This window comes from Gossypium hirsutum, chromosome D11 (genome assembly GCF_007990345.1).
Source record: "Gossypium hirsutum isolate 1008001.06 chromosome D11, Gossypium_hirsutum_v2.1, whole genome shotgun sequence".
NCBI classification, from domain to species: domain Eukaryota; kingdom Viridiplantae; phylum Streptophyta; class Magnoliopsida; order Malvales; family Malvaceae; genus Gossypium; species Gossypium hirsutum.
Window position 1 is genome coordinate 44648632 of NC_053447.1, and position 57542 is coordinate 44706173.

Sequence of the window (57542 nt, forward strand, 5' to 3'; positions counted from 1 at the left end):
TGACAATATTTTCTCGAAATAGGAATCCATCTTGCTGATAGTACCTGTCATACGCACCTTGCACACATAACTTGTAAACTTCTCCAAAATCAGAATCATCAGCATATAATTCCTTAAATAAGCAAAACCAAGTAACTTAACATCCAAATAATTTAAAAGAGCATACCTTCGCGATAAAGCATCTGCAACGATATTTCCTTACCTTGCTTATACTTAATCACATATGGAAAGGATTCTAAGAATTCTACCCATTTTGCATGTCGTTTGTTAAGCTTAGTTTGCCCTCTCAAATGCTTCAAAGCCTCATGGTCCGTGTGTATAACGAACTCCTTAGGCCAAAGGTAATGCTGCCATGTTTCTAATGAACGTATCAATGCGTACATTTCTTTGTCATATGTGGGATAATTGAGCGTAGCTCCATTAAGTTTCTCGCTAAAATAAGCCACCGGTTGCCCATCTTGCGTTAAAACCGCACCTATTCCTATTCCAGAAGCATCACATTCTACCTCAAAAATTTTGTTAAAATTCGGCAAACATAAAAGTGGAGCATAGTCAAGCATCTTGATTTAACAAAAGCAGATTCTTGTTCATCAGACCAATAAAAGGTGAATTTTTTTTGATAATACCGGTTAATGGGCAGCAAGAGTGCTAAATTCGGTACAAACCTCCTATAGAAGCTTGCAAGGCCATGAAAGCTTCTAACTTGGCTGATGTTATTCGGTCGTGGCCATTCTTGTATTGCTTTAATCTTCTCTTGGTCCACCTCTAATCCATTCGCACTTACAACAAAACCTAGAAAAACAACTTTGTCAGTACAAAAGTTACATTTCTTAAGGTTTGCATACAATACTTCCTTTCGTAAACCTTCAAAATAGCATGCAAATGTTCAAGATGTTCAGTTAATGATTTGTTGTAAATTAAAATATCATCAAAATAAACTACGTAAAAACGACCAATGAATGACCTCAAAACGTGGTTCATCAACCTCATGAAAGTACTCGGTGCATTGGTGAGGCCAAAAGGCATCACTAACCACTCATACAAACCGTATTAGTCTTAAACGCAGTCTTCCACTCGTCCCCTCCCGCATACGAATTTGATGATACCCGCTTTTCAGATCAATCTTAGAGAACAATTTTGCTCCACTAAGCTCGTCTAACATATCATCAAGTCTAGGAATGGGATGTCGGTATTTGACGGTAATTTTGTTGATAGCTCGGCAATCTACGCACATCCTCCATGAACCATCTTTTTTAGGCACCAACAGAACGGGAACCGCACATGGACTTAAACTCTCCCGTATATAGCCTTTTTCCATTAATTCCGCCACTTGTCGTTGCAACTCTTTAGTTTCCTCTGGGTTGCTTCGATAAGCTGGTCAATTTGGAATTGTAGCTCCGGGAATAAAGTCTATTTGGTGTTCAATACCTCGAAAAGGAGGCAATCCACTTGGCACATCTTCCGGGAAAACGTCTTTGAATTCCTGAAGCAAAGAAACAATAGACAAAGGTAAAGAATTATCAAGTTCGTTAGCATCAAATAAGCATTCCTTGTACATAAGTACAAGTACGGGTTGATGCAACAACAATGATTTTCTTATCTCTTTTTCTCTCGCAAATACGCTCATTTTACCACTCTCAATTTCTTTTTGACTTTCTTGTTCCTCTCGTACTTTTACCTCCACTCCCTCAATTTTTTTCTTTCTTTTTTTCATTTTTCTTGTCTCTCTCTTTTTCAATCTTTTCCTTCAACTTCAATTGATCTTGGTACACTTGCTTTGGAGTCAATGGCGCTAAAGTTACATTCTTGCCTCGATGCTTGAATGTATAGCGATTTGTATAACCATCATAGATCACGCGCCTATCAAACTGCCATGGACGTCCCAAAAGTAGATGTCCCGCATGCATAGGAACTACATCGCACACCACTTCATCTTGGTACTTTCCAATAGAAAATGCCACCACAGCTTGTTTTGTTACTTTCAGCTCACCTCCATCATTTAGCCATTGCAACTTGTATGGAGTTGGATGTTTAGTTGTAGCCAAACCTAGCTTTTCCACCAACATAATACTAGCTACATTAGTACAGCTACCACCATCAATGATCATACTACATACCTTGCCTTGAATGTGGCATCGAGTGTGAAAAATATTCTCCCTTTGTTGATCAGTTTCAACACTTTGAATACTGAGGCTACGCTTCACCACAAGAATTTCTCCTTCAACGGGTAACTCTAAATCTTCATCATCGGATGGCATTTTAGGTTCATTTTCATCCTCTTCCTCCGACTCAACTTCTCCATCAGCTCTTATCACCATAATTCGTCGATTGGGACATTGACTAGCTATGTGCCCTCGGCCTTGACACTTGAAACATCTTATGTCTCTCGTGCGATTTGGCGCTTGCTCATTTTTATTTCGACTTGTCTCTCCAATGGGTTGATTTGATTTAACTGCTACAGTCGGCTCTTTTGTTCTAACAGGGGGTTTGTTGACTCCTTGATTCCATTTGTTGGTTGAAGAATTGGCATAGGGTCTACTAACTCCTTTTCGCTTAAGTTGCTTTTCAACCTTAATCGCCATGTGAACCATGTCCATCACTTCAACATAGTGTTGTAGTTCAACTATGTTGGCAATGTCACGGTTTAAACCCGCAAGGAACCTAGCCATGGTTGCCTCTCGATCCTCCTCGATATCAGCTCGAATCATCACTATCTCCATCTCCTTATAATAATCTTCAACACTTCTATTTCCTTGAGTAAGGTTTTGAAGTCGTTGATAAAGATCTCGATGGTAGTATGATGGAATAAATCTTTTCCGCATGACTGATTTATTTCTCCCCAAGTAGAGATGGGTCTTTCACCATTTCGTCGTCGACTAGTTACAAGCTGGTCCCACCACACTATGGCATAATCAGAAAACTCAATTGCCGAGAGTTTCACCTTTTACTCTCCGAATAGTTGTGGCAATCAAAAACAAGCTCAATCTTCTTTTCCCACTCCAAATAAGCTTCAGGGTCATTCTTACCTTGGAATGGTGGAATTGTCATCTTGATATTCTTAAGATTGTCATCTGGTCGTTCACGATCTCTAGGACCTCGTTGTCGTTGACGGCCTCGACGTCGTACACTTTGGGCAGATGAGTGATCACTTTCTTGTCCACTTGCTTCATAAGGATCTTGAATTGGACGTTCTCGCTCTTGTCTTGCATCTTCCGGAGTCATCTCACGTTGTTCTCGTCTCTCGACTCGATATAATCGATCTTCAATTGGTTCAAGTTTTCTATCAAATAATCGCTCCATCTCTCGCATAATTGCTTGAAGGGTAAGTTCTGGCACTCCTCCTCCAACATTTCATACGGGACGGAACCCTCCTTCCACATTTTGATTTCTTTCCGGACTTCGTGACATATTTTTTTTTAAAATGAACTCACAACAAAGAATCTCACTATCCACTCACAAAGAAATCTCACTTCCTTGGCTTTTATACTCTCGAATAAACTCACCACTCTCTTGCCTCTTTCCACTCACTCCTCCTCTCTAAGTTCTTAGGAATTATTTAAACTTAAAAAGCAGTTGTTGTGGGTCGACTTACAACCTTGATGTTTGGGCTTGGTAAGAATATTGTAGGACAAAGGAAAGTAGGCTTGAATCAAGAAATGAAAGGTTGGATGTGGCGAAATAGTAGAAGGTAGTAATAACTATAATTTGGGCAGCAAACAACAACAAAATTTCAAAACTAGCTTCTTCTTCTTTTTTCACGAAATTTTTTTTTTCACGAATTTTTTTTTCACGAATTTTTTTTTCAACTTGATATCCAATCTCTTGAGTTTGAATGGAAACCATTTTTTTTTTGAATTTTTTTGAATTTTTTTTTGAAGAAACTACTATACCGTATTGCCGACAATGTCGATTCTTACTCCAAATTTGCTAGCTCTGATACCAATTTGATATGAACTCGTCTCGTGATGTTTTGAGTCGTATGTGTTGCCCAATCGTGAATTGAGTAAGGATGGATTCGTTTCGGTTTTAAAATGAAACAAAATAGAGATAATGGCTTCAAACAAAGGTAATAAACAAAATAAAGAGGAAACAATAACAAATTAATTGGCTAAGGCCGAAAATGAACCAACAATAACGAATTGTTGACCCGAATCTCAAAATGGTCTTTAGGTGTTTTCGGTTAAAGGAAGCAGGAAAGGAACCTTGACCCACTATCAACTATGATAGGAACCAAAGGTATATTGAACGCCACACCAAAGGTGATAAGTTCAGCAACAAAGAAAAGATGGACGCCACAAGCTATGCTTGATAAGTCAAATCAATTCCAAAAGAACAAAGAGAATTGGATAGCTCACAATTCAAATATTTCATCTATATTCAGCAAAAAGTTGTTCCCTCTATGGCTGATTACATCTATTTATAATGCTAGAACAAGGTAACCGAATGGTCAAAAACATCCACTTAATGTGCCATAAAAAACTGATGTCTTTTCTTATTCTTTGAACCAAATAACTCCTTCCATAAAATCACTTTAATTCAGCTGATTTGAATGTCTTTAATGGCTTAGAAAATGACTCTTGAGTTGACCTTGGCTAGTTGAATAGACACCATCTCTTACCAGCTCCTTAATGACATTCAAAGGCTTGATTAATTTCTCTTAAAAGCTCCAAAAACGGCTGGAAGTGGAAGAGTTGCTGCTGAATTTTAAAGGGCATAAAATTCTCTTTAAAAACTCCTTTTAATGATCTTTAAGCTCCTTTTTTTAACAGCCCCTTTAATTGTAACTCAAAAGAACTTGAACAGCCACTTATTAAATGTGTAACAACCTTGAATTGTAACCACTATAAGCTAAAAAGTCACCTGCAATAAACACATTAAAATGAGTTTATTAAACACATTAAAACACTTATTAATCATAACACATATTAAACTTACTTAAATAAATGAACTAAAACATATATGCAATAATTATTCCAGCAACTAGTTTAATTAAAGAAGCATAATTTAAAGAACTTAATTTATGCATCAATAAATAATCCTAGGAACTAGATCAATTAAGAAGCATCTTATTTAATAAAGTTCAATAACTAACTCATGTATTAAAACTTTAAGATAAGTTAAATTAATTGATCAGCAACTTATTTATTAAACTAAAACAAGTTAATTAAAAGAAACAAATTCAGCTTGCAATAAATTGCAAGTAACGCCTTTTGAACGGTTTGAAGCACGACTATCAAATCCGGCCACTCCCTCTTCCCAAGCTCGTTCCACATAGCTTGCTATTGCATTTCGAAATCTCTTAGCTCGTGATCGAGTTATTGGTCCTCGTGGCAGCTCAATGGATTCGGTAGTAATTTCCCGGGCTAAGGTTGCATCACATTGGTTCGTGCACTTCAAGTATGGCAACATTATTTGCTGCCTAATGAGTTTGTCATACACACAGATCATGAATCCCTTAAATGGTTAAAGGGACAAGGTAAGTTAAGTAAAAGACATGCCCGATGGGTAGAATTCATTGAAACATTCCCTTATGTGATACAATATAAAACAGGTAAAGATAATGTAGTTGCAGATGCTTTGTCTAGAAGATATGCTTTAATAACTACATTTAATGCTAAAGTCTTAGGGTTTGAACATATTAAGGAGCTATATGTTGATGATGCTGATTTCGGCCATATCTACAGGTTATGCATACCAAAGTGTTCCATGAGAGACTTATTGATTCATGAGGCCCATAGTGGGGGTTTGATGGGACATTTTGGAGTGGCCAAAACACTAGACATCTTGCAAGAACACTTCCATTGGCCACATATGAAAAAGGATGTCGAAAAGGTATGTTCCAAGTGCATTACATGCAAACAAGCAAAATCTAAGGTAATGCTTCATGGCCTTTACACTCCTTTACCGATTCCTACTTCACCTTGGGTAGATTTATCTATGGATTTTATTCTAGGTTTGCCTCGAAATAAGAAAGGAAGAGATAGTATATTTGTTGTTGTTGACAGGTTTTCAAAGATGGCACATTTTATTTCTTGTCACAAAACAGATGATGCTACACATGTTGATACGGCCACGCCTCAAGTCCTACCTAGCTCGAACAAGGAGCCGTTGGAGTTGCCCCAAGGTCCCATCACCCGATCACGAGCTAAACAATTCAAGGAGGCTGTTTCGGCTTTAGTTGACAAAGTTTGGGGCGAGATCTTGGTTGGTCACATTGAGGAAGCTTGGACCAACTCGAAAAGCAATCCGTGCACTTTAATACGAGCTGAATTAACTTCCATTTCAGCTCAATGAGCTCGAATTAGCTCAACTTCAGCTCAAACATTTTCAATTCAGCTCAATATCAACTAGACATTAATTTAATAGCTGAATATTTATTTAAGTAGATTTAATTAGTTTATTACAGCTTATTAATATGTTTGTTGTATGTTTTTAATATGTCAAGTTTTATTACATGATTTAAAGTTGCTTTAATGCTGCCGAATTTAATGAGCTGATTTTAGTGATATAGTTGACCGAATTAATGTTTCATGGTTTTAATATTAATTTTGTTCAGCTAAATATCATATTAATTTTAGTTCTTCTTATTTATATAGGTTGGTCAAATGTGTGGGATCATTTAACAAGGTTAGCCGAATTTGGAGATTCATTTTAGCAAGGTGCATGCATGTTAGATACATTGCACCTGGAGATACATGCATCAAATTGGTGAGCTGAATTCAACATTCCTAGGTGACTATTCGGCCAAGGGAGCTAATGTTTCCAACTCCAAAGCTGCCCATTAATTCCTTTCACATTTGCTGGATGCATCTTGGCTTTTCGGTTCCATGTGTTCACACTCCATGACTCTTCAATGTTGAGCTTTCACACTTGAATTGGCTGCTCATTATCCTCTTAATTGCTGGTCACTTTTCAGCCAAAAGTTGCAACATAAATGAGCTAATTTATATGCCCATTGGCCAAACCTAGCTATCCATGCATCATCCAAGTTTTTCCAAGTCCAATGCTTCATCTAGAAGGTGTCTAATGGAGCTCCATGTTCAGCCGAATCTAGCTAGTTCATTTAAGTGATTCATTTGCTTAATTTTTAAGGAATGTAAGTGACCATTCGGCTAGCTTAGGTGTTGCTTATAAATAGCTAAAATTTTACTTTGTAAAGGACTTTTTGACATTTTAAGTAACGAATTGCTGCCAAATTTGTGAGGCATTTTCTCTCAAATTTCGTTCGAGACCCGTAAACTTATCTAGCTTCTAGTGGTGTCTTTCCGAGTCTTTCTTTCGAACTTATCACTCCCTAAACCCGAGTGTGGCGTTCACCTTTGATACCTTTGGTCCGCGCGCAACCCGCGTATCATTTGGTATCAGATTTTGGGCGTTTTGGGTGTTCTTGGTTGATTTCTAAACTGATCTCTATTTTTTAAAGCACAAACAGCAGTTTTACCCAGAAAAATTGTTCGAAAAAAATTCATTTATGTGGGTAAACATTGTCCAATTGATCTGAAATTTTACATACATATTTGTGGCACTGTGATTGAATATAAAAAAATTAATCCCGCAAAAAAATCAGTCAAAAAAGTCAAAAAAATAAAAAAAATACGAAATTCAATAAAAATTTTAAAAAATATTCAGCGGGTTGAATTTGGTGCCCAAAATTTCCAGATCAAAAATTCAATATATAAGTACATTCCAGATTTAATTTCGTGATTTTTTGAGATCGGGAACACCTCGAACGAAGTTGTCAAGTTACTCCGCAGTTTTTCGGGTTTTCTGTTTTCAGCATTTTTTATTGATTCTTAGCTGTAGGTTTTCATTTGTTTGCCTTTATTCTTCCGTTACGTTATCTAACACCTTCTTGTTTCTTGTGTTAGTAGGATTTAAACGTGTGCACAACTTCTTCCTCGGTGCAACACGAATCAATTGGTGTCTCGTCAGTTTTTGGCATCCTAGTGCAAATTAGGATTCTTTGGTAGATCGGTTCATCCACTCTCTAATTGGTTGATATAAACTCTGATAAAGAACTCACAAGATTGAATTCTACCTCATTGTGAATTTGAATTTTCTTTTTGAGTGATTAACGGTGAGGTTTGCTAACTTTTATTTTTGAGTGTTGAGTGTTTATTTTGCAGGTATTTCAAAAAAAAAGAGGAAAAAAATAAGATGGTAGTCCGCCGAACCCTTAATAGCCAAATGGGAGACGGTTTTGATAACCAAAGGACCAATATTTTCCATTCTAGGTGTTTTATAAAAGGTAACTTATATTCACTTATTATTGATAGTGGGAGTTGTTCGAATCTAGTTAGCAGTTATTTGGTGGATTCCTTAACGTTACCTTGTATCGAGCACCCTAAGCCTTATCACCTTCAGTGGCTTAATGAATGCTCAGAAGTTAAAGTTACAAAATAGTCCTTGATCACTTTTAAGCTCGGGAATTATGAGGATGAGGTATGGTGTGATGTGGTCCCAATGCATGCGGCACACTTGCTCCTTGGACGGCCTTGGCAATTTGATCGTGATGTTACACACCAAGGCAAGCTTAATAGATACTCTCTTGTGTTTAAAGGCCAAAAATTTACTCTTGCTCCTTTAAATCCCAGTGATGTATATAAAGATCAATTAAAAATGATGAAATTTTGTGAGGGGGTAAGGGAGAAAGGACACATACAAAAGACATAGAGAAAAGAGGCTAGTAGTGAAAAAAGTCAAAATCTAAATAGCCCAAATGTGAGTGAATCCGCAAGTGGTAAAATGAGAGTGAAAAATTTGATGGCAACAAAAAAAGATGTGCGGAGAGCCCTACTCAATAAACAGCCTTGTATCCTTGTGAGGTTTAGGCAAAACTATTTATCTTTATCTAACATTAACGAAAATTTGCCTAGTGTGTTTTAATGTTTTTTGCAGGATTATGAGGATGTTTTTAGTAAGACCCCTGATACGAACTCGTCCCGTGATGTTTTGAGTCGTATGTGTTGCCCAATCGTGAATTTGAGTAAGGCTAAGTTCGTTTCTACAAAATAGAAGAAAGGCTACAAACAATAGTTTAAAAGGGAAATAGGTTTAGCAACGAATGGAAAATTTGGCTAAGGGTAGAGAATGAACCAACAATAGAGATTGTTGACCCGAGTCTCAAAGTAGCTCTTAGGTGAATGGCAGTTTAGGTAAACAACAAAGAAAAGACCTCGACCCACTATCAAGAATGACAGGAACCTTGGTATATGATGAACCTCGACCCACTATCAATGATGATAAGAACCTTGGTATATGATGAACGCCACACTATGAAAGTGATAAGTTCGAAAACAAGAAATGGATAGACGCCACAAGCTATGCTTGATAAGTCAAATCAATTCCGAAAGAACAAAGAGAATTGGATAGCTCACAATTCAAATATTTCATCTATTTTCAGCAAAAAGTTCCCTCTCTAAGGCTGATTACAACTATTTACAATGCTAGAACAAGGTAACCGAATGGTCAAAAACATCCACTTAATGTGCCATAAAAAACTGATGTCTTTTCTTATTCTTTGAACCAAATAACTCCTTCCATAAAATCACTTTAATTCAGCTGATTTGAATGTCTTTAATGGCTTAGAAAATGACTCTTGAGTTGTCCTTGGCTAGTTGAATAGACACCATCTCTTAACCAACTCCTTAATGACATTCAAAGGCTTGATTAATTTTTCTTGAAAGCTCCAAAAACGGCTGGAAGTGGAAGAGTTGCTGCTGAATTTTAAAGGGCATAAAATGCTCTTTAAAAACTCCTTTAATGATTTTTAAGCTCCCTTTATAACAGCCCTTTTAGTTGTAACTCAAAAGAACTTGAACAGCCACTTAATTAAATGTGTAACAGCCTTGAATTGTAACCACTATAAGCTAAAAAGTCACCTGCAATAAACACATTAAAATGAGTTTATTAAACATATGAAGCCACTTATTAATCATAACACACATTAAACTTACTTAAATAAATGAACTAAAACATATAAGCAATAATTATTCCAGCAACTAGTTTAATTAAAGAAGCATAATTAAATGAACTTAACTCATGTATCAATAAATAATCCTAGGAACTAGATTAATTAAGAACAACGCTTATTAAATGCATCAATAAACTAAGATGAGTTGAATAAATGTCCAGCAACTCATTATTAAACTAAGATGCTTAAATGCATGGTTTTGAAATGCAAATTTAACTAACATGAAAGTTACATAATTAAACTAACTTGACTTAATTTAATGATGCAAACTTAACTAACATGAAAGTTACATAATGCATGACTTTATTAAATGCAAAACACATATTAATGATGTGCAAACTATGACATAATTAAAAACACAAACTAAAATAACTAAAAATTAATAAATCAATGTCCTTATTTTCTAGTAGCCAAATTGACAAACTGAAATTAAAAACTTCATTTTGCACTTGGGCCCCTCGAGTTTGGACCAATCTCGGTAGCATCGAGTTGTGTCGTAACATGATGCGACCGGGATTGCATCAACCCCTAAAGGTTTACCACCTTTACGTGGGATAGAACACTTCCATTGGCCACATACGAAAGATAACTTTCAACTTCAATACCTTTCCGATGAAAGACGCTTTCATATGATCAACATAGGCAAGGTTGAAGATGAAATCACACTACATGAGCCTGAAGGTAAGCGAGGTAAGGAATTTTTAGCAACTGAGTCCCGTGCAGATTTGAAAATTATTGATAAAACTTTTGGTGACTTAGTTCTTAAAAGATCCCTTCATTTTGATCCGATTAATTGTTATTCTTCGATTGTGGTTGATAAAGTCATTACGAAAGGAAGCGTGAGTTGTTATTCTCTTGATTTGCCTTATGTAAAATCCTCGAATTTGTGCAAATCTGTTATGGTGAATAAGGTAACGAAATTTTCCAAGTTTGTTTTCAATTTATATTCGTGCCTTAAACAGTTTATGTGGTTGTACATGAAGTTTGAGTTCCATTTGACAAAGGTTAACTCAACAACGGAGCTTCGAATACACTATGCCCCTGATGAGCGAAGGTTTGTTTTAAATGAAAAAGGTAAAATCGACCCTTATTCTTCTGCTTATCAAGGTAAGATGCTTGAAACCTTTGAAACACTTTTGTACTCCTCGGATAGTGATAAAGATCGTGTTGATGAACACTTAGATTGAAACGTGCTTGACTGTCCTATTTTATTTATTGATGATCTATTTGTTTTGATGGTTGATAAAAAGATTCTTGTTTTTGATAATGCATGTGTGAGTGAATCTATAAACCATCGATTAATGCATGGTATGATTATGCAACTCTGTGAACCATGTGAATCTTTTCAAATACCTACTTGTGACGATTATGTTTACCATTTGATTTATTACTCGCAATTTATTCATGGTTTGTGGGACAAATTTGAGTGTCTTAAAACATGCCTTAAAACATGTCCATCTTTGTTTCGAATATTTGACGAGGCAGTGGCGAGTAAATTAGATTGTTTGCATGGTAATCTGAATCTGTCCATTCACATGCGTTATACCTATTCTGTTATGCTTATGATTGGACTACAAGCTTGTTTTCGTTGCTATTTACTATCTCATGGCTATTCCTTTCAGTGGACCCAATTGCCATTAGTCCCGTTCGATAGAGGAAAGTCGAGTTCATTTGATTTTTCAGATTCGAGGACGAATCTTTTTGAGGAAGGGGTAATGATACGAGTCACAAAGGCCCAACCCAAGCTCAAGAAGGTGATGGGCTCAATTCAAGAAAATCAAGATTCACTTTCTTGTTTTCAAGAAAGTCAAGAAACTGAATCTTGGCCCAATTTTGCTGTTTGGAGCGATTTCAAGAATCAAGAAAATCAAGATTTCAAATCTTGGAAATCTTGGTCCAAGAAATCGAATCTTGCAGCCAAAGCGCATTGGATCTCCGTTACGAGCATCAATGACCTAATTTTGGTAGGAGATGGATCACGAGCCCAAATTCTTGAAGGCGAGGCCCAATAACCAAATTCCAGCCCAATCAAGAAATTCCTTCATACTTAGTTGAAAATCAGGCCAAAATGTCAAAGGGCCCAATTTATAAACATTTTAATTGTTTAATTTAATTTTTTAAGCTTTAGGAACATACATGTAAAATTCGGCCCAAAAACAGCCCATTATATCCTTGGCCGAATTTTCTTTTATTTATTCTATTAATTAGGTTTAATTTTATTAGTTACTTGTTAGATTAGGATTACTTGAGGCCTATTTAAAGGCATGGCCGGCCACCCCTTGTACATAACACTTAGATTCATTCTTAAATTTCAGATTTGAGAGAGCAGAATTTTCTTTGAGTTTTCTCCAAGATTTCTCTCTTGAGTTTTCTTTAGAAGTTGTTTTAACAATCTTTTGATTGTGGGAGCCATCTTCAACCTTCTTCTTGCCATCGATATTCTTTGGAGGGGAGATTAGAGCCGTTTGAAGAGATTTGTGAGATCTTTCGGGATTTCAAGGATCTTTAAGACTTATCTTTTATTTCTTGCTGTTTCGTTTTCTTTATTTAATTTCTCTTGTGTCGATTCTTTATCTCATTTGTTTGCTGCTTTTCTTGTGTTTTTCAAGCCATATTCAACTCAAAGAATTGATTTAAATCATCATTCATTGGCAGCAAGGAGTCGTTCTCAAAATCCCCAAAATTTAGGGTTCTTGCCGTTTTCTATTTCTTCTTGTTGGGTGAAATTCGGCTGCTGAAATTTGGGCAATTCATCTTGGGTGTTCAATTAGACCGAATCGCAACTTAAATTCACTTCTTGAACCATTCAATTTCATCTATTTCTTTCTTTTCTTTTTGCCGCCCAAATCCCTAATCTTCCAATTAAAAATCTGATTGTTTCAATCTACTTACTGTTTTAGTGTTCTTGGCAGATTCGGCTTGTGGGATTTCACTATTGGAGTTCGATTTCATCTTCTTGAACTCCGAATACATTTATTCATTCGTTATTTGTTCCTTGCTGCTCATTTAATTGAATTTGGGGATTTAGTTTCAGATCTGATTAGTTTAATCTTGTTCTTTGTTTTAATTTTCAGATCTGTTCGTTTTAGAGCTTTCGTAGGAGTTTCTCTGATATGAGCTCGCCCAGGAAGATAGGTGCTGAATCCATGGAGTTGCCTTTGGGGCCAATTACTCGAGCACGTGCCAAGAAGTTCCAAGATGCTGTAGCAAGATGCTGTAGCAAGCTATATTGCTCGATTGTGGAGTGATGGGTTGATTGCCCATAAAACGCCCAGCTCAACTAGCTTGATTCGCAATTTCCTGCAAGCTAATTTTAGCTTGTGTCAGCTCAATTTAGCTCAATTCGGCACTTAATTAGTTCAAGGAGCTGATTCAATTTATTTTCAATAAATTTAATTAGTTGTGTTAGTTTAGAATCAGCTCAAATCATTTAATTAAATAAATGTGTCTTAATCTGGACATTTTTTTAATTCAGCTTATTAAATATGTTTTATATTAGTACATGCCTTTAATATGTCCATATTAAGTCATAAATTAAATGTGTTTAGTTTAATTACAAAGTTTTAATGTGTCTTGACTAAGACAAATTTATTAGTGGCTGCTAATTAATTTGTCTTAGCCGAATTAATGTGCAGAATTTTAATATGTCCAGCTGCTGATTTCATGAGTATTAAACTTGTCTTAACCACATTTATTTGATGTTTTTCAGCTAGCTTAATGGCAAAGAAAGCTCATAAAGAAGGAGCATGTATTTGGGCACATGCATGGACGACATTTAAAGTGCAGCTGCCTTGTGTTTCCAGCTGACTTTTTGTGCAGCTCAATGGACTTCTAGCTGCTGTCTTGAGCTTCCCCAAGGGCCAATTTCGTGGAGAGAAATGGCCAAAGAGTGCCTCATAAATTCCAGCAGCCAATTCATGTGGAGGCTACTCATATTCGGTCAAAGAAGCATAATTTTTGAAGCTGTCCATTTCTCTTCTCCATAGCAGCAATTAAGCTCTTTTAAAACATTAATTGAATGTGAATTTTCTCCATTAAAGGGGCCAGCCGAATCATCTTTTTCTAGAAGGTTAATTTTCAGAATTTTATCACATGAATGTAACTAGGAAATTTCTAGGAAGTTTCCTCAAGAAACTTAAGGCATAAAGATCTGATTAGATAGGCTATTCGGCTGCCTTAGTCAAGCTATAAATAGGTCATGTAATTCACATTTTGAGGTTAATGAACAATTTGATAGCTTTGCTAAATTGTGAGGTTGTTTTCAACTCTCGTTATTCTCCAAAAACTTGTGAGACTTATCAAACATCTTTGTGGCATCAAACTTGTTTTTGTTTCTTCCCGAACTTATCACTTTAATCCCAAAAGTGTGGCGTTCGATTCATACTAAGGTTCCTATCATCATTGATAGTGGGTCGAAGTTTCTATCCATTTAACAAACCTTCCATCCATCCTTACCAACCTAAGCATTCTCCTAAGTTACGGGTTAACACATTCCTATTGTGTTAGTTCAGCTTTCGAATCCTTAGCCAAATTGATTCCATTGTTTTCTAATTCATTTCCTAAACCAACAAAACTCTTTTGAGCCTAAATAAACCTCTTTCTTCTAGCCTATTTTGTAAAGCCTCAATTTACTCCTAATTCACGATCGGGCGATCTTTACGACTCAATTCGATCTCGAGGTGAGGGCGTATCAAGTTGGTATCAGAGCTAGCTGAATCGGAGTAAGAATCGTCGTCTTCGGTATTACGAGATTGTAAAAAAATTGAAAAAAAATTCGAAAAAAAAATTCAAAAAAAAAAGTTTGTATTCAATTTATTTTTCCTTTGTGTATTCAGTATTGAAAAAAAAATTTGAAATTAAAAAAGAAAAAAAAAAGTGATTGAAATTCATTTTGAGCTTGTAAAAGCATTACTTGCTACCCGAAGGACCACATCTATACAGCCACACTAATTTCCTTCTATTTTCTTTGTTTGTTAGCCTACCCGATCCTAAAATATTACCCTACCAAGCCACATCTATTTTGTAAGCCGACCCCAAACAATTTTGATTTGTCAAACTTAGTTTGCGAAGAATTTTGGGAAGTGAAAATCAAGTGGTAAAAGGCAAGAGAGATTAGTGAGCTATTAGAGAGTAGAAAAGCCAAAGTGAGTGTTTATTCTTTGTGAGTGATTGGTGAGTTCTTGTTGCGATTCTTTAAAGAACTTTTAAAAATGTCACGGAGCCCGGAAAGGAATCCAAACGAGGGAGGTGGATTTCGTCCAATAAGAAACGTTGGAAGGGGAGTGCCGGATCTCACTTTGCAAGCCATTATGCAAGAAATGGAGCGATTGTTTGATCGCAAGCTTGAACCAATCGAAGACCGCCTATATCAAGTCGAAACCCGAAGGCAACGTGAAGCGACTCCGGAAGATGCAAGGCGAGAACGAGAGCAACCAATTGACAACTATGATGAAGAAGAATCTCAAGGTGATCACTTATCTGAACAAGGAAACCCTCAACGGTTCCAACGAAATCGAGTCCCAAGAAATCGAGACCGTCCGGATGACAATCTCAAAAATATTAAGATGTCTATTCCGCCGTTTCAAGGGAAGAATGATCCCGAATCTTACTTGGAGTGGGAAAAGAAAATGGAACTCGTCTTTGAGTGCCATAACTACTCGGAAAATAAAAAGGTAAAGCTCGCTGCCATTGAATTCTCGGACTATGCGATCGTGTGGTGGGATCAATTGGTGACTAGCCGAAGGAGGAATGGGGAGAGGCCTATCTCTACGTGGGCCGAAATGAAGGCCGTTATGCGCAAGCGTTTTGTTTCCTCCTATTACCATCAGGAGTTGTACCAACGATTGCAAAATCTCACACAAGGCAACCGAACTGTCGAGGACTACTATAAAGACATGGAAATCGCTATGATAAGAGCCGACATGGAGGAGGATCGTGAAGCAACAATGGCGAGATTTTTAGCCAGCCTAAATCGGGATATTGCCAATATTGTCGAGCTTCAACACTATGTAGAAGTTATGGACATGTTGCATATGGCAATAAAAGTTGAAAAACAATTGAAACGGAAAGGACCCACGCGGACATATCCAACGGCTTCTACCAACAAGTGGGCTCAAGGGACTAGTAAAGCTCCCAATCGGCCTAAGCAGCCTTTCGTTGCTGCCAAACCCAATCAAGTAAGTGTCGATGCTAGGAAAAATAAAAACGAGGCTGTCTCGAATCATTCTCGCGATATAAAGTGTTTCAAGTGTCAAGGAAGAGGCCACATTGCGAGTCAATGTCCTAATCGACGAGTGATGGTGGTTCGTTCAAACGGCGATGATACGACCCGCCCCCGGGAATGGCTATTGTTTCAGCCTACAAGCGAGGCTCGTCGTGTTTGCCAGCTGGACGTAGCTCAATCTTATTTTGTGGAGCTTCATTTAGCTCGTTTCCAGCTCCTTTCAAGCTCAATGAGCTCGAACCAGCTCAATTTCATTAAGACCTTATTATAGTAGCTGAAATAATTATTTGAGTCATTTAATTAGTTTATTACAGCTCAATTAATATTCATTATTTATTTGGTTTAAAATCTAGACAAATTTAATTATGCATGATAATTGAGTTATAATTATATGTTATTAATTTGTCTTAATTTCTACAGCTCATTAATATTTTTTTATGCATGTTTTAATGTGTCAATTTTATTACATGTTTTAATTATGTCCTAAGGTGGCCGAATTTAATGTGCATAATTTTTGTGTCATTTGCTGCCAAATTAATGTGTTTAAAAATGTATTTGATTTATTGAATAAATTTTGCTGTAGGTACATCCCATTTGGACGTCCTTGGTGCATGAATGAATTAAAAGAAGATACATGTAAGGGGACGACACATGCATGTTTGGGGAATTAAATTTGGCTGCTGTTTGAAGTATCCTAGGTGACCATTCGGCCAAAGAAGCTATTGTTTCCTACTCCCAAGTTGACCATTCAGCTGACTTTTAATTCTTTTCACATTGCTAGATTCATCTTGGCTGTTCGGTTCTATATGTTCACATGCCATGACTCTTCAAAGCTGAGTTTTCACACCTTGGTGGCTGCTCATTACCTCTTTTAATTGTTGATCACTTTTCAACAAAAGTTGCCAATTAATTGAGTTTGTTTAAGTCCATTAACCGAACCTAGCTGCTGCCATGCATCTTTCCAAGCTTCTAAGTTCATTGCTCTTTCTAGAAGATGACCATTGGAGCTCCATTCAGCCGAATTTAGTTAAGCACATTAAAGGAATTCATTTGCTTAATTCTTAAGCATTCATATGACTATTCGGCTAGCCTAGTCTTTGTCTATAAATAGTTGTTAAATTCAATTTGTAAGGGGACTTTTGACATTTAATTAGTGAATTGCTGCCAAATTTGTGAGGCATTTTCTCTCAAATTTCGTTCGAGGCCCGTAAGACTTATCTAAGCTTTTAGTGGCGTCTTTCCGAGTCTTTTCCGAACTTATCACTCCTTAACCCGAGTGTGGCGTTCACCTTTGATACCTTTGGTTCATACTTTCCTAAGTATCGGGTCAAGGTTCATTTTAACCATTTCCAATTCATTTAGGTCCTATAAGTTTCGGGTCGACACTTTTCTTTAGTGTTGGTTCATTCTTGACCTCTTTGAACCGTTACCAATTCGTACCAAATACCATACCATTTCATACCAATTCCATACCATTTCGTACCAATTCCCAAATACCAAAACGTACCAAAACCAAATACCATTTCTTAATTATCATAAACCGAACTCTTCCATTCTATTCATACCATTTCGACTTAAACCAAATCCACATCCAACTTTGCACGAACTTATCTTACTTCTTTGTACACAAATATATTCTAACTCCTTCTCGTCTAATCTACTTCTTCGTTTACGATCGAGAATCAAATGACTCGGACTCAACTACTAAACCGAGATCGTATCAGGCGAGATTGAGTCCGAAGATGAACAAGAGGAGGAGCCTGAAATTCCCATGGAGGAAGGTGAAGAGCTCGAGCTGCCCGTTGAAGGAGAATTACTTGTTGTCAAAAGGAGCTTGAATATCCAAGTAGCCGAGGAAGAACAACAACGAGACAACATCTTTCACACTCGTTGCCATGTTCAAGGCAAGGTGTGTAGTTTAATTATTGACGGAGGTAGTTGCACCAATGTCGCAAGTTCTTTGCTGGTTGAAAAACTTGGTTTAGCCACCACAAAGCATCCAACTCCTTACAAGTTACAATGGCTAAATGACGGAGGCGAACTCAAGGTGACGAAGCAAGCAAGGGTGGTGTTTTCCATAGGCAAGTACCAAAATGAGGTGGTTTGTGATGTCGTACCAATGCACGCGGGACATTTGCTATTGGGGCGTCCTTGGCAATTTGACCGGCGAGTAGTCCATGACGGCTATACAAACCGATATTCATTTAAGCACCTTGGAAGGAATGTTACATTAGCTCCTCTCACACCGAAGCAAGTGCATGAAGACCAACTCAAGATGAAGCAATCTATTGAGCGAGAAAAAGAACAAGAGAAAAACAAAAAGAGTGAAAAGAAAAAGAAAGAAAAGAATGAGGAGAGTGAGATAAAAACAAGAGTGACAAAAGAAAAAGAGCAAGTGATACGGGGTTGCGCGCGGACCAAGATCGAGTTGCCAAGTCACGGGAAACTCCTACGAAAACCCTAAACAATTAGATCCGAAACAAAACAGAAAAATTAAAAGATTAGAACTTTGAATTTCCAGATCTAAAATAAAATCCCCAAATCAGCAAAGAATCAAATTGAGAATAGAAATAAGTGTTAGGGTTCTTGAAACCCTCAAGGAGATTGTGATTCTGCCCAATTGAACACCAAGATAGTTTTCCCCAAATTTCGACAATCTAATTTCACCCAAAAAGAGTATGGAAAAACCCTAGAAATTGGGGATTTTTGGGCTGATTCCTTAAGATAGAAAAAGGCTGAAAACACAATAAGAACAGAAAATAGATTAGATAATGATTCAGCACAAGTAGAAATAAAGAAAGAATTGATAGTTAGAAATTAAAAGATAAGTCCTAAGAAGCCTTGAAATCTCGAAAGATCTCACAACTCCCTTCAAACGGCTCTAATCTCCCCTCCAAAGAATATCAATGGCAAGAAGAAGGTTGAAGATGGCTCCCACAATCACAAGATTGTTAAAACAACTTCTAAAGAAAACTCAAGAGAGAAATCTTGGAGAAAACTCAAAGAAAATTCTGCTCTCAACAAATCTGAAATTTTAATAATAATGATAAGTGTTTAACAAGGTGAACAGCCATGCCTTTAAATAGGCCTTATAACTAGTCCTAATCTAATTAGAAAACTAAAATAAAAAAAACTCCTAATTATTTTAATATGGAAATTCAGTCAAAGGTCATTTTATCTGGGACTCTTGGACTGAATATTGACATAAAAATTTAAACTAAGTAAATAAATAAATAAATAAATAAAAATAAAACTTTACAACTTGGGCCACTTTGACAATTTGGCCTGATTTTCAACTAAGTATGGATGGATTTCTTGATTGGGCTGGGAATTTGCTTATTGGGCCTCGCCTTCAAGAATTTGGGCTTTTGTGACTCGTATCATTCCCCCCTTCCTCAAAAAGATTCATCCTCGAATCTGAAAAATCAAATGAACTCGACTTTCCTCTATCGAACGGGACTAATGGCAATTGAGTCCACTGAGAAGAATATGTAACACCCCGAACCCGAAACTGACACCGGAGTCGAACACGAGGTGTTAATTGACTTTAACCCCTTATAAAATTTATTTTCCAGACACTGCCCAATCTGTGTACTAGTCGTAATGGGCAAAGGTCAGTGTAGTCGACCCCTGCAACATGGGAGACTTTGACTAATAAACTGTACTAATTGGCCCGACCAAAAATTCTAGAAAAAAATACATAGATGGGCACGTGAGTCTAGTTTCTGGGAAAAATTACGAAACTGATTTTTGAGTTACGAAACTCAATATATGATTTTTAAAACGACTAGTACACAGATTGGGCAGTGTCTGGAAAATAAATTTTATAAGGGGTTAAAGCCAGTTAACACCTCGTGTTCGACTCCGGTGTCGGTTTCGGGTTCGGGGTGTTACAACCTCACAAGAACAAAAGTTCTATTAAGTTTAATTGATCAAATTCTGTAACCTTTTACAATAAACAAGTAAGCTATTTATAAGCCTAAAATGCCTATTTATATTCGGCATCTATGTTGTTCACACTAACTTAAATTCTGTTCACACAGGTATTTAACATATTCACACAAATAGCATTAAAATCCAGTTCATGCTTGAAGATGGTACATGAATTGGCCGAACCATCATGATGCTTCACTTGATGCATTCATGCATCCTTAGCCTTGAAAAATCTCCATAATTCCATGAATGTGCAGCTCTTTAATGATCCTACATCTCCCTTGGTTGAATGAGGCATTAATGTGCCTAAAATACTTGAATGGTCATCTTGAAAATGCATGAATCATGCATGAAACGTCCCATGTATTTTCCCCCATAAATATGATCCATGAATCTTCAAATACATGAACTTTCAGCAACTCCCTCTTGCATGAACGTCCCAAATGCATGTGCTCCTTTAAATGCCATCCATTGAACCTCAATTGTGCATGCACACTCCCATACATTGCACCAATCCGTTCATGAACCTGCAGCAAATTAAATCAACAAGTTAAATGCATTTCAAACACATTAAATTAGCAGCATATGAACTCAATAATTTGCACATTAAATTTGGCCATACATATTAACAATTTCAGACATATTTAAAACATCATAATTAATTATTTAATTTAGATATAATTAAAACACTTAATTAATTATTTGTCCAGATTTTAACAAATTAACTAACTTAAGATAAACAACTAATTTAACTAATGACAAATTAAATGGTTTATTTCAGCAAAATAAATGCAAGCTAAAGAAAGCTAAAAATAAGCTCATTGGGTTAAGATTGAGCTGAATTGAGCTTGAATGAGTTGACTTGAGCTCGAGTGAGCTGGAAACGAGCTAAACGGAGCTTAACGAAATGAAATTGAACTAATTCAGCTCGCATGGATTTGCAAACAATGCTTAGGGAGCTGATCCAAAAGTGTGCCCGGGGCATGGTCGTATCACCATGGACCCTGAAATTGAGTGAAATTTTAGACAAAGAAGACGTGAGATCTGCTCAAAGACAAGCCGAGATGGACCTTGGAAATGAAAACAATGGACAAGGTAATAGAGTCGAACAAGTGCACAACCTAATCCTTATTATCGATGACAAGGATCGTGCCATCAGACAATACGCTGTGACACTCTTCAATGAGTTAAATTTAGGAATTAGAAGGTTAGATATCGAGGCACCCAAATTCGAACTAAAACCAGTGATGTTTTAAATGCTCCAAACGTTGGCCAATTTAGTAGTACACCTACAGAAGATCCACACTTACACCTTCGATTATTCATCAAGGTGAGTGATTCATTTAAGTTAGTTGGTGTTACTGAAGACACACTGTGGTTAAAACTGTTTTTGTACTCATTGTGAGATCGAGCACGAGCATGGCTGAATTCATTGCCACCAAGTTTAATATCTACCTGGCAAGAATTAGAAGAAAGGTTATTGGTTAAGTATTTTCCATCGAGCAAAAATGTAAAGTTGCGTAATGAGATAACTACTTTCCAACAATTGGATGATGAGTCCTTATACGTGGCATGAGAAAGATTCAAGGAGTTACTTTGTAAGTGTCCTCATCATTGGATTCATCATTGTATCCAATAGGAGGCGTTTTATAACGGTCTCAATGCACACATCAGATTAATGATAAATGCTTTTGTAAATGGTGCAATTTTCTCTAAGTCTTATAATGATGCTTACGAGGTCATCAAAAAGATCACTAGCAACAATTACCAATGGCCGACAAATCGAGCAGTTTTTGGAAGACAAATAGTCGGAGTGCATGAAGTGGATGCACTGACTTGACTCACTACTCAGGTATCTTCTATTCCTCTATGTTAAAATAGTTTACCACTAATGGTTTAAATAATTTTGTAGGTCAATCACCAAGTCAGTATGATGTTGTTTCTTGTGTATACTATGGGGATAGTCATTCTTTTGAGAATTGCCTTTCAAATCCCGAATCAATTTATTATGTAAGGGACCAAAATCAAAAAAGAAGTGGACAGGGACCACTGTCAAACTTCTACAATCTTTTGTGGTGGAATTATCTGAACTTTTCCTGGAGTAACTAAGGAAATAGACTGAACAGTAATTAGATGCAGCATAGACCAAACCAAACCCAAAGGTTTAACCAACAAGCCCCAAAATCACCTCAAGTTGAGTCATCAAACAGCTTGGAGGACTTGTTGAAAGCATACATGGTGAAAAACAATTCCTTGTCCAAATTCAAGTAGTGACAATCCAAAGTCAAGGAGCAACACTAAAAAATTTGGAGAACCAAAAAGGGTCAATTAGTTACTGAGCTTCGTAGTAGACCACAAGGAGCCATGCCAAGTGATATAGAAAATTTAAAAAATTTGGGTAAGGAACATTGTAAGGTGGTAGAGTTATGAAGTGGTAAGATTTTGGACCTCAGAAGGTTGTGGTTGAAGATGAGCCTACTGAAAAGAAGGGAAGTTAGCCAACAGTTGAAGTCCTCACAATAGAAAAATCAGATGCCGAAAAATCTAACGAGGTAAACCCTAAAATAATGAATTCCAATAAGCTAACACCTACTTTTGCAGATTTACTTGCTTAGAAAAGTTGTCCTTATCAACCTAGAGTTTCATATCCTCAAAGACTTTAGTAGAATAAGTAGAAACAAGAGGTACAATTCAAGAAGTTCTTGGATGTTTTAAAGAAATTACACATCAACATTCCATTGGTGGAGGCTTTACAGCAAATGCCCAACTATGTGAAGTTTATGAAGGATAATTTTTCCAAGAAGAAACAACTTAATGAGTATGAGACTGTTGCTTTGGCGAAGGAGTGTAGTGCGTTCTTACTGAACAAGCTACCTCTAAAATTGAAGGATCCTGGAAGCTTTATGATACCTTGCAACATCGGTGAATCATATTGTAGTAAAGCTTTGTGTGACTTAGGAGTAAGCATCAACCTGATGCCCAAATCCATTTTCTGTTAGGAATAGGTTAAGTAAGACCCTTAACTGTGATACTTCAACTAGCAAATCAATCATTACCATATCCCAAACGGAAGATTGAGGATGTGTTGGTAAGAGTTGATAAATTTATTTTTCCTACAAATTTCATTGTATTGGATTTTGAACCAGATAAGTAAGTTCCAATCATCGTTGGGAGACCTTTCCTGGCTACGGGAAGAACTTTGATAGATGTGCAAAAAGGTGAACTCACCATGCGAGTTCAAGATGAAAAGGTAACATTTAACGTTCTAAAGGCGATGAAATTTCCCAATTCGATGTAAGAGTGTTCAGTAAGGGAGGAATGAGAAGCCTTAGTTTCTACGAAAAGCAATTCTAAACAATACCCATTGGAGAACACTTTAGGGTCTAAATCATTCAAACATGAAAAAAGTAATGAAGGTTTGACTTTGATGGAAGCTAATCCGAGGAGTTATGATCAGCCACTATAGTTCAAACCACTAGAGTTGGAAGTTTGAGAATTTACACAACCAAAGTTGTCAATTGAGGAATCGCCTAAACTCGTACTAAAGGTACTTTGATCTCATTTAAAATATGTTTATCTTGGTTATAGTTCTACTTTGCCTGTGATTATTTCAGTAGACTTAACAGAACATGATAGAGGGTTGCACGCGGACCAAGATCGAGTTGTCAAGTCACGGAAACTCCTACGAAAACTCTAAATGTTTGGATCTGAAACGAAACAACAAAACTTAATTAGAATCAATTAGATCTGGAAACTAAAAATCCCCAAATCAATAAAGAACAGCCAAGAATCAAAACACTTATGAATAGATGTTCTTGGAAGCCAAGAACACGAAATTAAGACCCAAATTAACTTCCAATCAGCCGAAACTATCAAAGAACACAAACAACAACTAAATTAAAAACAGATTGTGAAATCAATGGACACTAGTTCTAGGGATTGGACGGCAAGAAAAGGGGGATTTTTGTGAATCAAAAACGTTTCTTTATGTCCAAGGAAGTGCCGAATTAGATCTTGGAGTTTTGGAAAGGCTGAAACAAAACAAGAACAATTAATCCCAAATTATTCAACAAAGCGGCACAAGCAGAATTTAATAAAGAAGAATGAACAGCAAAAGAATAAAGAAAAGTTCTAAGGATCCTGGAAATCCTGAAAGACTTCACAACTCCCTTCAAATGGGTCTAATCTCTCCTCCAATGAAGAACAATGGCAAGAAGAAGGCTAAAGATGGCTCCCACAATCAAAAAGATTGTTAAAACAACTTCTAAAGAAAACTCAAGAGAAAATTCTTGGAGAACTCAAAGAGAATTTTCACACAAAGCAAATCTAAAATTTTCAATGTATTTCTAATGTGTCTAAGGGTGGCTGGCCAAGCCATATATATAGGCCTCCTAACTACTTTCCTAGCCCTACTAGGAAAACTTAAAAAAACCCTAATTTTGACTTTTAAAGGGGAATTTCGTCCAAGGCATTTAAATGGGCCTCTTGGACTGAATTTTTACATAGAAATTTATTCATAAAGTCTAAAAATTAAAATTAAGTATTTAAAGCATTAAATTGGGCCACTTTGACAATTTGGCCTGATTTTCAGCTAAGTCTAATTTAAACTTCTGGATTGGGCTTGGAACATTTTATTGGGCCTTATCTTCAAGAACTTGGGCTTGTAATCCGTTCTCTCCCGGAATTGGCTTGTTAATGCTCGTAACTGATATCCAATGCGCCTTAGTTGCAAGATTCGGTTTCTTCGATCAAGATTTCTAAGATTTGAAATCTTGATTTTCTTGATTCTTGAAATTGCTCAAAACAGCAAAATTGGACCAAGATTCGGTTTCTTGATTTTCTTGAAAACAAGAAAGTGAATCTTGATTTTCTTTTTCCTTCGTATACGCATCTAAGGCCTTTGTGACTCGTATCAGAACATCAAGAGGAGCAATTGATTATTGTTTTAAAAAAATTTAAAAAGGCAATTGGTTAGACCATAGCTAACATTTGAGGTATAAGCCCTTCCTTCTATATGCATATAATTATTTCAGAGGAAGGTCAAAAAGGTAAAATTGATGGGCAAATGAGACTTAAACCTATATCATGAAAGAAGTAGTACGGAAGGAGATGATCAAATGGTTAGATTCGGGAATTATTTACCCCATCTCAAATAGTTCTTGGGCAAGTCCGATACAATGCCTACAAAAGAAAGGTGGGATCACGATTGTCAAAAATAAATGAAACGAGTTAATCCCGACGAGAACTGCTATGGGTTAGAGAATCTATATTAACTACAGAAAGTTGAACAAAGCTACTCATAAGGATCACTTTCCATTGCCTTTTATGAATGAAATGTTAGATCGATTGGAAGGTAATGAATTTTATTACTTTTTAAAAGGATATTTGGGATACAACCAAATAGTTGTAGCCCCAAAAGAACAACATAGAACTACTTTTACTAATCCACATGGTACATTTGCTTTTAGGTGAATGCCTTTCGACTTATGTAATATACCTACCACATTTCAGCAATGTATGATGGCAATTTTCACTGATATGATTGAAAAGTTTGTTGAGGTTTTCATGGATGATTTTTCTATTTTTGGTAACACTTATGATGTTTGTTTAAGTAATTTGGAAAAGGCACTTAAAAGATGTAAGGATACGAATCTTGTCCTTAACTGGGAGAAATGCCACTTTGTGGTTTAGGAGGGAATTGTCTTAGGACAAAAGATTTCCAAGAATTGAATTGAAGTGGATAAAGAAAAGGTCAACATAAGTGAAATATTACCACCCCTAGTTAGTGTGAAAGGAGTTAGAAATTTCTTAGGCCATGCCAGTTTTTATTGTAGATTTATTAATGATTTATTAAGGATTGTTTTTTATTTTAACAAAACATGTTCATAAGCTTTTGAGAAATTGAAAAATCAGTTAATCTCAACCCCAATAATTATTTCACCTGATTGGAACTCACCTTTTGAGTTGATGTATGATGCAAGCAATTCTATTGTTGGAGTTGTGATGGGTCAAAGAATGAACAAAGTGTTTCACCCTATCTGCTATGCAAGTAGAACTTTGACAAGAGCCCAAATTAATTATATGGTAACTGAAAAGAAACTTTTTGTGATAGTTTTTTCTTTTCACAAGTTCCGTTCATATCTTATAGGTACCAAAGTTACAGTGTTTACCAATTATGTGGTTATTAAGTATTTACTCATGAAGAAAGATGCTAAACTAAGGCTAATTCAATGGATACTCTTACTCCAAGAATTTGACCTTGAGATCTAAGACAGAAAAGGTGTTGAAAATCAAATAGCTAATCATCTGTCGAGGTTGGAACAAAATGAGGTAACTTCTTTGCTTGTTCCAATTAATGAGAATTTTCCTAACGAGCATATCTTTGAGGGAAGTCAAATCTATGAAACACCTTGGTTTTCTGATTTTTCCAATTATTTAGCATGTGGAATAATTTCTTGAGAAATGACATACCAACAAAGGAAGAAATTCCTTCATGAAAGTCAGTACTATTTCTAGGAAGATTCATTTTTGTTTAAACTATATGAAGACAACATAATCAAGAAGTGCGTGGCCGTAAGTGAGATTGATGATATTTTGTACCATTGCCATTCATCTCTGAGTGGGGGACATTTTTGTGGTTCCCACAAAACAACGAATATTTTAGAAGCTAGATTCTTTTGGCCTATAGTGTTTAAAGATGCTTATGCATATATGTTAAAAACTACGATCGATGCCAATGAACTAGAAACATATCAAGGAGGAACGAGATGCCCTTGACAAACATGCTAGAGGTTGAACTGTTCGAAGTATGGGGCATTGATTTCCTAGGCTCATTTCCTTCTTCCTATGGTAATAAATATATTTTAGTAGTTGTGCATTATGTATCCAAGTGGGTTGAAGACGAGGCATACCCAACGAATGATGCTAAGTTAGTCATGCGATTCCTACATAAGCACGTATTTACATGGTTTGGGACTCCTAGAGCTATAATTAGCGATGAAAGAACTCGCTTTGTAAATAAGTGGCTTAAGTGGTTGCATGAAAAGAATCATGTGAAGCATAAGATTGCCACTGCCTATCACCCACAGTCAAATGGGCAAGTTGAAATGGTGAATCGAGAAATCAAAGGTATTCTTGAAAAGGTGGTGCGCCCTAACAGAACAGATTAGTCTCGAAGGCTCGATAATGCATTATGGCCCTATCAAACTGCTTTTAAGATGCCGTTAGGAATGGCTCCCTATCGGTTAGTTTTTGGAAAGGCATGACATTTGCCGCTTGAATTGGAGAATAAAGCTCACTGGGCTTTTAAGCAATTGAATTTGGATCTTAAGCAAGTCAGTCAAAGACGGATGTTACAACTTGATAAGTTTGAAAAGTTGAGGTTATTTTCATACGAGAATACCAAGATGTGTAAAGAAAAATATAGGAGATGGCATGATAGTCGTGTACAACCTCATGAATTCAAAGAAGAGCAGAAAGTGTTGTTTAATTCAATGCTAGGTTATCTCCTGGAAAACTTAAGTTCCGATGGAAAGGACCTTATATCATCCATAAAGTTTATCCATATGGAGCTGTAGAATTGTACGACAACCATGGAGGTATGTTTAAAGTTAATGGTCAATGTCTCAAGCATTATTGGGATGGTGAAGTTGAACGAATTAAAACCTTGTTCAAATTATTAAATCCTTAATTTTTCATAAACCTACTTTTTAATAAAAAGTTAGAAATTATTTTCTTAAATTAGTATATTTTATTAATTCTATCTAAGGAGATTGGAACTTAAGCGGGACCGTTGTGACCCCTCCAACCTTTCCTGGGAATTAATTTAATGCAATTTTTTTAGAAGAAAATTTCTATTTCTATTTCTAGTTTTATTTTTCATTTTCATTTTTATCTTTACTTTTTATTTTTATTTAATTTGTTTATGTTTAACAAGGGGGGTCACATTAGCCCAAGTACTAATCAGTTTATTTATTTTTAAGCAGTCTAGTTTGTAAATACAATTTGGGCTTAAGGCTTGAACAGTAAAGAGGAGAAATTTACCCATTATTGTCTTCCATAAGGGTTCCCTAGAACCTTAATTTTTCCACCAGTTTTTCCCTCCATCTTTACTCACCACCTAAGTCATTTAAAGCAGCTAAAATATTGCTACAAATTTTCCCTAATTCACCACAATATAAACCCCTTTCTACCACCATAATTTTCACAACACTTCAAGCAATTAGCTTAAATCCTAACCACTCATTCTTTTTCCTCTTAGTCGTTGGCCTAAATCCCAAAAGCTTTCCTCAAAAATCCTTTCCTTGTCGCAAAACCCTAGTCTTGTCACTACAAGCTTCATGTCGGAGTAATCTTATCGCCACTGCACTCCTATCATTGCAGATCCCACCGTCGCAAGCTTTGCGCCACTGCAAGCCTATTACTGTTGCAAGTCGAGCGCCCTGAAATTCCCTTGCTTCAAACATTTCAGACTTTTCTTCTCTTCCTATTACCGAAAATTTGCCTATTTTTGGGAAAAATTACCATGTCTCGTAAAAGAGCTTGATCTTCCAAGACCTGTACTGAAAATCCCATTGCTATTCAAGATGAGGAGGTGAAATAAATGTTTGATTCAATCTTCAAGAATAAACCTATGATGCCAGAAAAAGGTTTCAACTTAGAAAGCAATGATAAGATGGTTGTGCCTTTGCCAATTCGAAAGACAATTGATGCTCTCAATTGGAATTATTTTTGCGATGTATGATCATTTCCCGAAAAGGAGTTAGTTCAAGAGTTCTATGCGAATTTGACTAAGCCAGATGCTACTAATGTTCTTGTTCGCAAGAAGAAGGTATCCCTTACTTTTAAGTCCATGAATGATTTGTTTAACTTACCTGATGTTGAAGAAGATGAATACTTTGCCAGGATCCCAATGGATTATAAGAAAGTATGGTAGTCATTCTTGTCGAAGGAAATATCTAAAGTCATTGGCTAAGGTATGGTTTTACTTTGTTCGATATAGTTTCATGCCTATCTCACATAGTTCTACCATATCGATGGAGCGAATACTTTTCTTGTATGCAATTATGATAGAAAAGTCTATCAATGTTGGGAAGATTATTCTTGAGGAGATCCATGATTGTGCTAGAAAAAAGAACGAGAGTGCTTATTTCCCACCATTTATAACTTCATTTTGCTTAAGGGCCTATGTTAAAACAAAAGAAAACCTAAAGGGTCCATATGTTCAAGGTTGCATCACAACTAATGATCTTGAAAGGTTAGTGGAGAATTTCCATGAGCTAAACCCAATGGAATCGAGTGAACCAACAGAACCAGACACTGATGAGTCATCGAACAAGTCTGAAACGGAAGCTAACTCAGTTACTAAGATAGAAGAAGTAGAATTTGAGGAAGAAACAAATAATCATGAATCAAGAAAGGAACCGGAAGCCTCTGAACCAAGAGAGGAGTAAAATGCTGATGAGCTAGTTGAACCAAGTGTTGATCCTAAGTTGACTATTCCAATGCCCAGTTCTTCAAGTACTCTGAAGAACTCAGATTGTCAATTATGATGGACATGATGAAATTTATGCATAACCATCAATATGCTTATTGGAAATATGCAAAGATTAAAGATGATTTTGTAAGAAATACTTTTAAAAACATCTCTAACAATTTTGTTCCTGAGTTCCCAGATTATATCTTTGAGCCATGGAAGGAAGATGAGAATGCAAGCGAAGATGAAACATCAAACGATGAAGACGAGAAGGATAAGTCAAATAAATAAAAAGGGAATTTATTGTCTTTAGTTTTTATTTATTTTTAGGTGTTTACTTTTTTATTTCTTAGTTAGAATTTTGCTTTCATATAATAACATAGAAAGCATGAATAATATAAGCTTAACACCTCTTCAATAGAAAAAAATAAAGTGATTTGGTACTGGGAATGAACATGTCTAGGATTGGATTGTGGAGAAAGACCTGATACTTAAGCAGCTTTTATGACTCACCTTTGTTTTCTTGCAATCCTACTTGGTGTTCAGTTTTCATTCATTACTTTGTTTTCACAATGAGGACATTGCTTCTTTTTAAATGAGGGGTAAGGCATTTCGCCTGAATTTTTAATAAGGCATTTCACATGAATTTTTAAAGTATGTTTCAATCTTTTTACTTAAGTATGCTAAAATAAATGAATGTTCAAAAATAATTTTTGTTCATACGTATGTTCAAATGCAAGCTTGACTTCTGATTTTATCTAAGTGATTCGTATGTTATCTTGAGTGATTGAATGCTTGTATGATCTTTAGTCTTATGTAGTATTTTCCATGAAAATTTGATTTATTTAGAAATAGACATGTATGAAGGTTTAAGTCTTTAGAATTTACTTAGTAACTTTCTTGAGGTGAAATCCTAGGAGGTATAAAAATCTAATATGATAAAGGCACACTTTTTTGGATCATTTGAGCCTTTCAAGCTGACCTTATTAATTTAACCCTTGAAACTTAATTTTTTTAGCTTATTAGCTTGTTTATTCCAAAGTACCTTCAAGCTGTATTATCATCTTTTTTGAAACATCCCAAAAATCAAGGGTTAGTAGAATCGGGTTTGTGAATCGAGAGAGAGTGGTCATGCCTTAATTTTTGAGATTATCTATGCATTTTTAGGAAATAAATGAGGTATTGGTTTGTTGGTTAAGTGTTAGTGAAACGTTTCTTGAAACCTAAGTTCAAATCCTTTCTCTCGCATCATTTTTATTATTTTGCAAATTTTGCCTTAAATCATAGTATATGACATGCCTTGTTTTTTAAAATAAATATTGCAAAATTATTTTAAGAATGAGGAAAAATCCTAATAGTTAAAAGAAATATAAGAAAGCATGGAAATTAAATGAGGTCACAAGTTCGAATCCTTTCCCTTGCAAAATAATTAAATTTTGCAAAATCCCTTATTTTTTTAATGTGTGCGCCATCCATACCCTTGAACCGTAAGTATATATACAACTTTTTATTGTATTTTTATCCTTTAATTCAAATTTTTCCTACCCTAGCCGTTCACCCTCTTCCTCTCCTCTTTTCTCTTCAATTTTCTTTCTTCCTCCCATTGTTGTTGTCACCTACACCTCCCATTTCACCATCTCTTTCTTCTTCTTTTTGCATCAAGATTGTGCACCATCTCCTTTACTCTATTTCTGTGATTTATCCTCATCTAAATCAGCCCCAAATCTAAAATCTTAAACGCTAAGATATATCCCGAACATTGCCAAGAAAGTGTCATTGATGTTTCTCTCAACTAGCTTGGGTAAGATCTCTTCTCTCTTCAATTTGTTGATTAATATTGTCAAATGAAAACAAAAATTTCCAGATGTAGAATTTTAGGGATTTTAAGTTATTTCAAAGTTACTTTTCAAAATTTTAATGAGATCTCAAACCGTTTTAAAATTCAACCTCAAGTTTTGCCACCATTCGTGGTGGTGCATGTGCCTATGTACATGAAAGGGGGCTATTTTGTTTCTTGGGTATTGCCTATATTTTTCTAGCATTAAATTTTTTCTTGATCCCTCCTAATCAGCATTTAATCACATGTTAATTAGGGAGAGACGTTCTTAATCAATTAGCCAAGTGGATCCCACAAATCGTGAAGCGTAAGTGCAATTAAGGATAACTAGTTTGTTATTTCGACATAGTTGTTAGGTAAAGTTTATAAATTGATTAAATGAAGGAATTTAATCATTAATTAGCTACTAATTTTCTAGTATATTATTGAATTAGGTGTTGACCCAAATGCCCCAAATCATCCATAAAGGCGAAGAGCGATTGTACATACAGTTTGCATTGATACAATGTAAAGAATCTAACTAGTTTGGATTCGTAAAATAGTAGTAATTTTGACGATTGGTTGAAAGCCATAAGTGGGTGTTTAAGGGTTGCTTTATAGATGAATTGATTGAATTTATACTGAATTTTTGTTTAGGTTTGTTTAAGGAAATTGTAAGATTCGCTAGTGTGCTGCGAGGAAGTGAAAAATAAGGTGTGGATCCTAAACTAATAAAATTATCTGAAAATGTTAAATATCATGTTATATTTGACTATTTAGCTTGCGGATTGGATTGGCTTAATAGCCAAATTATTGATTTTGTGAGTGGCTGAACCATGTATGTTTCGAGCCTTAAAAGATTGACATGTTGGCAAAATTGCTAGTATGAATGTTTGATTGAGTTTGTAATTGCAGATTTGAGATATGAGATATGAGAATGTTTGACTGAATGATATAATGTGTTGAGATATTAAGCTTATGTATGATTTAAATGCATGAGATACTTGTTATATTGTGTGTTGAAAGGGCTTCTATTTATGTACAGTGAAAATCTGTAAAGTATGCGGAATTGAACGATATTGATTGATACCAGCACAATGGTAATTTGAAAGTTTAGAACATTATTCCATTTACTGAAAGTATGTGATTATTGAGATATGATTATGTATGAGATTGTGTGACATATTGCATATGCATTGGGTTGGGATTTTGTGGTTGACGAAGGAGTTCCGTGGAGTACTGGTGGTATATTAAGTCTGCAATATTTGTAGTCAGTGCACTACACATGGAGTACCGAGGGGAATGACAATTTATCGCATTTTTTACTGGCAGCTTGTCTGCATTTTTACTGGTAAAATTTTTTGCATATTGTTATTGGTGGTTTTAACCACAACAGGCTTAAGCCCATAATGTTTTGGATTTAGGATGACGGATTCTAGGGAACTCATGGTGTGTAGCGGATGGTATGAGTAGGAACCTTTTTGCATTGCATCATGTGCACAACATATTTGAATGTTATTGATTTATTCTACATATTGTATTTTGTTGTATTGAATGGTATCAAAATTAATGATTGTTACTCGAATGAATGATTACTCATGCTCATACACCGTTTGACATAGATATTGATAATGGCTATGTAATCATATAAAATTCCTATGATGGTCCTGTGTTCTTCTTTTAATGCAAATATGTTTTACTATATTTGATATTTATGTCCATTTGAATAATTGTCCGACTCACACTAAGCTTTTCATAAGCTTACCCCTAATAGTGGTTAACTTTTTAGGTGAACCTTGAAACTAGGATCAGACTCAACATTCAGAGAATCACCTTGGACCTCAAACTATTCTTAATAAGTATTATTAAGTCTATTGGTTTTGGTTTGTAAGTTTTAACTATTTCTGATCTGTGGCTTGGTAGCTTTTCTTTTGGGGATTTTTGCATGCATGGATTACTCAAGCATAATAACCAGATAATGCATGATATCTGGCCTAAGTAAAATTTGATATTGTTCCCTAGTTTCCACTACATTGCAAAGGAACCATTTTTGAAAAACAAATCAATAAGGCAACTAAGTTTCCAACATTGAGTTTTTTCAAAAGAAGAGCGACAAGCAAATGATTTGTCTAAAACAACACTATCCAGAATAAAAGGAATCCTAAGTATACTCATCCTTATCAATGAATGCTTTTAAGCTAACTCAAAGTACAACTACGATTTTCTCTAAAATGAGTTTATTTAAGGTCTTCAAAAGTAACGTAAGCTAAGTTAGCTTAGCCATTTTAGTGGCTAATGTATCCTTCTCAATCTAGCCATAAAGTCTAGGTCGAGTTTGGGAGGTTACATTTTTTATTTTATCCCATTTTTTTGCACCTATCTTAACTAAATTTGTCTTGGTGATCAAAGTTTGTAGAAAAATATGAAAAGATGTACATGCTCTTCCCATGTTTAAAAAAATGAAAAAAGAAAATGACTAAAGAACAAAGAAAAGTTTGCTAAAATTCTGGAAAAAATAAGAGAAAATAAAAGATTGCTCAAATTCTAAAAAATAAAGAGCAAAGTTTGCTCAAAGTCTAAAAAAATAAAAGTTGAGCATAAGTTTGAAATAAGTTTGAGGGGTTCCAAAAACCCAATTGTATGAAGGTTGTGACACAGAAAGATCCAAGACAAGTTAGGGTTAAGATTGAACCTCAAAATTCACTTCTCTTTATCCTTGCCTTTAGCTTAGCCCTATTACAACCTAATAAAAGAACTATTCATTTGATGATTATATCGACCACATTAGTAGAGAGGAATTACTAAGCTTAACTTATGAAGACCGCTAATTAAACCTTGGGATTGCTATGTTTAGTTGATGTGAAAGCATATTGATTGGTGAATGTTATATATGACTTTGAAAACGCATACAAACTATGATTCATGTTGATATTATGATGTACTTAGTACAAAGTTTGGAAATAATATTTGCATTCGAGCTAGTTATCAATAAAAAGTATTTTTGAGCATGGTTTCATTGATGCATGATTATGTATGAAGATTGATGCTGCTTTATTCATTTTTTGCAAAATTACCATAGCAAAGTTGTGTTGTGCATGAACATTACTTTGGACGAGCAATGGTTTAAGTTTAGGGGTGTGTAAACTCAAAATTATATAGGTTTTCTTATATAATTTTACCACCTTTTTACTTAATAAATATGTTCATCTTGAGTAATTGTTATTAAAATAAGTGAATTTTACTTAATTACTAATATTGAGCATGTATTTATAAAGTATGTGAAATTGTGCTTAATTACATGATTTTTGTACATATTTTATATTATTTCATGTTAATTTATTAATATGAGATTTTTCACTATGTAAGAGGACCATTGAAGATGTGATTAATGTGAATGAAAGATGGACATGCACAAATCAATTCATGTGGATGGCAAGACCATGCAAATTGGGTCAGGAGATTGATAATTTTACCTAATAAAAGATGTGCTAAAAGATGGACATGTTTGTTAAATTATTGGATTGAGAAACCATCCAACAAGGGGGAATTAAAGCCCAGTTTCAACACAAGCAGATGGCTGCCCAAAAGCAAGCTTTGGGTATTTAATTGAAGGTCCTTACAGTTGGAAAAAATAAAAAATCAGCCCAACAACTTTGCTGTTGAAACTATCCACCCTATGGCTATTAATGGCCTTGGTTTGAATTAAAATGAGGAGACTAAGTGATCCCCTTTTCCATGAATTGTGGTCAGTCATATGTGAGAGATATTGAAGAAATTTAAATTCTATTTTTAGCAAACTCTACCCCTTATGCCTTTAAATACCATGCCCCTATCACTGACCAAATCATCCCTAATCCTTTATAACTTATTTATCTTCCCTCATCAGCACTTTCTCTATATTTCATTTCCCTTTTCCTTCCCCTTGCATAGCTGCCCATTTCTATTTCCATCCTTTAGCCAACATAAGCTTTGTCAAAAGCATTCTTTGGGCGGCCACCTTAAGAACTCCTTAGCGAAAGAAGCACCAAACAGAATGGAGGAGCATCAGTCAGAAGAGATTCGAAACGTTACTGAACTGAATAGCATTTACTCTTTCCTTTTGTTATTTATCTTAATTATGTTTGCTTTGAGTTTTTTGTTTTTGACGTCAACGATGATATTTTAAATCCTATTTGCTAGGATGATTATGTTAATTAAATAAGATTTATTTTCATCATGTTTAATATGTCTAGGCCTCAATCAATCATGTTTTCAATTAATATCATGATGCATTTCATTTGTACATGATTTAATGCACTCAGATTAGCTAAGCGATCCTAACCAGACGATGGCTAGTTGACACGTAATTGAAAAGTGCACTGCTCAATTTAGATCATTAAACCTGACTAAGTTGAGGTTCATAATATCTTTAGGTAGCTCTATTATCTTGCATAGTTTTGAGGTTTATGTTATTAAATTGTTGCAAACATAAATGTCCCTATGCCCTCGCATAAATACTAACAAACCCTTAGTTAATATGATCAGTACAATGCATATTTAACTAAGTAAAGGACTCCAAAAGGACTTAATTTGGTTTCCAAACTCATGAAAGATCGAGTTGCCATGGAAATATTTCCGAACATTATTCAGCATGATAAAGTAAATTGAATTGATTAATATAATTATCCTAGCCCATATAATGTTATTCTTTTTGTTGCTAAAGTCATTCATCATACATTTAGGTAAATTGCATTTAGATTAAAATTGCATTAGGGATCACTCTTTGCATTTAGTTAATTGAATCATAACTATCCAAAATTATTGAGTTTTTACATCAAATTGTTAATTATAATTTTTGCAATTAATCGGTTAAGCATATAAAAATTAGAATATGTAGATACAATCAGAATAAAAAATGGAATTGAATTAGGCAATCAAAAACACAAAATGAGGAAAATTGGAATAAAAAAAGATATGCAATTCTCAGATAAAACCATAGAAATAGAAATAGAATAAGTGAAAATTTGTGGACCGCCTCCCATCTTATTCATTCCATTGTTATCCATTTTTTTTGTTTCAATACAATTACAATAAAAAAAACTTATTGTATCACAACAAATTCAAAGAAAGAACCCATTATTTGAATGAAGTGAAGTGCCAAATGAGGATAAATGGATCTATTTATCTATGATAGAATTATATTTGTTCGATAGACTATTGTCAATATGATTGTATATTTTGAATATAAATGTTGAGAGTTGACAAAAGAATAAAGAATATAAAAAAGACTACAAAAAATACAATGAACAAAAAAGAATTCATTATTTTATTGTTTTTATTAATTATTATTAACCCTATGGAGACAATAACTCATTTTTACTTACTTATTACTTAAATGACTTTGTACACCTGTGCATATTCCTTGTTACAATAGACTTTTGCATTGTACACAATTCATTCAATTTATTACTATTCAACTTCTCTTTTGAGTTTTCTTTTTAAGAATTTCTCTTGAGTTTCTTTTAGAAGATTTTTAAAAATATTTTCAAACTTTTTCTTGCCAAGTTTTCTTTCTTGGAGGGGAAATTAGATGTGCTTGAAGGGGGTTGTGGATTATTCGTGTTTCCAAGGCTTCTTAAGACTTCTACATGCCACGTTCTATCTATTCCATTATTCTTCTTTATTTGTTTCCTTATTATTCTAATCTTTGATTTATTTTATTTATTTTAATTGTTTTATCTGACTTGGATTCAATTTCGTTTCAAGTTGTGCCAAAATCCAAGTTTCTTTCTGAACGTATAGAGTCCTAAGTCAAATCCGTGACTTTGACAAACTTTATGACACGCTTTCGCTTTCATCCGCCTCATTCTTTATCAAATCCACTTTTGGTTAATACATAGGGACTACCCCGCAATTTTCCCCTTTCCTCAATTATTGTCACTTTTACTCGGTTCTTGATCTTTATATGAATTAAATTAAATTTATTAAATTCACATGCATTTCAAACTAATTTCAATGCATGAGACCCTTAAGTTTCATTATTTACACATTTTTCCTAAACTTTTACATTTTTCACAATTTAGTCACTAAACCCAAAATTTCAAATTTATTAAAATTACAACAATTTCCAATGCTAGTCGAATTTCTTTCTAAAATAGTACAACCCCTAATTATTCACAATTCACAAAATTTCTATTTAAATTTTAATATTTTATCAAATTTATCCTTTAACTAAAAACTAACAAAAATCACTTTACAAAATAATCTTAATCAACAACTAAGACTACAATTGCACTATTTAACATCAAGAATAACTAAGAATCATCAATGGCAAAATCTGAAATCCTTAATAGTTTAAAAATAAAGCTACGAGTTAACTGGACTTAGTTGCAACAATCTCAAAAACATAAAAATTACAAAAAAATGAGTTTAAAACGAGCTTACATGCAAGAGATTGGTGATGGTCGAACTTAGAGCTCCAAAAATGGTGATTTTCCTCTTAGTTTTCAATGGATGAACCTTAGAGAATTTGATGCAAATTTTATTTTTATTATTCTTTAGTTTTATTTTTATTTAATTACTACATAAGTCCTCTTTCATTTGATAATTAAGCCAACAAATCATTACAATTCAATTAGGACTAGATTTTATAACTTTTATAATTTAGTCATTTTTTCTTAAATTAAGTAAATAATAAAATCGACTGACCAAATCTTAATACGAAAATCACATAACCCTAAAAATATTAATACTTATAAATTACGGACTCATTAGTCATAATTATGGTCTCGAAACCACTATGTTCGACACTACTTAAAAATGAGACACTACAAGTGTGAGATGCACTATTGTGTACTACATAATCCTTTGTAGACTCAAGCTAAATTAGAATAGGTGTTTGAGTCAACAAAGACTTAAGTTTCTCGAAATTGGCTTGCTGATCATCAGTCCATCTAAATGGTGCATTCTTCCTCAACAACTTCATTAAAGGAGCAACAATTAAAGAAAAATTCTCATTGAACCTCTGGTAATAACCAACCAACCCAAGAAAATCTTGAATCTCGGACACATTCCTAGGCTGTTACCAATCCACAATAGCCTCAATCTTCTTTGGATCCAAGCGGATACCTTCAGTAGACACCACATGACCCAGAAAAATAACTTACTTTAACCAGAACTCACACTTGCTTAACTTAGCAAAAAGTTTCTTTTCACGGAGAATTTGCAAAACAACCCTTAAATGCTCATGATGCTCAGATTCGATCTTAGAGTAAATTATAATGTCATCGATAAAAGCAACGATGAATTGATCGGGATATGGTTGAAAAACTTGATTCATCAAATCCATGAATGCAGCCGGAGCATTCGTACAATTGAAAAGCATTACCAGGAACTCGTAGTGACCATACCGAGTCCTGAATGCAGTCTTAGGCACATTTGATTCCTTCACCTTAAGCTGATAATATCTCGAGCTCAAGTCAATTTTGGAGAACACCTTTACTCCTCAAAACTGATTGAACAAATCACCAATCCTAGGCAAAGGGTACTTATTCTTTACAGTCAACTTATTTAGTTGATATGAGCTCGCCCATAAAGATAGGTGTCGAATCCATGGAGTTGCCTTTGGGGCCAATTACACGAGCACGTGCCAAGAAGTTCCAAGATGCTGTAGCAAGCTATATTGCTCGATTGTGGAGTGATGGGTTGATTGCCCATAAAACGCCCAGCTCAACTAGCTTGATTCGTAATTTCCTACAAGTTGATTTTAGCTTGTGTCAGCTCAATTTAGCTCAATTCGGCACTTAATTAGTTCAAGGAGCTGATTAAATTTATTTTCAATAAATTTAATTAGTTGTGTTAGTTTAGAATCAACTCAAATCATTTAATTAAATAAATGTGTCTTAATTTGGACATTTTTTAATTCAGCTTATTAAATATGTTTTATATTAGTACATGCCTTTAATATGTCCATATTAAGTCATAAATTAAATGTGTTTAGTTTAATTACAAAGTTTTAATGTGTCTTGACTAAGACAAATTTATTAGTGGCTGCTAATTAATTTGTCTTAGCCGAATTAATGTGCAAAATTTTAATATGTCCAGCTGCTGATTTCATGAGTATTAAACTTGTCTTAACCACATTTATTTGATGTTTTTCAGCTAGCTTAATGGCAAAGAAAGATCATAAAAAAGGAGCATGTATTTGGGCACATGCATGGACGGCATTTAAAGTGCAGCTGCCTTGTGTTTCCAGCTGACTTTTCGTGTAGCTCAATGGACTTCTAGCTGCTGTTTTGAGCTTCTCCAAGGGCCAATTTCGTGGAGAGCAATGGCCAAAGAGTGCCTCATAAATTCCAGCAGCCAATTCATGTGGAGGCTACTCATATTCGGCCAAAGAAGCATAATTTTTGAAGCTGTCCATTTCTCTTCTCCATAGCAGCAATTAAGCTCTTTTAAAACATAGCCGAATCATCTTTTTCTAGAAGGTTAATTTTCAGAATTTTATCACATGAATGTAACTAGGAAATTTCTAGGAAGTTTCCTCAAGAAACTTAAGGCATAAGGATCTGATTAGATAGGCTATTCAGCTGCCTTAGTCAAGCTATAAATAGGTCATGTAATTCACATTTTGAGGGTAATGAACAATTTGATAGCTTTGCTAAATTGTGAGGTTGTTTTCAACTCTCGTTATTCTCCAAAAACTTGTGAGACTTATCAAACATCTTTGTGCCGTCAAACTTGTTTTTGTTTCTTCCCGAACTTATCACTTTAATCCCAAAAGTGTGGCGTTCGATTCATACTAAGGTTCCTATCATCATTGATAGTGGGTTGAAGTTTCTATCCATTTAACAAACCTTCCATCCATCCTTACCAACCTAAGCATTCTCCTAAGTTACGGGTTAACACATTCCTATTGTGTTAGTTCGGCTTTCGAATCCTTAGCCAAATTGCTTCCATTGTTTTCTAATTCATTTCCTAAACCAACAAAACTTTTTTGAGCCTAAATAAACCTCTTTCTTCTAGCCTATTTTGTAAAGCCTCAATTTACTCCTAATTCACGATCGGGCCATCTTTACGACTCAATTCGATCTCGAGGTGAGGGCGTATCAAGTTGGTATTAGAGCTAGCTGAATCGGAGTAAGAATCGTCGTCTTCGGTATTACGAGATTGTAAAAAAAATTGAAAAAAAAGATTCGAAAAAAAATTCAAAAAAAAAGTTTGTATTCAATTTATTTTTCCTTTGTGTATTCAGTATTGAAAAAAAAATTCGGAATAAAAAAAAGTGATTGAAATTCATTTCGAGCTTGTAAAAGCATTGCTTGCTGCCCGAAGGACCACATCTATACAGCCACACTAATTTCCTTCTATTTTCTTTGTTTGTTAGCCTACCCGATCCTAAAATATTACCCTACCAAGCCACATCTATTTTGTAAGCCGACCCCAAACGATTTTGATTTGTCAAACTTAGTTTGCGGAGAATTTTGGGAAGTGAAAATCGAGTGGTAAAAGGCAAGAGAGATTAGTGAGACTATTAGAGAGTAGAAAAGCCAAAGTGAGTGTTTATTCTTTGTGAGTGATTGGTGAGTTCTTGTTGTGATTCTTTAAAGAACTTTTAAAAATGTCACGAAGCCCGGAAAGGAATCCAAACGAGGGAGGTGGATTTTGTCCAATAAGATACGTTGGAAGGGGAGTGTCGGATCTCACTTTGCAAGCCATTATGCAAGAAATGGAGCGATTGTTTGATCGCAAGCTTGAACCAATCGAAGACTGCCTATATCGAGTCGAAACCCGAAGGCAACGCGAAGCGACTCCAGAAGATACAAGGCGAGAACGAGAGTAACCAATTGACAACTATGATGAAGAAGAATCTGAAGGTGATCACTTATCTGAACAAGGAAACCCTCAACGGTTCCAACAAAATCGAGTCCCAAGAAATCGAGACTGTCCGGATGACAATCTCAAAAATATTAAGATGTCTATTCCACCGTTTCAAGGGAAGAATGATCCCGAATCTTACTTGGAGTGGGAAAAGAAAATGGAACTCGTCTTTGAGTGCCATAACTACTCAGAAAATAAAAAGGTAAAGCTCACTGCCATTGAATTCTCGGACTACGCGATCGTGTGGTGGGATCAATTGGTGACTAGCCGAAGGAGGAATGGGGAGAGGCCTATCTCTACGTGGGCCGAAATGAAGGCCGTTATGCGCAAGCGTTTTGTTCCCTCCTATTACCATCGGGAGTTGTACCAACGATTGCAAAATCTCACACAAGGCAACCGAACTGTCGAGGACTACTATAAAGACATGGAAATCGCTATGATAAGAGCCGACGTGGAGGAGGATCGTGAAGCAACAATGGCGAGAGTTTTAGCCGGCCTAAATCGGGATATTGCCAATATCGTCGAGCTTCAATACTATGTAGAAGTTATGGACATGGTGCATATGGCAATAAAAGTTGAAAAACAATTGAAACGGAAAGGACCCACGCGGACATATCCAACGGCTTCTACCAACAAGTGGGCTCAAGGGACTAGCAAAGCTCCCAATCGGCCTAAGGAGCCTTTCGTTGCTGCCAAACCCAATCAAGTAAGTGCCGATGCTAGCAAAAATAAAAACAAGGCTGTCTCGAATCATTCTCGCGATATCAAGTGTTTCAAGTGTCAAGGAAGAGGCCACATTGTGAGTCAATGTCTTAATCGACGAGTGATCGTGGTTCGTTCAAATGGCGAGATTGAGTCCGAAGATGAACAAGAGGAGGAGCCTGAAATTCCCATGGAGGAAGGTGAAGAGCTCGAGCTGCCCGTTGAAGGAGAATTACTTGTTGTCAAAAGGAGCTTGAATATCCAAGTAGCCGAGGAAGAACAACAACGAGACAACATCTTTCACACTCGTTGCCATGTTCAAGGCAAGGTGTGTAGTTTAATTATTGACGGAGGTAGTTGCACCAATGTCGCAAGTTCTTTGCTGGTTGAAAAACTTGGTTTAGCCACCACAAAGCATCCAACACCTTACAAGTTACAATGGCTAAATGACGGAGGCGAACTCAAGGTGACGAAGCAAGCAAGGGTGGCATTTTCCATAGGCAAGTACCAAGATGAGGTGGTTTGTGATGTCGTACCAATGCACGCGGGACATTTGCTATTAGGGCGTCCTTGGCAATTTGACCGGCGAGTAGTCCACGACGGCTATACAAACCGATATTCATTTAAGCACCTTGGAAGGAATGTTACATTAGCTCCTCTCACACCGAAACAAGTGCATGAAGACCAACTCAAGATGAAGCAATCTATTGAGCGAGAAAAAGAAAAAGAGAAAAACAAAAAGAGTGAAAAGAAAAAGAAAGAAAAGAATGAGGAGAGTGAGATAAAAACAAGAGTGACAAAAGAAAAAGAGCAAGAGTGTGAAAATAAAAAAATAAGTGTTTTTGCTAGAAAAGAGAGATTCGAAAATTGATGTTGGCAAGGCAACCCATCTTTGTACTTATGTATAAAGAGTGTTTATTGGAAACTAACGAACTTGACAATACTTTGCCTACTCCTATCGTTTCTTTGTTGCAGGAATTCGGAGATGTTTTTCCTGAAGAAGTGCCAAATGGCCTACCTCCCATTCGAGGAATCGAGCACCAAATCGATTTTGTGCCCAGTGCTGCAATTCCAAATAGGCCAGCATATAGAAGTAATCCTGAGGAAACGAAGGAATTAGAAAAGCAAGTAGCCGAATTAATGGAGAAGGGCTACATCCGTGAAAGCTTAAGTCCGTGCGCGGTTCCGGTATTGTTGGTTCCTAAAAAGGATAGATCCTGGCGAATGTGCGTTGACTGCCGTGCTATCAACAAAATCACAATAAAATATCGCCATCCTATTCCCCGCCTCGACGACATGCTTGATGAACTTAGTGGAGCCCAATTGTTTTCGAAGATCGATTTAAAAAGTGGGTATCATCAAATTAGAATGCGGGAGGGAGACGAATGGAAAACTGCGTTCAAAACTAAATATGGTTTGTATGAATGGTTGGTAATGCCATTCGGACTTACCAACGCTCCTAGTACTTTCATGCGTCTCATGAATTATGTTTTACGTTCGTTCATTGGGAAATTCTGTGTTGTGTATTTTGATGATATTTTAGTCTATAGCAAGAGCTTGGAAGATCATATTCAACATCTACGTGCCGTGCTTGAAGTCTTGCGAAAAGAGGTACTTTATGCCAATTTAAAGAAATGTTCTTTTTGCACTAATGAAGTTGTTTTTCTAGGCTTTGTGGTAAGTGCTCGTGGATTAGAAGTTGACCAAGAAAAGGTCAAGGCGATCAACGAATGGCCGCGTCCAACGAACATCAGCCAAGTGAGGAGTTTTCACAGGTTGGCAAGCTTTTATCGAAGGTTTGTGCCTAATTTTAGTTCTGTAGCTGCCCCCTTGACAGGTATAATTAAGAAAAATTCTCCTTTTGTGTGGACAGATGAACAAGAAAATTCTTTTAATAAGCTTAAAGAATGTCTAACTAATGCACCATTGTTGTCTTTACCTGATTTTAACAAAACATTCGAGATAGAGTGTGATACTTCAGGTATCGGCATTGGCGTTGCTTTGATGCAAGATGGACGGCCTATTGCATACTTTAGTGAAAAGCTTAACGGAGCTACGTTGAATTATCCAACGTATGATAAGGAACTATATGCATTGGTCCGAGCTCTCGAAACATGGCAACACTATTTATGGCCGAAGGAATTCGTAATTCATTCGGACCACGAGGCTCTAAAGCATTTGAAGGGATAAACCAAGCTCAATAAACGTCATGCTAAGTGGGTGGAGTATTTGGAGTCGTTTCCTTACGTGATCAAGTATAAAAAGGGTAAGGAAAATGTTGTAGCCGACGCCCTATCACGAAGGTACGCACTTGTCAATTTAATGGATTCTAAATTGCTTGGTTTTGAATTTATCAAAGATCTTTATAAATCCGATGCTGACTTTGGTGAAATTTATGAGTCTTGTTCTCATGGTGCTTGTGAAAAGTACTTTCAGAATGAGGGCTATTTATTTCGTGAAGGCAAGCTTTGTGTGCCTCAAAGATCTGTGAGAAACGTCCTTGTAGAAGAAGCTCGTAGCGGAGGACTTATGGGCCACTTCGGAATTGCTAAAACTTTAGCAATATTGCATGAACATTTCTATTGGCCCAAAATGAAACGTGACGTAATAAGGAAATGTGATCGTTGCATCACTTGTAAGAAGGCAAAGTCAAGAATCAAACCGCATGGTTTATACACCCCGTTGCCTATTCCTGATGCTCCGTGGGTAGACATTTCAATGGACTTCGTTCTGGGCCTTCCAAGAACCAAAAGAGGGAGAGATTCAATATTTGTTATTGTAGACCGTTTTTCAAAAATGGCCCATTTTATACCTTGTAATAAAACTGATGATGCTACTAACGTTGCTAGTCTGTTTTTCAAGGAAGTTGTTAGGTTGCATGGAATCCCTCGAACCATTGTCTCCGATCACGACACAAAGTTTCTAAGTCATTTTTGGAGGACGTTGTGGGGGAAATTGGGCACCAAACTTCTATTTTCGACGACATGCCACCCTCAAACGGATGGCCAAACCGAAGTAGTCAACCGTGTGCTATCAACTTTGCTTCAAGCTATTTTGAAAAAGAATTTGAAGATGTGGGAAGATTGCTTACCTCATGTGGAGTTCGCATACAATCGAACCGTTTATTCTGCTACGAAATTTTCTCCTTTTGAGGTAGTATACGGTTTTAACCCCATTACTCCTCTTGATTACTCCTCTTGATTTGATTCCTATGCCTTCTAATGAATTAGTACATGTAGATGGCAAAAAGAAGGCCGAATTTGTTAAACAATTGCACAAAAATGTTAAGGATAATATTGAGAGGAGAACCGAACAATATGTTCGAGGGGCAAATAAAGGGCACAAACGAGTCGTGTTCGAACCCGGTGACTGGGTTTGGATCCACATGCGCAAAGAACGGTTTCCCGATCAAAGGAAATCCAAGCTTCAATCAAGGGGTGATGGCCCTTTTCAAGTATTGGAACGGATCAATGACAACGTCTACAAGATTGACCTACCGGGTGAGTATGGAGTGAGTGCAAGTTTTAACGTTGCTGATCTTTCTCCTTTTGATGTAGGTGACGATTCGAGGACGAATCGCTTCGAAGAGAGGGAGGATGATATGATCTCGCCCATGAAGATAGGTGCCGAATCCATGGAGTTGCCTTTGGGGCCAATTACTTGAGCACGTGCCAAGAAGTTCCAAGATGCTGTAGCAAGCTATATTGCTCGATTGTGGAGTGATGGGTTGATTGCCCATAAAACGCCCAGCTCAACTAGCTTGATTCGCAATTTCCTACAAGCTGATTTTAGCTTGTGTCAGCTCAATTTAGCTCAATTCGGCACTTTATTAGTTCAAGGAGCTGATTAAATTTATTTTCAATAAATTTAATTAGTTGTGTTAGTTTAGAATCAGCTCAAATCATTTAATTAAATAAATGTGTCTTAATCTGGACATTTTTTAATTCAGCTTATTAAATATGTTTTATATTAGTACATGCCTTTAATATGTCCATATTAAGTCATAAATTAAATGTGTTTAGTTTAATTACAAAGTTTTAATGTGTCTTGACTAAGACAAATTTATTAGTGGCTGCTAATTAATTTGTCTTAGCCGAATTAATGTGCAAAATTTTAATATGTCCAGCTGCTGATTTCATGAGTATTAAACTTGTCTTAACCACATTTATTTGATGTTTTTCAGCTAGCTTAATGGCAAAGAAAGCTCATAAAGAAGGAGCATGTATTTGGGCACATGCATGGACGGCATTTAAAGTGCAGCTGCCTTGTGTTTCCAGCTGACTTTTCGTGCAGCTCAATGGACTTCTAGCTGCTGTTTTGAGCTTCTCCAAGGGCCAATTTCGTGGAGAGCAATGGCCAAAGAGTGCCTCATAAATTCCAGCAGCCAATTCATGTGGAGGCTACTCATATTCGGCCAAAGAAGCATAATTTTTGAAGCTGTCCATTTCTCTTCTCCATAGCAGCAATTAAGCTCTTTTAAAACATTAATTGAATGTGAATTTTCTCCATTAAAGGGGCCAGCCGAATCATCTTTTTCTAGAAGGTTAATTTTCAGAATTTTATCACATGAATGTAACTAGGAAATTTCTAGGAAGTTTCCTCAAGAAACTTAAGGCATAAGGATCTGATTAGATAGGCTATTCAGCTGCCTTAGTCAAGCTATAAATAGGTCATGTAATTCACATTTTGAGGGTAATGAACAATTTGATAGCTTTGCTAAATTGTGAGGTTGTTTTCAACTCTCGTTATTCTCCAAAAACTTGTGAGACTTATCAAACATCTTTGTGCCGTCAAACTTGTTTTTGTTTCTTCCCGAACTTATCACTTTAATCCCAAAAGTGTGGCGTTCGATTCATACTAAGGTTCCTATCATCATTGATAGTGGGTCGAAGTTTCTATCCATTTAACAAACCTTCCATCCATCCTTACCAACCTAAGCATTCTCCTAAGTTACGGGTTAACACATTCCTATTGTGTTAGTTCGGCTTTCGAATCCTTAGCCAAATTGCTTCCATTGTTTTCTAATTCATTTCCTAAACCAACAAAACTCTTTTGAGCCTAAATAAACCTCTTTCTTCTAGCCTATTTTGTAAAGCCTCAATTTACTCCTAATTCACGATCGGGCGATCTTTACGACTCAATTCGATCTCGAGGTGAGGGCGTATCATTAGTTGTCGATAATCAATACAGAACCTCATAGAACTATCCTTCTTCTTGACAAATAGTAATGGAGCTCCCTACGAGGAAACACTCGATTTAATGAACCCACGATCTAGAAGGTCCTAAAGCTGAACCTTAACTTTTTTATGCTCTTTAGGTGCCATATGATAGGGAGAAATAGATACCGGAGCAATTTTAGGCAGTAATTATATTCCGCATTTGACCTCACGATCAATGTCGTGTGTGAAATGGTTGCAAATTATGCAAGTATACAATTCAAATCAAGTGATAAAGTGATAAGTTAGATAGTCTCCACAGGGATCAGATTAGGTATAAAAGTGGTCAAGTTATTATAATGAATTATGATTAATGTTATGGCAAAACCACCTTAAGTATGTAGGGGTAAATTAAAGTAGTACGGATGTGTCAAAATTGTATATTGACTAATACTGAAAAGTGCTAAGGTAAAGCAATAGTAAAAATGCAATGGAAATTACGATAATAATTACATAAATAATCAGTGAGCGAATAAATAAATAAGAATGTTATGGAAAAGATACCATGACAAATGATTAAGAGTCTACGATGTTGATTTGGAATATTCAAAAACACAGTAAATAGGTATTAAGTAATTGAATATACCAAATCAACATCGTAGACCCTTAGTCCGTTGCCGTGGTATCTTTGCCATAACATTCTTAGTTATATATTTATTCGTTAATAGATTATTTACGTACTTATTATCGTAATTACCATTACATTTTTCCTCTTTCTTTGCCTTAAGATTTTCCAATATTTGTCAATATACATTTTGCACACATCCGTACGACTTTAATTTACCACTACGTACTTAACGTTGTTTTGCCATAACATTAATCATAATTCATTATAATAACTTGACCACTTTTATACATAATATGATCCCAGAGGAGAGGATAATCACTCATCACTTTTTTACTTGATCTGACATTTATACTTGCACATTTGCATTACACATTCTTGTGACAGCCCAAAATTGACCCTAGTCGGGAAGTGGTTTCGGGACCGCTAAACCAAGTCGTAAAAATTATTAACCGTCATAATTGATGCTCATTATATGTACATGTGCATGTGTGAAAATTTCGTGTTTGAATTTTGTTAATTGTAAGTGAATTTCATCGAATAGGACTTATGTGAGAAAATTTTAAAATGTGATAGGTCAATGCGTAAGGACCTATTAGAGCATGTGGAAAAAGGGGGGACTTGCATGTCAAATTCCCCCCTACTAGTAGTGGCCGGCCATGACAAGCATGGTAGACCAAGTGTGATGGGCAAGACATGTCGTAGACATGTCTTGTTGGTGCATCATGGGTGGAAAAAAATAAAATAAGGAGCATGGGCATAATAATGAAAGGAAATGTGATGAAAACAAAAAAAAAAGGGTGTGTGGTTGTCCCCCCATTTTGCCGAAACTAGAAAGAAAAACAAAGAAAAAAATGCTCATCCTTTGGTTCATCCTTGGCCAAAAATTTTAAGGAGGAAGGAAGAAGAAAGGTTGAAGAGGTTCGGCCATGCATGTGACTAGGCTAAGGTATGTTTGGTGATGTTCCATGAGATGCATGCATATTTTAGTTGTTAGCTTGAGTTCTACCTAGCCCATGGTCTAAATCTTGCTATGTGATGGAAATGACACTCGGCCATGGATGCATCATTCTTGGTTGATGTTTGATGTTGTGGTGATGAGGCATGAAGATGAGTTAAGATTCGGCCTAGGTGGATTTTGTGTTAATGCCATTGCATGCTAAATATGAAGCTTGCTAATGATGCATGTGATGGTGGATTGATGATTCTTGAATCTCCTTTTTAGCATTTTTGAGTGAGCACATATGTGCATTGGTTGCTAGATGGGGAAGAATCGGCTAGCAAGTTGTGTGCTAAGGCCGAATATAATTTTGTAGGTTAATGAGTAATGCATGTGCTAAATTGATGGAAAGGGAGAGGATGCTTTACTAGTGTATATATGTGTGTATTAGCCAAGTTTTGAACTTGAAACAAAAGGGTGTTTAGTCAATACAAGTGACCATACTTGTAGAATGTATTAAGTGTTGAAATCGGCCCCAAAATAGACATGCATATTCGGCCAAGGGGGAAAAATTAGCAAAAATGTTGAGTTTGATTCATGATTCCGTACATATGTGACCTTAATGTCTAATGTATAAATATGGGCTAAGTGCCTTGTGTTCCTCTTTTCGATGCTCAAATGATTAAATCAATTTATTTGTTTAATTAAGCTCAAGAGCAAAGGGGAACTAAATCCGATAAAGGGAAGGAAAAAGTGGTCGAATAGCTATCGGAATCGTTCGACAACACCCGAGGTAAGTTCTTGAGTAAGAGAGCTTAAATTAAGATTTGATTAGATCATGTTTTAAGCAAATCAAAATCATGCTCTTTGTGTGTGGCTATTGAGCCGAAATTACAAGAATGATAAGTGTCTTGTGTTCGAGTTTTTCTAACGAAAATGAAATACGAATGTGCCATGATTTATTGATAAATGTGCATGGTTATTTGAATGATGTCCGGGCTAAGTCCCGAAGGCTTTGTGCTAAGTGACCATATCCGGACTAAGATCCGAAGGCATTTGTGCGAGATACTAAATCCGGACTAAGATCCGAAGGCATTTGTGCGAGATACTAATTCCGGGCTAAGCCCGAAGGCATTTGTGCGAGTTACTAAATTCGGGTTAAGTCCCGAAGGCATTTGTGCGAATTACTATAACCAGGCTATGTCCCGAAGGCATTTGAACGAGGAGCTATATCCGGTTAAATTCCGAAGGTACGTGATTTGGGAATGAATGATCTTGCTGTAAAAATTTCAGTTAATACTCTAGAAACATCCCAACATTGAGGTATGTTTCGTATGTGCTTGAATTTAGTTGAGCCCTTACAAATAAGTATTCGCTCAGTTGATAAACGAGCTACCGGCCTTTGGCTAAGTTGATCTTTTGTGTATGTACATAAGGGTTGATAATGTGAAGCAAGTATGATATCGAAAATTTGTGCATATGAAATTATCCGTTTAGCTATTTGAATGCTATACTTTTGTTGTGCTGGAATTCCTTGCTCAAAACTTACTAAGCATAAATTGCTTACTCCGTTTCATTGCTCCTCTGTTTTATAGATTTGGTTCTCCAGCTATCGGACTCGGGATCTTGAGGTCAAAGTCGCCCACACTATCAAAGCCCCCTTTTGGTACAATTTTGGTTGAACTTCGAAATGGCATGTATAGGACTACCCGTTTGTTGTGGGTCGTGGACCCTTTGGACTTGTATAAATTTTGGATAGCCATGCGAAAATGACTTATATGTGTTTGAGTATAATGTTATAATCATTTGGTGTGGATATGCTTGACAAGGATTGGCCATGGGAATGGTTAATCACTTTCATAAATTGTGCTATTTATGCAAAAAGGGCTAGTTGAATCATGGAAACCATGAAATAGGTAAAGTCTACCTTAAAGGCAGATGCCGGCAGCAGCAGTGATGTAGATTTGGAAAATCACTAAAAATAGTAGGAATGGAATTAAATAGTGAATAAATTATTTAAACGAACCTTGATGAATCTATTTTCATAGGAAAGTAACGAAACAATCATACGGATAGTATGTTAAGAGATATTCAGGTTCTTGTGAGACAGGGCCAGAACGGTTTCTGGATTTCCTGTTCCGACTTTTGAAATTCATTATAAATTAACCAGAGACAATTAGGAGTCAAGCCATATATTTATAGATTCCTCTCTGAGTCTAGTTTCTATAGAAACAAACGGCATCAGTATTGAAGCCCTGTACAGGGAGATATCCAAGTCGTAATGCGCAAAGGTCAGGGTAGTCGATCCCTGTAACATGGGAGACTTTGACTAATAAACTGTACTAATTTGCCGGACCAAAAATTCTAGAAATAAATTTGTGGATGGCCATATGAGTCTAGTTTCAGGGAAAATTTACGGAACTGGATTCTGAGTTTCTGAACTCAAGATATGATTTTTAAAACGACTATTAAGCAGATTGGCAGTGTCTGGAAATTTTTTTTTAAAAGTCTGTTAACACCTCGTGTTCGACTCCGGTGACGGTCTCGGGTTCGGGGTGTTACATTTGATTGGTATCAGAGCTACGGTTTAGTCGATTCTAGGACTACCGTAATGCGTTGGGTCTAGCTATACATGCCATTTTATGTGATTATTTGATTGTGTGGTGATTTCTGACATTTGCAAATGTGTTTATTTATAGTAATGGATCCCGATCCCGACCGAGAGGTAGCTGATGATCTTGAGAGTGTAGCGCCTGTTCCCGCACAAGGGACAGCGCCGGCGGACTCTCAACCTAATGCTAGTAACCCGAATAATGAAGCTAGACAAGCTTTCTATAGCGTGATGAATGATTGGTTCAACCAATACATTCGAACTAATACGACTGTTCCACAACCTCCATTCCCGACTAATACCACCCCCGCACCTACAATACCTCCGGTAACTGACCAAATAAGGTCAAATAAGCCCCCAGTTGACAGAATCTGAAAACATGGGGCTACTGAATTTAAGGCTACGGATAGCGACGATGCCGAGCAAGCTGAATTTTGGTTGGACAACACTATCCGGGTACTCGATGAGCTATCTTGTACACCCGATGAATGCCTAAAGTGTACTATCTCCTTGCTACGCGATTCTGCCTACTATTGGTGGAGTACTCTGACTTCTGTTGTGCCCCGAGAGCAAGTAACTTGGGAGTTTTTCCAAACTGAGTTTCGGAAAAAGTATATCAGTCAGAGATTTGTTGATCAAAAACGGAAGGAATTTCTTGAGCTTAAGCAAGGTTCCATGTCGGTTACTGATTACGAGCGAAGATTTGTTAGACTTAGCAAATACGCTCGGGAATGTGTTTCGTCCGAGGCTATCATGTGTAAACGCTTCGAGGATGGGCTGAATGAAGATATAAAAATGTTCGTTGGCGTTCTTGAAATACGAGAGTTCGTAGTACTTGTCGATCGAGCTTGTAAAGCTGAAGAGCTTAGAAAAGAAAAACAAAAAGTTAATGAGGGAATTGGAGAGTTTCGTAAAAGATCTTCGGGAAAGTCTCTTCAACAGGCATCGAAGAAATTTCGAGATGATGTGGGCTGGTCGAGAGGCACTTCGGGCCTTTTTAGACGAGATCGTGATCGACCCCCTGTGGGTACACGAGGCACTTCGGTCGCCAGTGTTGGGAATGAACGTCGAGACAGAATGAAATGTCGATATTGCGGTAAATGGCATTCGGGGAGCTGTAGATTCCCTGACCGCTCCTGTTACAAGTGCGGATCAGTTGACCACTTCATTAAAGATTTCCCGAGGTTGTCTGAACAGAATGTAAATCAGAGTGGGAAACCGGGTGCTACCACTGCTCGAGGTAGACCATCTGGAAATACGGGCAATGCTAGTGGTGGTCAGAGAGGATCTAGAGATGCTACGACCAGATCCGAGGCTCGTTCGCCTGCTAGAGCTTATGCTATACGTGCCCGCGAGGATGCTTCTTCGCCTGATGTTATTACCGGTACTTTTACTCTCTTTGATACTAATGTAATTGCTTTGATTGACCCCGGTTCTACTCATTCTTACATATGTGAAACCTTAGCATCCAGTAAGACTTTACCTATTGAGTCTACTGAGTTCGTAATTCGGGTGTCAAATCCCCTGGGTCGTTACGTGCTTGTCGACAAAGTGTGTAAGAAATGTCCCCTAGAAATTCGAGGTTCCTGTTTTCCGGCGGACTTTATGCTTTTGCCGTTTGATGAATTTGATGTTATTCTTGGTTTGGATTGGTTGACCGCGCATGATACGGATGTGAATTGCAAAAGCAAGACTATTGATTTGAGGTGCGCAAATAACGAAGTAATCTGAGTCGAGTCTACGGACTTGGAGGGGATGCCAGCTGTAATATCAGCAATGTTGGCCCAGAAATATGTAAGAAAAGGGTGCGAAGCATACCTTGCGTATGTACTTGATGACAAAGAATTAGAAAAGAAACCCGAATCTGTGCCGGTGGTTTGTGAATACCCGGATGTTTTTCCTGAAGAATTACCGGGTTTACCACCTGTTCGGGATGTAGAGTTTGGTATTGAGCTTGTACCTGGGACTACGCCGATTTCGATAGCTCCGTATCGTATGGCACCAACCGAGTTAAAAGAGTTGAAAGCTTAGTTGCAAGGATTGACGGATAGAGGTTTTGCTCGACCAAGTTTCTCACCTTGGGGTGCACCAGTATTGTTTGTGAAAAAGAAGGACGGAACCATGAGGTTGTGCATTGACTATCGTCAACTGAATAAAGTGACGATAAAGAACAAATATCCGTTACCACGTATCGATGATTTGTTCGACCAACTGAAGGGAGCCTCAGTGTTCTCAAAAATAGATTTGAGATCGGGCTATTATCAGTTGCGAATTCGAGATCCGGACATACCCAAAACTGCCTTCAGAACGAGATATGGTCACTACGAGTTCTTAGTGATGCCGTTTGGGCTCACTAATGCCCCTGCGGTATTTATGGATTTGATGAATCGGATCTTCAGACCATATTTGGATCGGTTCGTAGTTGTGTTCATTGATGACATCTTGGTCTATTCAAGAGATGAGACCGAACATGCTGAGCACCTGAGACTGGTGTTGCAAATTTTGCGGGATAAGCAGTTATATGCTAAGTTCAGTAAGTGTGAGTTCTGGTTAAGAGAGGTTAGCTTCTTGGGTCATGTGGTATCCGCATCGGGTATTCGAGTTGACCCGAACAAAATTTCAGCCATACTTAACTGGAAGCCTCCAAGAAATATTACCGAAGTTCGGAGCTTCCTGGGACTCGCCGGTTATTACCGACGATTTGTCAAAGGTTTCTCGATGATAGCCACACCAATGACAAAGCTACTTCAAAAGGATGTTAAGTTCGAATGGACGGAGAAATGTCAGAAAAGTTTTGATCAACTAAAAACTTATTTGACTGAAGCTCCAATTTTAGTGCAACCCGAATCAGGCAAAGAGTTTGTCATTTATAGTGACGCATCCCTACTTGGGTTGGGTTGCGTATTGATGCAAGAAGGTCGAGTGGTGGCCTATGCGTCGAGACAATTAAAGCCACATGAGAAAAATTATCCGACCCATGATCTTGAACTAGCTGCCATCGTATTTGCTTTAAAAATATGGCGACATTACTTATTTGGTGAAAAGTGCCATGTATTTTCGGATCACAAAAGTCTCAAATATTTGATGACTCAAAGAGACTTAAATCTGTGACAAAGACGTTGGCTTGAGTTGTTGAAAGATTACGAGCTTGTCATTGATTACCACCCGGGAAAGGCTAATGTGGTTGCGGACGCCTTAAGCCGGAAATCATTGTTTGCTTTACGAGCGATGAATGTGCACTTGTCTGTTCTACCCGACAATGTGTTAATAGCTGAATTAAAAGCCAAACCATTATTGATTCATCAAATTCGTGAAGCCCAGAAAGTTGATGATGAATTGGTTGCAAAACGGGCTGAGTGTGCTCCGAACAAGGAATCGGAATTTCAAATTGATGATGATGATTGTTTGAGGTTCAGAAGTCGTTTGTGTATTCCAAGGAGTTCGGAACTCATTTCGATGATTCTGAACGAAGCCCATTGTAGCCGAATGTCAAGTCACCCGGGGAGTACGAAAATGTACAACGATTTGAAACGTTGGTTTTGGTGGCATGGTATGAAACGAGACATCTCCGACTTTGTTTCGAGATGTTTAATATGTCAACAAGTGAAAGCGGAACATCAAGTGCCTTCAGGATTACTTCAGCCGATCATGATACCCGAGTGGAAATGGGATCGAGTCACAATGGACTTTGTGTCCGGACTGCCATTGTCAACAAGTAAGAAGGATGCGATTTGGGTTGTTGTTGATAGACTGACTAAGTCGGCTCACTTTATCCCCGTGCGTACAGATTTTTCATTGGATAAACTAGCCGAATTGTATGTTTCTCAAATTGTGAGATTACACGGGGTACCTATTTCTATCGTGGCGGATAGAGATCCGAGATTCACCTCACGATTTTGGAAGAAATTGCAAGAAGCTTTGGGTACCAAGCTGCATTTTAGCACTGCTTTTCACCCCCAACCGATGGTCAATCCGAGCAGATAATTCAGATACTTGAGGATATGTGAGATGTTGCATCCTCGAGTTCAGTGGTTCATGGGAACGGTATTTACCTTTGATTGAATTCGCTTACAACAATAGTTTTCAATCAAGTATTAAGATGGCACCTTACGAGGCTTTGTACGGTCGTAAATGCCGTACACCATTGTTTTGGACCGAGCTCGGTGAAAGTAAAATTTTCGGAGTTGATTTGATTAAAGATGCCGAACAGAAAGTAAAGGTAATCCGTGAAAGTCTGAAAGCAGCCACAGATCGTCAAAAATCGTATGCGGATTTGAAACGAAAGGACATTGAATATCAGGTGGGAGATAAAGTGTTCCTTAAAGTTCGCCTTGGAAAAAGGTACTCAGCTTTGGCCGTAAGGGCAAGTTGAGCCCGAGATTCATTGGCCGTATGAAATCTCCGAACGAGTTGGTCCGGTTGCGTATAGATTGATTTTGCCCCCTGAGCTTGAAAAGATTCACGACGTCTTTCATGTTTCGATGCTTCGACGCTATCGATCTGATCCATCGCACATAATTAGCCCATCAGAGGTTGAAATTCAAGCCGATATGAGTTATGAAGAAGAACCGATGCGTGTCCTAGCTCGTGAAGTGAAGGAGTTGCGAAACAAAAGGGTTCCGTTAGTGAAGGTGTTATGGCTCAAACACGGGATCGAGGGAGCTACTTGGGAAACTGAGAGCTCGATGAAAGAACGATACCCAAACCTATTTACCGGTAAGCTTTTCGGGGATGAAAATTTCTTAAGTGGGGGAGAGTTGTGACAGCCCAAAATTGACCCTAGTCGGAAAGTGGTTTCGGGACCGCTAAATCGAGTCGTAAAAATTATTAACCGTCATAATTGATGCTCATTATATGTACATGTGCATGTGTGAAAATTTCGTGTTTGAATTTTGTTAATTGTAAGTGAATTTCATCGAATAGGACTTATGTGAGAAAATTTAAAATGTGATAGGTCAATGCGTAAGGACCTATTAGAGCATGTGGAAAAAGGGGGGACTTGCATGTCAAATTCCCCCTACTAGTAGTGGCCGGCCATGACAAGCATGGTAGACCAAGTGTGATGGGCAAGACATGTCATAGACATGTCTTGTTGGTGCATCATGGGTGGAAAAAAATAAAATAAGGAGCATGGGCATAATAATGAAAGGAAATGTGATGAAAACAAAAAAAGGGTGTGTGGTTGTCCCCCATTTTGCCGAAACTAGAAAGAAAAACAAAGAAAAAATGCTCATCCTTTGGTTCATCCTTGGCCAAAAATTTTAAGGAGGAAGGAAGAAGAAAGGTTGAAGAGGTTCGGCCATGCATGTGACTAGGCTAAGGTATGTTTGGTGATGTTCCATGAGATGCAAGCATATTTTAGTTGTTAGCTTGAGTTCTACCTAGCCATGGTCTAAATCTTGCTATGTGATGAAATGACACTCGCCATGGATGCATCATTCTTGGTTGATGTTATGTTGTGGTGATGAGGCATGAAGATGAGTTAAGATTCGCCTAGGTGGATTTTGTTAATGCCATTGCATGCTAAATATGAAGCTTGCTAATGATGCATGTGATGGTGGATTGATGATTCTTGAATCTCCTTTTAGCATTTTTGAGTGAGCACATATGTGCATTGGTTGCTAGATGGGAGAATCGGCTAGCAAGTTGTGTCTAAGCCGAATATATTTTGTAGGTTAATGAGTAATGCATTGCAAATGATGGAAAGGAGAGGATGCTTTACTAGTGTATATATGTGTTATTAGCCAAGTTTTGAACTTGAAACAAAAGGGTGTTTAGTCAATACAAGTGACCATACTTGTAGAATGTATTAAGTGTTGAAATCGGCCCCAAAATAGACATGCATATTCGGCCAAGGGGAAAAATTAGCAAAAATGTTGAGTTGATTCATGATTCCGTACATATGTGACCTTAATGTCTAATGTATAAATATGGGCTAAGTGCCTTGTGCTCCTCTTTTCGATGCTCAAATGATTAAATCAATTTATTGTTTAATTAAGCTCAAGAGCAAAGGGGAACTAAATCCGATAAATGGAAGGAAAAAGTGGTCGAATAGCTATCGAAATCGTTCGACAACACCCGAGGTAAGTTCTTGAGTAAGAGAGCTGAAATTAAGATTTGATTAGATCATGTTTTAAGCAAATCAAAATCATGCTCTTTGTGTGAGGCTATTGAGCCGAAATTACAAGAATGATAAGTGTCTTGTGTTCGAGTTTGCTAACGAAAATGAA

General features: G+C 36.6%; 1 protein-coding gene and 1 non-coding gene across 2 annotated transcripts; one reads left to right on the forward strand and one right to left on the reverse strand.

Annotated features, from left to right (window-relative positions):
- Positions 1-21642: 21642 nt before the first annotated feature.
- LOC121223849 (small nucleolar RNA R71) lies at positions 21643-21749 on the reverse strand. Its single transcript, XR_005921315.1, has one exon. It is a non-coding gene; the product is annotated as a small nucleolar RNA R71 (small nucleolar RNA).
- Positions 21750-41253: 19504 nt separating this feature from the next.
- Positions 41254-47321, forward strand: LOC121223188 (uncharacterized). The gene is made up of 5 exons (XM_041104304.1): positions 41254-41308; positions 41854-42308; positions 42417-42773; positions 42830-43564; positions 47298-47321. The coding sequence occupies exons 1-5, from the start codon at positions 41254-41256 to the stop codon at positions 47319-47321; spliced, it is 1626 nt and encodes a 541-aa protein (XP_040960238.1).
- The last annotated feature ends 10221 nt before the right edge of the window (positions 47322-57542 follow it).

What these genes read in the sequence shown, in the direction of transcription:
- LOC121223188 (XM_041104304.1), top strand. Translation starts at nt 41,254, where the DNA reads ATGATGAAGAAGAATCTGAAGGTGATCACTTATCTGAACAAGGAAACC. An exon ending in GAACAAGGAAACCCTCAACG is followed by an intron (nt 41,309 to 41,853) that starts GTTCCAACAAAA and finishes TGGCAATAAAAG; the next exon opens with TTGAAAAACAATTGAAACGG. An exon ending in AGAGTGAGATAAAAACAAGA is followed by an intron (nt 42,774 to 42,829) that starts GTGACAAAAGAA and finishes TGTTTTTGCTAG; the next exon opens with AAAAGAGAGATTCGAAAATT.